General features: G+C 42.1%; 2 protein-coding genes across 7 annotated transcripts in view; both read left to right on the plus strand.

The window, feature by feature from the left end:
• Positions 1 to 1614, plus strand: part of tmem183a (transmembrane protein 183A) — a 7045-nt gene extending 5431 nt beyond the window's left edge. For all 3 annotated transcript variants that reach the window (XM_085456320.1, XM_085456321.1, XM_085456322.1), the window contains one exon: positions 260 to 1614. In XM_085456320.1, coding sequence (XP_085312446.1) covers positions 260 to 445 — 186 coding nt within the window. In that variant the 3' untranslated portion in view covers positions 446 to 1614. The remainder of the gene's footprint in view (positions 1 to 259) is intronic.
• Positions 1615 to 4436: 2822 nt separating this feature from the next.
• tfeb (transcription factor EB) lies at positions 4437 to 32195 on the plus strand. 4 transcript variants are annotated; one of them, XM_085456323.1, is made up of 12 exons: positions 4437 to 4705; positions 15356 to 15420; positions 19042 to 19146; positions 20182 to 20358; positions 21769 to 21867; positions 21985 to 22173; positions 22872 to 22961; positions 26172 to 26289; positions 26433 to 26489; positions 26996 to 27071; positions 27180 to 27327; positions 27425 to 32195. In XM_085456323.1, the coding sequence occupies exons 3-12, from the start codon at positions 19117 to 19119 to the stop codon at positions 27995 to 27997; spliced, it is 1557 nt and encodes a 518-aa protein (XP_085312449.1). In that variant the 5' UTR covers positions 4437 to 4705; positions 15356 to 15420; positions 19042 to 19116; the 3' UTR covers positions 27998 to 32195. The 4 variants fall into 4 exon arrangements, with proteins under 4 accessions (XP_085312449.1, XP_085312451.1, XP_085312450.1 ...); XM_085456325.1 differs by having other exon boundaries at positions 26439 to 26489; XM_085456324.1 differs by lacking the exon at positions 15356 to 15420.
• Positions 32196 to 72089: the final 39894 nt, after the last annotated feature.

Here is a 72089-nt window from a genome sequence, read left to right on the forward strand (position 1 = left end):
GAGAGCTCTTATGTACTGTTCTGTTGAGTTTTACTAAACACCAGCTTTAGTCTTAACGTCATTCATTGACATACTTGGAAATACAAAATTTTAACCCTGTGTGTTGTTGATAATATAAGACATTTTTACTTTTCTTTTTCCAAAAATCTTCTGTTAAATAAAGTGACTGTATATGTTTCCTCACATGACAAAGGGTTGATTCTTCTTCTGAGCTACAGACTAGAAACTCATGGACTTTTCCTCTTGTTTTGCCTCCTAGTTCACAATAAATGTAAGCACAGACATGCGCCACCACCGCGTTCGGCTTGTGTTACAAGACTCGCCACTCCAACGGGGGAAGAAAAGAGTGGATCAAGGTGGGACCCAGGTGGTGTTGGATCCTGTACACAGTGTGAAGCTCATGGACTGGTGGCATCCACAGTACCCCTCCTTAATCTACTCATGAGTCTCTCTTCTCAGCCCCTACTACAGCAGGCATTGCATCAGGAACCTCATTATCTCGCTACACTCATAAAAGACGATACTTGATGATCTGTATATCATGTTCAGTGAAGGTTTTTGGCAAATACACATTTTGATTGTTAGATGTTTAGTAAAAACCAACACTGAATTGAAGTGTGACGGTCTGGTCATAGACACATGGGAGAGGGGACCCTGTAGTATAATTGTTGCGGTTTTTCAGACTACATTGCTGCATGTTGAATGTACATGTATAACACATTTTCTACTCTGGATAAAAAAAAAAAATCAAAAAGCTCAAAGGGATTAAAAGGGTGGGAAGATTGTACTTTGTTAGATATTTGATTTTATAGTCGCTTGACAGTTCTTAAAATACTTTGGCATGTTACTGCAACAACCTTTCGATTGATTTTAGTTTGAAGCGTCCTCACTTAGTATTATGTGAAAAAGATTGAATCAGCTCTGCACTGAAGGGGCCAAAGAGATGATTTACCTCAGACATCATCTGCTGATGCAGGCAGTGTTTTGTTTTTGCTTTTTCTTGGTTAATAAGATCTTGATTGCCTTGCTGACTCTGAGCTGTGTTCTGTACTGCCACCCTTGCAGTGTTTCTTCACCCTCAACTTTGAACGTGTTCAGTGTCTTCATGTGTGTTGAATGTGTGTACAGTTTTACCAGTCACATGATGATCGTAGGGGGGAGCTACCACTCATACCGATTTATCCATCCACAGTAGACTTTTTTTGTCCCCCCACAGCAGACAGTTTGACTTTGGGAACAGTTTGTGAAAGCACAGGTGGAGTTATTGATGATGTAATTTTGCTATGTTTCCCAGTAAGCTATTACAGCATGCAAAAGAGTAAGACCTCCCCCAGGTGGAACATAACAATCATTCATCAACCTGTGCTTAACTTGCTGTGACAAATTAAAAAGTCTGTTTAACCTGAACTTATTTGCACATCTGTTGTGGGGTAAGAAGTCATTAGATTTAACCATATGCAGTTGCCATAATGACTTTTTGGTGGCATTACCCAGTAGCAGAGGACGGCTGGTTTTTCTGGTTGGCAGCTGCTGATTGCTTTCGAGTCGGGGACTAGTTTTAACAAATGAGTTTCATTGATAAATCGCTGTAGTGAAATAAAAACTGAAACTGCCCTATCAGAGTTCTCTGGGTTGCCTTTGAAATGTTGAACAATGTATTTTTTTTAATTTTTTTTTTATTTCCCTCTTACAGTCGTAGTAGGTATTAACAAAGACTTTATAAGGTACTATTTTACCAGTATAAAACCAGTCACCGATGATCCACATAACTGAGATGAGAATTTTCGGCTCCAACGTGCACCGGATAATCCTCCTCCACATCTCATGTGTGAAGGTTTTCTCATGCTGCTTCTAGAATTAAAGTAAAAGTTTGTTCTGTATTGAGAAATATGACACTGGGATCCATTCAAAGTAAATATACTGCTCAAAAAACAAAACAAACATCAGATCTCAGTGGGGGGAAATGCGGGAAAATTTTACTGATATTTGTGATATCTGGAAATGTGTCGGGAACAAAAAGATGCCACATCGAGATTAAAATGATCAACCTACAGAGGGCTGAATTTAAAGTCTCCCTGAAAATCAAAGTGATTAAATGATGCAGCATGCAATCCACTTTGCTGAAATGTAATTGCAGCCACTCAAAACAGTACTCGGTCGTTTGTATAGTCTCCATGACCTTGTGTGCATGCCTGATGATGTTGGGGCATGCCTCTAATGAGATGACAGTGTCATGGGGGATTTCCCAGCTCTGGACATCAGTGAGCTCCTGGACAGCTTTAGGTGCAACCTTGCAGCATCACAGAGGTGTTTTATTGGATTTAGATCAGGTGAGTGTGGGGGACAGTTGATGGTATTATTTCATTACTCCTCCAGGAACGTCCTGCATCCTGATACTTAATGGCAGTCAGGATAATGTTGCCTAGCCTGTAGAGGTATGTGGGTCCTTCCATTGATACGCCTCCTCAGACCATCACTGACCCAAAAGTATTTACGGGGCTTCACTTATTCCACATTTTGTCATGTTACAGCCTTATTCCAAAATGGATTAAATTTGTTTCACCTCAAAATTCTACACACAATAACCCCATAATGACAAAGTGAAGAAAAAAAACTTCTTGCAAATGTATTAAAAATAAATAACATCCACATAGGTATTCACAGCCTTTGCCATGACACACAGGTACAACTGAGCTCAGCTGCGTCCTGTTTCCACTAATTGTCTGTCACACCTTTATACAACTTGATTGGAGTCCACCTGTGGTAAATTCAGTTGATTGGACATGATTTGGAAAGGCACGCACCTGTTTATATAAGGTCCCATAGCTGACCGATTATGTCACAGTACAAACCAAGCCATGAAGTCCAGGGAGATGGAATGAGGCACAGATCTGGGCTGCAATACAGAGGTGTTTTTACAGCATTGGAGGTTCCAGTTAGCAGAGTGGCCTTCATCATCTGTAAATGGATGAAATTTGGAACCAGTAGGACTTCCTGGAGTTGGCAGCCTGGCCAATTTAAGTCATCTGGGTACAAGAACCTTAGTTAGGAAGGTTCACTCTGTCAGAGCTCTGGCATTACTTTGAGGAGAGAGGAGACCCTTTTAGAAGGACAACCATTTCTGCAGCATTCCACCAATCAGGCCTGTATAATAGAGCGGCCAGATGGAAGACAACCCTCAGTAAAAGGCGTATGACAGCACACCTGGAGTTTACCAAAAGAACTGATGAAACAAAGGCTTTCAAATATTGAAGACCTCTTTTTCTTTTCTTTTCTTTTTTTAAATCAAGATTGAAGTCTCTGGTTTAAATGCCAAGTGTCATGTCTGGAGGAAACCAGGTACTGCTCATCACTTGGCCAATACCATCCCTACAGAGAATCATGGTGGTGGCAACATCATTCTGGGGATCTTTTTGGCAGCAGGAAATGGGAGGCTATTCAGGGTCAAGGGAAAGATGAATGCAGCAACGTAAAGAGACGTCACTGATGATATCCTGCTCCAGAGTGCTCAGGACCTTTGGCCTGGGGTGACTATTCATCTTGCAGCAGGACAAAACTCCTAAGCACACAGCCAAGATGACAAAGGACTGACTTCAAGACAACTCTGTAAATGTCTTTGAGCGGCCCAGCCAGAACCCAGACTTGAACCTGATTGCACTTCTCTGGAGAGAAGTGAAAATTGCTGTACAGCAAAAAAAAATTGCATCCAATCTGATTGAGCTTAAGAAGTTCAAAGTGCAAAGAAGAATAAGAGCCCCAAAACAGGTGTGCCAAGCTTGTAGTATCATGCTCAAAAAGACCTGAGGCATTAATTGCACTTTGAATAAAGAATTGAGCAAAGGCTGTAAATACTTGCCTACTTTTTCCCGCCTTATGGGTTATTGTGTGGAGAATTTTGAGGTGGAAAATGAATTTGAATGTGTTTTGAATAAGGCTAGTTCTAGATACACTGCATCGCCTCATGCTACCTGTAGTGACACTGACCCCAACCACATGCAAAACTAGTTTAAATGAAAGGGCAAAAGATGGGGGAGGGGTGGTGACCTCCACCTGGAAAAACCATGACTGTTGTGGGCGGTTCTCATAGTTGCCTTTTTAGTGCACTGGTGAATTTCATTAACAACCCCCTCTCCTACCTGACTAACCAGATCAACATCCCAGAAGTTTAACTGAAGCTATGCTGTCTTTCAAAAGTGTTTAATTTTGAGCAGTGTGCCACAAAGACTGACATTTGTTAACGGAAGATCATCAACAGGCTGCACAATGAAACAGTCATACCAGATTTTCCTTTCGTTTAGTTCTTTGAGTGCTTTTGTTGAACGACTCGGAACTAACTTTGCAGTCAACAGGCATCACGTCACTACCTCAAAATAGCGCATCTTCTGGTTTACGCGATGTAAAAACTACATTTCCCACAAGGCCGTTTTGCGCTTTGCCATTGGCGGTGGCACAGGTGACCGCGGACGCTCTGAGTTGTGACAACTTGACCGTCAAAACGAAAACAAATTGGCTAAGTGTCATCGGTTACACACGCGCTGTCGGTGTGTGGAAATACGGGGAAAGTCAAACCTTTTAAACCTTGGTTTAAAACTCAGCTTGTGATAGTTTCTGACGGACTTGGTGCCAGAATATATAGAAGTGGCCACGCACTTTTTTTTCCTCCTGAGCTTGACTCTTATTTTGTACTGTCTGACCTTCAGAGCGGGTAAGTTAGATTTCACCAACGCTACTGAAACTGTTAGCCTCTGCTGAACCGCTGCTGCCTCTAGAAACCCCGTGAAAAGAAAAGACAAGTGCGCGTTTCTCTCTTTCAACGCAAACTTGGGCGATTTATCGACTTAAAATGGAATGGATTAGATTGAACTAATTGATTATGTAGCCCTTTTGGCGAAATAAAAGGCATAATTTCATCAAATTAATACAAAAATGAATTGTGCATACAGGCTACAAACAGAAATTATACAGGACATTTGTTCTACTTACGTAGTTTTGCCGGCTTGAATATATTTGTAGAAAGATTTGAGGTGTTCATGACACATTTCAGAATTTATTGCGTTAAATATTTTTGTACGTGTAGTTTTAACCATAATTTAAATATAAAGACACATTTGCCATTGTGATGAAGACCCTGGAACCACTAGTTTGCAGTGCGCTGCACCACTTTTTCCCTTTTACTGTCCTCTGCGAGTCTGCTGGGAGTTGCCTCTCTTGCCATTTATAAGCTGCAGCCAGACCGGTATCAGTAACAACACCTCAGCCTTGGGGTATGCTGCTATGTATAAGTCTGTGACTGTACAGACTGTATTACTGCTCTGCTTGTTAAAGTACTTACCTTTAAAGTTATGCAAGGTGCCAACGTGATGAAGGCATCCCTGATTTATGCAGCCTTTCCTCTCAGCACAGAGCGCTATTCCTATTTCCATGTGTGTGCGCGCATGTGCTGTATGTATGTTAAGTGGAAAGTAGAGTTTAGCATGACAGTTGCTGTCTGGTAATGCAGCGATAATAGTTGACTCTAAAGGCGCATGCGTGGTTGGGTTTAACAGTCGTTTCACCGTGAAGTTTTAGCTTGCTTTTTCTGGACTGTGGTTAAACTGTTTGACCAACAATTTACTTAGATAGATATGACGTTCCCCAACTAAAGGTGAAATAAATTTAGATGAAGCAACTTATTTAAAAAAGCAGATTCACATCAGCAGAATAATGTTTAGCATCAGCAACCCCTTATTTATTTACCCAACACCTTGGCTTCACATACTCCCCCTCCCCCCCATCCAGACCATGGGTGCAGTGGCTCAATGCCCCCCTCCTGCCTGAGAACATGTTTGCGACTCTATATTACACCATCAACGTTTGGCATAAGACTCTCTTCTCTGACCCTTGGTCTCTGCAATCATACATACTGTTCCCCAGAGAGCAAAGTCGCAGTGGAAATATCAGCAATCTGTTTGTATCATCTTTTGGGTTACTGCTTAAATTCATTTGTCTTTCCAGCTTCCATCCTTTCTGCATGTCTAACAAATCTGTGAAGCTTGGGTTAAGGGGAAATGCAGTGGGTTCCTTTTATTTGCGCTTGCCTTGAATCACTTCCAGTAAAATGAGTTTTGCACAAAGGCATCAATGAGGTCAGGGTTCATCGTGATACGTGAATATATGCACATGGGTTTTGATATAGAAGACAGGGAGAGCTGTGAGGCAAGAGGATGTCTGTCTACATGTTACTGAAACACAAAAACACCCACAGATAAGTATGCATGTGACTGGATTTAGATCCGACTATGGGAATAATGTATAATTTGAAATATGCTTGATTAGAAACTTTCTTTTTTCCTTCTGCCTCTGTCTAGTTTACCTCTGACTCTCTTTGTTTCTCTCTCATGACTGTGACCATGACTCTGTAACCAGTCAGAAATGATGAAAAAACTGGGCATCAGCATGGACAGATAGCATAGCTGTAACTAATCCAGTCTGCATGCCAATGAACCATTTTAATTGAATTATTGCCTTGTAATTTTATCACGTGCCTTTCGGCATGTTTACATAACGGAGATTATACTGCTTATTAGCTAAATTTTCAAATAAATGATGGATTGCTGGAGATATATCTACATAGAGTCAATTGATATTGAAACTAAATTTATAAGATTAAATGTATTCATGTGCAAGGTGTCTGTGTAGCTGTTTAGACTCCTTTTGAACAAGTGTAGGCACACAGATAAGAATGGGACTGAAGGTCATCGTGAAACCAGCAGGGTTATGTAGTGCACACAATACGAGAGGGGCCAGGGTTATTAAACGCACAGAGCTGTCAGGTCACTGTCAGCAAGGTCAGAGGTCACTGGTCACAGTATGCAGAGCAGCAGTAACCCCTGATAGACTGACTGCACTCTAATTCTCTCCAATAGCACAGCTGCCACCTGTTCAGACAGAGCAGCACAAGAACCCAAAGTTGTGATGGAAACATCACAGGAAATGTGACCACATCAAGTATTCTAATTAAGATTTCATTTTAGTATTTCTGTTCCCTGATTTGTGTTCAACTTGGCACAGAAAGGCACAAATTAGTACAAGCATTGCATCCTGTGGGTGTGTGTGTGAGAGGGAGAGAGAGAAAGATGTTTTCGGCCTCATTGGGTATGTGTCTGCAGTCCGTTGGTGATGGGATTAATTTTCTTCAGGTAAACATAGGCAGGCAAGGTGTATACACACACACACACACACACACACACACACACACACCCTTGCACTTGCACACTGAGACACACAAGCACAGTGGCTCGGTTAAATGGATGTACTCTAGTGTGAAAGAGCATCAGGTGTGTGTAAACACAGCTTCATGCGTTTGCCATATGGACAGTTCTCCTATGACCTACACAGCTTTCTCAGCTCTTGTCCTATCCTGGTGGTTTGTTGGGTTTTCCTTAGAGATAATAATTTAAAAAAGGCAGACAGAAATATAACACAAACTACTGCATAAGCTTTTCACTGAAGCTCGGAGTTTTTCTAGAAAACCACGGGAATGACAGCGTTTCATGTGCTATATGACAACATGACCCATGATCTCCCAGAGGTAAGTGTGGGTGGGGCGTTTTAGGGCATGTGCAAAATGTGTGACTCCACTTCCTCATCTTATCTTCATTCCACAGTTTCACATCCTCTTTTTTTAACTGAGAGACAGTAGTGACAGGCTTGCTCAGTCTCATTTCTCTCTGTAAGAATCGCTGCTCATCTGCATCTGTGAGTTATACACAACTGGGCAGCTGCAGTGTGTGTTTCTACAGTTTTCTTATCATTGTGAACTGCAGTGATCAGTTGTAGTTGGTAGATGTGTCTCTCTTAAACCTCATCTCTTACAGTGGCCCACAGAAAATGTTACAGTTACCTTTTATCTCCTTATTAAGATGTTTTTCAGAAATATTAAACATAAAGTTGCTGCACACTTAACACACAATGTGTGTGACATTTGAAAGTTGTTCACACAAATGGGAATGAATCAGTTATTGTGTTAAAAGCTTTTCTTAATAAAGGAAGGTATGTGTAGTAAGTGTGTTTAATGAATATGAAAGAATGTCCTTGGTAGTTTCACTTCTTTCAGGAAGCTAACAGTTGAAGTGCATTGTGAAATTAACACAAAAAATATAGATTTCAAGGTTCAGTGAAGCACTGATGATAAAAGATAAGTGTTGTATCTGCTACTATTTAAGTTGTGCACAAACTCTTTCCATTTATAATCGTCTTCAGTGCTGTGAAAAGTAGTTCCAGCTGAACAGTTCAGTTCTTTACTAGGAACTTTCACATGTACTCCACAGACTGCTTCCTTAATGTTATGCCCTGTGGGCTCCTCAAACAGGTTTTCATAATGTGATTCCAAGTGTTGTTGCTATTGACTGTACTTTGAAACCACTGGTGATTTGAAAACACAAATCTGCTTTCTCAAGATTATCTCACCAGCATTTTTTAGCTTAGATTTCAGGCTAGTTTTAAGGCATAAAAAAGATCCAGGGAGAGTATTTATTGACTCACTGATGACTCATGATGACATATTTATCCATATTGGATGCATAATGGATGGATGCATCTTCTGCCTTTGACTAATTGTCGTTCGGAAATGGCTGATATCCCAAATTCCTGGAACTTATTATCATCTTGTGTTGACCTTACTTTTTCATCTAGGCTCAGAAATGTTCAATCCTCCTCAGCTTGTACCTTTTTGGGGTCGGGGTGGTCATACTGAGCTCCACAGTGGCGTCACATTGCTTTTCATGTTTGTACTTGAAGATTTAAAACAACAATATTTTACTCCCTCAACAGCATATCTGATTTAAATTTGCCCACTATCCCCTTCAAGGTCAGCTCATTGTGAGGTGCTGTAAGTGTTCCAGCACTCCTGCTCCTGCTAAGCTTGGATCGCTCCTTGGAAGTCCCATTTTGACCATTTCTAGGCATGCATTTGCAGTGCCCGATAACAACTGTTCAACTTGAATGTCATTTTAAGGAAGAATATGGAGTCAAACGGAGTAGTTCTGATTGTAAACAGCTCAAAATGAGCTGAGCCTGTTCTCTAAGTTCAGGTAATTTGAGCCAAATTTTCACTGACAGACATTTGACCTTCAGGGACAAATTTACAGTGACAACTTGTGAATTAAATAAAATGACATGGACCTGGTGGCGCTACTCACCTCATGATCTCCCTTCCACTCTCCCATTTAAGACCACTGTTCGGTCTTTGTGTCAAAAAAGAGAGGCCAGTGTCCCAGTTACCCATGATGATTAGCAAAATGATAGCTGGGTCCGTCTGACTCAGAGGTTGATGTTTGCTGTTCACGAAAGTTTGAGGTTCATGATGAAACTGCAGACAAGCATGGTACTTCCAGGAAGTGATTTAAAAATAGCAGGACTGCTGGAAATGGTGCAGGTCTTCACAAGGAGCCAAAATTAAATCTGGTATATTTTATATGCCTTATGGATTGAGTTCAAGAACTTTCTTTGAATTGTACCTTGTGCAGCTTTCAGTTATGAATTGAATACAAAAAGATACTCAAATTCCAAGTGATTATAACTTGATTCCTTAGATATTTTCTTTCCCCTTGCATAATGCTGTATGTTATATAACCTGAAGGTGGTTGGCTTCTCGCTGTCATTCCCAAAACACTGGCATATTCAGTGTTTTGGGAATGACCAGGGAAAAATCCTGAGTGAAACAAGCATGTATAAATTAATCCTAGTAATTTAATAGCTGCGTTTTTGTTGTTGTTGTTGTTGTTGTTGTTGTTTTTGTCTTTCTTTCTTAGGGCTGGTAATAGTCTATGGAAAAATCTTTAGATTATTCTTTGATAAAGTTATATACAGCATCAAGCTGTGTGTGGGTGTCTTTGTATAGATAACATTCCTTTGTCTATACTGTTTAAATAAAACTTGTCTCATTTTTGATCAGAGGACAAGAAATGCATTCTGATCGGAAACGCACTCTTGTGCACATGTACAGGCACGTTCGGTTACTTTCCATCACTAACTAAGTTTTTCAAGAGTTTTCTAGATTGCATTACAGCGATTTGATTTTTTTTGTACTCAAGGTGGTCATTAAGTTTGTGTGTGATAGCCAAAGTCAAATTAAGTTCACTCACTCACTCACGTGTGTGTGTGTGTCTTTGCCTTATCTCTCATCTCATTTCTAGATTGCCTTCCATTACATTTTCCCCGCATATGATGATGTTCACCCATGCAAAAAGAAATGTAGTGTAGCTGGTTGCTGGTTGGTTAGTTACTGTACTACCCACTCTTAAATTCACAAACAGAGACCACTACTTTTGTTTTGTCTATATTATTAGTGTATATTTTAAATTCTCCAACAAGAAATGGGATTGATTTAAAATAAACAGCTATTTGCTTCATACACGGTGACTGGAATATCATGACGTCGTTGCCTGTAAACGTGTATATTTCTTCAAATTAGAGTTGTAATATCCCATATAATTTATAGCATGTGACAAGTATCATTAAACCACAACAACACTCCTATTAGTCATACACACAGCATGGGGTCACCTCGGGCCAAATGATGTTATGTGCATAGTCGGGAAGTGCTGTGGGTTCTGTTTTTTCTTTTGTTTTCTTTTTCAAAGAGTTTCAGTTATTTAGTGTTTTTAACGTAAAGCAACTCTTACATAAGTGAATATTGGTTTCGTCAGATGCTGTGGTCTGCAAAATCTTGCAAACATCACTTTGGTTACCAAAAATATCATGTGTCATGCTGGTATAGTGGTGTGGCGCCACCTTCTCCCTTCCAAAAGAGATTTTAATCACAGCAGACTTCCTGGTTAAATAAAGCTTAAATGGATTTTAAAAAAGAAAGAACCCCCCCCCCCCCCCCCCCCCCCCCCAAAAGAATGCATTTTAAAGTTCTAAAATAGTTATATTTTATTATTTCTTGATACATCTTACACAAAAGCACACACAGGTGAAGTTACAGGCTACATCCAGCTTCTCTGACTTTCCTGGCATATTTACGGCCCTGTTTTATCCTACATCAATAGCACACAGTATAGGTATAAGTGAGCATAGCCAGGTCAGACTTGATTCAAACATATCAAAACACGTGTTTTAGACTTTCAGCAGAGCCGCAGTACTGGTCTTTATAGAGTAGACAGTATCTGGCCCCAACTGTAGTGACTGAGGCACTAAAAAATGGGAAACTTGCGTATCGACAATGGAGAGGGCCTTGATTGGCGTATGTATGTTTGCGTCAATGTATGTGAATCCTTGAAAGGCCGTTGTAAAAGGGTACAAGGCTGTCATGGTCAGAGATTTTTTTCCCCCCCCTACTCCTACTGAAATTAGTTACCATTGGTAGCCTAGAACGCAGTTTCTCTGGCCAATAAGCTGAGGACCCTCATGGGTCCTGCCCCTGGACGAAAATAACCCAGTAAATACACTGTGGGCACTATGAGAACTGGAGCTGGCCTACTGTTTAAAGCTTTGTGTACAAACAAGGGATTCTTGTCAGCTGGGTGCTGCTGAACCATGCTGGCCTGTGTCCTCCTCTGTTGTGTTAGGAACAACTAGCATAGTGGCCTGTTTTTCCTTATTGAGGCATACAGGGTGTGGAGAGGTTGGAAGTGTTTGCATGGAGGGATGTAAATAACTGGGTTAGATACAGTGTTATTAATTGCAATAGTCCTTAACATAAGAGATTTTCAGATGAGTACTGCCTCTTTACAATAGTTTTATGGGAACATCTATGTGAATATCAATGGGGAATATCTTTAAAAACATGATACTGTTAGCCAGATCTGTACACGATACTGTTGTTTAGTATGCTATGCCATGAATTTATTCTAATATTAGTTCAGGCGATGATGCTTGAACTCATCACTCAGAGTCTGTTAAAAATCCTATCCATAAGTCTTGATGCATGCTCAAGCATCCAGGTAGGGAAATCCCAGAAAGTTGATTCTGTTCATCTGGATGTAGCATTTTCAATAAGAGGAACGTTTCGTCACTCATTCACAGGACTTCTTCAGTCAGCTGACTGCAAGAAACTGATAGCACGGCCCATTGGTAATCAGTGATGCTAGTTTTGGTCATTATGCAAATGTACTGTTTTTAAGATTGGTGAAACCTGCAGTCAGCTGACTGAAGAAGTCCCTCGGATGAGTGACAAAATGTTTCTCCCACTAAAAAAGCTACGTCCAAATAAACAGAATAAACTTTCTGGCATATCCATAAGTATTCTGTTTCCTTATTTTTTTGTCTGTCTGGTTGTTGATGGATACAACGTACTTGTGTATATGCATTTTATTGAACGTGAGATTTTGATGTTCTTTACTGTCTTATAGAGAGCCGCCTTCAGGAGCCATTCATCCATAATATCTCATTAATGACAGAAATACATGGATATTTCATATAGGTTTAAGTTTGCAATACTCTGCTGCGCTACTTCAGAAAACGTAAACCCTCATTGGAGGCAGTTTTTTGCTGGTCAGATCTTATGCCTGTAAAGCTACCACTAGTGTTTCAGATGTTTATTTGGATCACATTTTAGCTATGTGTGATGTATCCTGTGTGTTTTTTTTTTCTAAACATAAATTAAATCATACCTGAATAATGCAGAGATCACAGCTTTAGAAATCCATGGCTGTGTTTCATTTATTAGAAAAAGTCAGAAAGCTGTGGAAACAACACTGAAAAAATGCAGATCATCAATGTTAATGTTTTTGTGTGCTTTTTTTGTTTGTGTGGGTGTTCAATTAAAGAAGTAAATGTGCTGATTCATTGCCCCATAGGTCATAAAAACACAGTGACCAGGTAGATAAAATAAGGAATTGCATTCAAATTGCGCACGCATATGTGTAGGTGTTGCTGTATGCAAATATTGTGCACTGAATTAAGAAGAGAGGCTGGACTGAGGAGAGAGAGAGAGAGAGAGAGAGAGAGAGAAAAGAGTTAGCTAGACACAGGGATCTCCTTGTTGTTGGCCCAGACGATTGCATTCAGGGTAATTTAGGGGAAGAGGAGGGAAACAGCAGGAGGAGGAGGACGTCTAGGAAGCTGAGCTGGTGGTTAGAAAGGGGGCAGAAGGTGACTAATAGTGACTGACACTGTACTTTAAGCAGTTCTGTTGAGGAAGGGGTGGCATCACAATCAGTGGAGCAGCACATGTAAGCTCTGGTTGGCTGAGCAAGCAAACGGCTCATGGTCTCTGTCAGTGTGTTTACTAACACGTGGAGGAGCTCATTTCACCTGGATACACTATGCTGTCTTTGGAGTAGTTGGAGAGTTTCTGGTAAGAACCTGAAGTTTAACTATACTGAACTATATCCATTGTTGTGTGTGTTTCGTGGTGCCTGGCTGTTGACAGCTGTCACCCTGAGTTCTGTTCGTGCTTACTATGAAACATGTCTGAACATATTATGTGCAAAGTATTTTTGTAAGAGGCAGAGGAACAGAAACACTTACAGCAACAGAAACCACTTTAGATCTGGTCTATTATGGCCCAATTTTAACGTACTGTCTGTGACTTTTAAAAAAGAAAAACGAAAGAAAAACGAAAAATATGATTGAGCAGCTTTGAAGCGTTGTTTAGCATTGTGATCGATTATGGCAGAGGGCAGTTAATCTTAGCTGAACTGCAAGCATAAAAAGAAAAAATGATCAGTGGAGGCCAGACTTTCAGAAGGTTTTCTGTGATGGGTTATCCTCTAGTTTATAAGTTAGACTGCACTGGATAAAAGTATTATAATTTGCCCTATAGTGCCCTACTGTCTGTGTTTCACTTACATAATCTCTATATGGCTTGTGTATAATTCAGGTCTCGTGTCTGTTTAACCAGTTTGGTTAGATGAAATAGCTTAACTGATTTTAGATTAGACAGCGTTTGTTTTATTGTAGGTTTTTTCTTCCCTTCCTTCTAGGAGTTCAAGTGCTGTATGAGAGTGGCTGTCAGTGTCAAACAATTGCAAAGTTTTTGGTGTAAACTGTTCCTTACTCCTAATTTTAAAAAAAAGTCATGGCTTAAAAAGTTTTCGTTTTTTCCATGGCTTGCCTGGCAAGGAAGTTGCTTCACCGCCAACAGAACTAGGAGTTGTGAAAACTCATGGAAGGAAAGGGGAAGTAATGCGTTGTGGTTTTTATTGATGATGCTGGCTCATTGTCCTTCCTATATCTCTGTGTTGTACAATAGATACTGCGGAGAGCCTGCTGTTGTTCTTTCCGTGCTTTTTTTCACAGTACTCTCTGCTCTGTGATCACTGCAGCTGAGATTCGCTGTGCTCAGGGTCTCTCTTGAGCGACTATAAATAGGCTGTTGAATGTGACAGGCATTGTGATTCAGGCACAGTGTTGATGAGTTATGGTGATTCATTTAGATGACCTTCTGAAAGTTAGCCACTGAGTAGAATCACTCAACCTTCGCACTTCATCTTGGTGAGGAGATGGTAATAAATTACACAGATGTTTCTATCCACGTTACATTTACAGTCTTAAGACTCCTGACTATGTTTGAGTGGTTATTTTGCATCATATATACTCTTTGTGTGTGTGTACCATGTTTAGATATCTTTGTGATGACCAAAAATTGGAACGCTACTATACTTGTGGGGACCACCAGTCCCTTATGGCAACAAAATGCCCGTCCCCACGAGTTTGAAGACGTTTTTGAGACTCAGAATGTGGTTTTGGTGTCAGGGTTACTATTAGGTTTAGGCTAAGGGTTCAGGGATTCATTTTTGATGGTTAGCGTTAGGGTAAGCGGCTAGGGAAAGCAGTATGTCACTTAGATGTCCTCACTAAGATATTAAAAGTGTGCGTTTTGTATATGTGTGTATATTAGATCCCTTTTAACTCTAACCATGATATTGTGCAATGTTTTGATATTTCCTTGGGTGTGCATCCCTTTTCATAAAAACCTTTACATCCTTGACGCTCTTACTTTAATGATTAAGGTGTTAAAATGACTGGAAACCAGGTATAGGAAATGCAGTGCCTGAAGAATGAGCCGAGGTGAAAAAACAACAACTTTCAAATCAGTTATTGAGAATATCTTCCTGTCGCATGTGTTTATACTTAAGCCTCACCATGGTCTGTTGCTTCACTTGCTTCCGCTATGGAAATTCTGCTTTAAGTGTGTGTTGCACACCTGCAGCTCCCCCTTCTTAAATACTTCACTGCTTCCTCAGCTGCTTTTTCACAACTGCCAAATTTGTATGCTTTATTTATAGCTGTTCATTTTATCTGTCAGTTCTCTGTTCAGTTTTACATTTTATAACCAATCATTTCTTCTTTTTCTTTTTGATTGTTGTTGTCTCTTGGTTCTTTCATCCCTTCATCCCATTGGCCATCGACTTTCTCCATCATCCAGACATGTAGTCAGCAGCATAAGCAGAGCACACACTACTTTGTGAACTCTTATTTACTCTCAAACAGGTAATTGTATTTTGTGTGTGTGTCTGTCTGCGTGCTGTTAAGATATCTTTTCATATTCTACCGTCAAAATCATCATGCCAAGTGTTTGTGGCATTGTGCTTCATTCAGAATTAGAAATAAAATCAGTGTGCCTATATAACCCCTGTATACTCTAACCATATATATTTATGTCACAGATATGTTGTGGTAACAGGGGTCTGCATGAAAACTGGCAAACACCGTAGAGCACTAATACACATGCAGGCTTACTCTTCATGTGCATGCCCTCCTCTCACCTGTACCCGCACCTACAGACAAAAACATGCACAAATGCATGAGGCTACGCACACAAACACAAACACATGAAGAAAACAACAAAAAAACACATCGTAGTTCAGGGGAACATGGTGTTCCTGAAAAGGAGAACAGAGAGCAGGGGTTATTTTAGCCATTAGCACAGGAAGACAGATAACTTAATGAGAAAGCCAGCGTTTGTGTTTTGACTTGAAGTTATATTCTTTGGTTTTCCAAGTTTGGTTTGTGAAAACTTTAATGTCTTGTCATGAGGAAGGTTAAGCAGCTTTTGCACTACATTGTTGACGTGTTGGTGTTCAGAGCAGGGCTAGCCATGTTGCACTTCTTGTCTCTATGCTCACTAACTGTGCAGAACTGATTTGCACAGGTCCTACACTTGCTTTAAATAAAGTTTTACATGCTGTTATGTATATGCAGGTTTGACAACATACATGTGCACCATGCATGCATAGAGGTAGGTGTGTGTGTATGTACACACCCCACATATAACTGCTGGTTGCCAAAAAGGCCCTTCTTGGCTTTGCACAGCCACTTCTAAAAATAAACACTCCACAAATTAACACGCTGTCTCCGAGCACAGGTGCTATAGCCCCACACTGCCCCCACATTAGTGTGTACTTCTGTGTGTACCTGCTATGCTTCTGCCTGGAAGAAAAGCTGTCATCACTCTCTAAGTTGAATATATTACACACGTCTTGGATTTCTTGGTTAGCTGTCATTACCTAGCCATGTTGCCTCCTCACAGATGTATCTGATCAGCCTTTACTTTGACCTGATCTGAAAATGTTTTAATTCACACAAAGTACTGCAGTAACACATGCTTATGGTAGTTTAGACATGAAAGCTGGACTTTGGTTGAGATATATTTGTGTGACTAACGTGGCAGTGTTGGCCTCTGACCCGGGCTTCCTCCGCTCTGCATCCTACTACTGGCTGTCAGTGTTTGAAGTGAAGGGGTTGTGACATTACAGCGTCGGACACACAATAGCTGCTCTGTGCTTCTACTGCGTCACAAATGCCCCCAGTTGATGTCAGGCAATGGGAAGGCCCGTGTGGGGGATCACACTGCCTGGTAGCAGTGTGTCACCATATGATATCAGGAAGTGACATCCTATATGATGAAAATAAGTGTGCAACATTTACAGGACATGTAGGTCATGGATCATGGCTTTGTTACACTGGGTGGATGTATGATACATACTTTGCATGATGAAATGGAGGAAGTGAAATGTAAACATTGCAGCAAACGCATCTGCCACTGTCAGCAGCTTTACAAACAAGGTAGATTTGGAATCCTTTTACTCGTGCATCGGGGATTCAAATGTGTGTCTTTGGGCCATTATTTGTGCCACGTAGCCTGGTTTCTCTACAAAGTAGACCATTAGGTTAAAGTCAAATCTAATATGTTTTTATAAGTAAAGCTTGTGTCTGCAAAGAGCTTTTATGGTCAACGACAACATACCCCTGTGCAACTAGCCCTTGTTATGCACAAGTACACACCTTGAGGACATTTACTACTGTCGCTGCAGGAAGGCTCCTTCTGTTGCAGCACTGCATCAACAGCTGTAAATCTTGCAGATTAAAGCAAGCTGGCCTTTAAGATCTGCCGGTTGGCCTGCCCTAAAGTCCAAGTTCTGGCACAAGTGTGTTTTGGAAACTGTATGTGTTTGAATGTGTATCTCTGCATGGGTGTGTGTTTTTCATGTGGGCCATCTAATGGGCACAAAGCAGGCAGTGTGTGCCCCCTCGGTTGCTGAAATGTACACTGTGGACAACAGGCGGCTTCAGTCCTTCTCAATAGGAGCTGCCCTTCTTATTGTACCTCGTGCACAATGAGCTTTTCTCTCTCTCTCGCTCTGTCTTTCTCTCTTTATGAGCATATACAGAGAATGGAGCAATCACATTCTGACTGATGCTGTGCTATTCCATCCCACATCACCGCAAGCACAAGATATTTGACTAGACACTGAGATGTAGCACTGATTTCATCACACCTTTATAAGGGCCAGAGAAGCTTAGTCACGCAGGGGCTAAACGCAAGTCACTGCAGAAGGGGAACTATCAGCCCAGGAACTCCCCAATCTATGCTAACTTTGTGTATGTGAGAGAAAAAAAGCAGATGTTGAAAGGGGTGACGGGTGTTCCCCTCATCTTTTTGCTCACATGATCACTTAAGAACAACAAGACCACATGACTTTGACATGACTGGAAATCATCCTCTATGTGGGGGAAAAAAAAAATTATTTCCTGTCTTTTTTTTCATCATAACAAAACTAAAAGGGTCAAGTCAGGGTGACACCAGGAGTGTGCAAGTGATCCTTGTTTTTGCATTAGCTGCTAATGTTATGTGATTGATGCGCATTAGGTGTGAAAGTCAAAAGGTCATTGTAGTTGAGGAATTTTGATTCAAAAGATACAGCATGAAAGGTGGAGTTTTAAGTGACATTTCAATTTGGGAACAGTCATGAGATGTATGTTTTTGGGGGGTTGTTTATTTTTTATTTCTTTGAAAACGTTGCACAACAGGCAGACAATGAATGGATGGTTAGATGAATAGATTTGAGAGGCTTGGCTGCTGGTGATGTGTCAGATTGTTCACTGATCCAGCTTTGCTTACTTGAGGCCTGATCAGAGACTGTGAATCAGCGAATGCTGTGTCAACTTGGTAAACAGTTTTTATGAGTATTCACCCTGCTTTTAAACATCTTTTAGAAATTGGATTTAGTACAGTTGATTCAGTGGGAACACAGAAATCTTGATTATTTATTTTTTTGAATGTTATAAATGAGACTACTACCTTGATTTAACTTAACTGAACAGAGGATTTAATCAACTTGGTTCTGGACTTCTTTTATAAGTTTAAATAGCTGTTTGTCCAAACCTTTACTAACTATTGATAATCTTGTTATTGTCAAACAATTGCATACATATACTAGCATAAATAAGACAAACTAAGGTAAGACTTTTGTTTGTTATTTGCAACAAGAAATGAATGCTTAAACTAAAGTTGAGAATCTGCTTCACTGTTAAATAAACAAAGCCAAAAAAATTGTAACATCACAAAGTCACAGGTCTGTTCACACGAAAGTATTGCACACAACTCCTCTTGTCTCACACCTCCCTTCCTACCACTGATGTTGCCATTAAACATAAAAGAATTAGTTTAATTAGGCTTTTCTTCAGAGGTTAGATGTGTTTCCATAGTCTAGTTCTTTGCAAATGATCTGTAATAGCGAGGTTACATTTTATGTTAATCAGATCATTTCTAGCTTCTTTCTATGTTACTACAATTTTTTCATTTCCCCCCCCTCGTTGTTTCTTTTACAGCTTCCACTACCTCTCGGGCTGGACTGTGGTGCATTAACGTCAGCTCGCCCTCCCCTGCCCCCCCGCCCCTCAGCCATGGCCTCACGCATTGGCTTGCGGATGCAGGTACAACATAACCTTCCACCGTTCAGTAAACAACATGCGGGAGTTTTGCTGGCTATTTATATCACTTTATATTTGTAATGTTGTGCAATGAATTTGAAACGTTTTTTTCCTTTTAAATGTCTCATAGCATTTTGATTGATAGATGGGCGTGTCTACCTATCTAGGTTTCATTAGGGCCTGATTTTCACTGCCATGTATAAGGTATAACACAGAGCCAAAAAAAGAAAAAGAAAAAAACAAATTCTTGTTTTTTCTTTTAACTATGTCATCGTTTTTACATAGATGGATATAAATAGACGCTATTAATCCCACAGTGGTGTAAATGCCTTGTTGCAGCAGCACAAGGGTCAGAAAGAAAAACAATGAATTATTTATACACTAAAATATACTAAAAGGCAGGTCAGAGCTGTTGTTGTTGCTTTTTAATGGACATTGAAGCTTTTAAAATAAAGTAAATTTTAAACGGCTGATTATAAACTTTTACATACAAATCTTACAGTTTTCACAAGTCCTCACCGTGTCCCTTTCAGACACTTTGCACATGTACATTTGATAGTCAAACAATAGTCACGAGCATAGTTGGAGTCACTGCAGCCACTGTTGTTGTTACGATACCTACCGGTAGCAGCATGAAACTTACAAATCCCCTCATTCTAACATTGCGTGCTTCGATTGTTACCAGTGAACGGCTGTGGAATTAAAGCACTTTGAAATCAGATGATGATTGGAAAATATTTCCACCTGGAAAAATGCCCTCCCCTCAAATTCAATTATAGCTCGGAAAAACTTTATGAAGTGAATCAGTAAAAAACAAAGATGCCCTTGAACTATAAGCAAAAAAAAGAAAATCAAATTTGTTGTAACTATTGAAGCATGACATATGCTTCATTTGTTTCTATCATAGGCGATTCTGGTCAGCAACCTTCCAAAAATGTTGCCGGTTTCATTTTAAGATAAGATGCAAGCTGGTGTTGGTTACACTGTCTTTCTGGGTGGAGGATAAACGCTAATGTGTGTGTGCATGTTTGTTTCCAGCTGATGCGAGACCAGCTGCAGCAGGAGGAGCAGCGTGAGCGGCAGCAGCTACAGCAGCAGCAGAATGCAGCCCTGCAGTACATGCAGAACCACATGGCTGGGCCACCTGCACCCACCCCAGCCATTAGCACTCCACAACATTACCAAAGCATGCAGGTCCCCATGGAGGTTCTGAAGGTCAGATATTCTTAAGATGCAAATGGCTTATTGTGATAGATATGTTTTGCTGGATTTACTCCCCACACAGCTTCTTTTTGACAGGACCGCTGCACATTATGCTCAAACAGAGTGTAGTAAAATGTCTGCGGCTCCCAGTCCACATGCAAACATGCCAAGAGAAAGCACTAAACGGATTTATGGGACTGTAAAATAAAGAAAACATGTTGGTCGAGTGTTTGAAAAATATGCCTCTATTTATCTAATTACATGTTATAGCAATAAAGCAATGGCAGGAGCATGCAGCTGGAGGTGGTCAGGTCTTCACTGAGCATTGTGGCCTCCCAAACAAGCAGCACTGACACACAGGCAAAAGTCAGGTTTAAAAAGAAAAAAAAAAACTAAAAGAGAACAATGCAGAGGCGCGCCAAGCAGGTAGGAAGACACAAAGGGGAGATAAGAGTGGTTTGACACGTTGTGCAATAGGGCAGACAGGAGCGATAGATAGAGTCAGTCAGGGAGAGATAAAGCCGAAGTGACATTTTGCCCGATTCCGGAGATGCTTGTTGTGTGCGTTATTATCTTACATAATGTGTGTTTGCAAGTTTATGGGTTTGTGGAATACTCCATTATATGACATTGTGCATTTTGCAGTGAGAATTCATACATTGTGTAACTCGTATTGAATGCTCCAACTTGCTGCATTGACACTTTACTCCGTGCACATGCGTGCATATGTGGGAGAGGGGAATGGTGTTTATGAAATCACCACAGAGTTTAAAGTTGTCATTGTTCTTTCTGTAGATAAGGTAAGCTTCTCTATCGCTCCCTCTGAATCATACATGTAAATGCATACATGTAAAGAACTGTTGTTGGACCAGGTATTTACAAGGTAAACACAGTACAAATATCTATTGACTGAAAAGTTCACAGTTCATTTAATATAACCCTACCATGGTTATATAACAGAGAGCTGAGGGGGGGCTGAGGAGTCAAGTCTTTCTTTGTAGTAATGGCGAGCAAGCTTGCTCTCTCCTTTATTCTTTGATCTGAAGGAATGAGGCCAGTCCAATGCTCTGTGTGGCCACATCAGAGGATTCAGTGAGGCTTTACTCCTGTAGGCTTTACCACTGACTTAAACATACTATGTCCTAGTGCCATAACTGAGATAATGATGTCTGAATCGCATATTCTGTGTTATCTTTTTAAATATTATTGGAAGGTAATAAGCTTATATTGTACATTAAATGTATGTTTTTATAATATCCCTGTGTGGTAACAGAAATAAGCAAACTTGCTGTTAGTCTTGCTTTTTGTTGCCACATATGTTGTGACAAAATAGAAAGAAGTACCCAAAAATGATACTTTGAGTTTCCAGCTGAATTAATAATAGAAAAAGAGCTGATTGCATTTTGTTTGTCCCTACTATAGGTACAGACTCACCTTGAAAATCCTACAGACTACCACATCCGTCAGTCTCGAAGACAGCAAGTGAAAGAATACCTGTCAACCACCTACGCTACCAAACAGGTATACGTTTGTCATTTTCTTCAGTCCGTCCATGTAGTATTGAAATACATCTGCCTATAGTATGTCAGATCTCTGTTCACTAATGCTGTAACACTCTCTTTCTCTGTGTGTTCCTAGGCGGTCAATGCAGTAGCGGGGCTAATACCACCCTCGCCTCCCACAAACATGGGACCTGCAGGGGGTTCAGCATCTGCACCCCCACCTCTCCAGTCCCCACACATGCGCACCGAGCAGCTTATGTCTGGCAACAGTGCCCCCAACAGCCCGATGGCCATGCTCAACATTGGTTCCAGCCACGAGAAAGAGGTAGATGTGTGGGCCGACAGTAGCATAAGCATAAACCCATAAACATTCATTCCTGGGCAGGTCATAAAGTACCATTTACAGGATCCAGACTGAACAAATATCCCTAAAATATGACTTAATTACACTCGTATATAAAATTATGAGGGTTGACTATTACCCCCAAAGTAACATCATCTCCACATTTTATGAAAGCACCATAATGATTTAATTGGTCTTTTGAAGGGTTAGAGGAGCATTTTGTGACTGTGCTGATGTTAATGTGTTGTGCACACAGTAGGGACATGGATGAATGTGTTGACTAACTGGCAATAACTGAGAATGGTAATCAGTGGGATTTAAATGCTCCATAATGGCCTTGCACCAGTAATTACAGCTTAAAAAGTGACAGGGAAGCAGCAGAATGGATGGCCCTTTGAACCTGTAAGACTTTGACCTGCTGTGTGCTTTTAGCATAACCACCTCTCTTCTGTCTCTCTCTAATCCTTTTAGATAGATAAGTAGTGTAACATGCATGTCCGGGGAGGTTACAATCAAGTTTCTGAGGCTTTAATCAATTGAGGAGGAGGGACAGCATTTTGTTTTTAGTTTAGTGTTTTCTAAGCATTCAAATGGTGGTTTTGGTTTGCTTCCCTCTCTTAACATTAGATAAAAACAGGTCACAAAAACATAATTAACACTTCTTTTTTTTCCCCCCCCAGATGGATGAGGTCATTGATAACATCATCAGTATGCAGTCCAATGATGAGTATTTTCAAAGTTTCACTGATGCTGTCCAAATGTCAAACACAGTAAGTAGGAACAATACATATAACTAAGCTGCATTGCATCCAAACGTATGATTTTATTTACACATTGTGTAAGCGCACGCAGTTTGTTTTAAGGGACTCTTTGCATATTTAAATGGGTCATTGACTATAAAGGCCACAAAACCTTTACGGGCAAATTTGTCTCTGCTGATTTTATGCTGTGACACTACAGTGGTATTGTGGTAACAAAAACAAACAAGTGACGTATCTATGAAATGGTGCAGCAAAAGAGGTTTGGCCGCTCTGCAACAGTCAGAATTACTTTTAAAATAGATTTTTGCACTGAAAACATTACTGCGTCGCGTTATTCTGAAAATTGAAACCAAGCGTTACATAGATTTGTTCTCTGTATTACCACATGATTCTATAGCTTGAATGCACCACCTTAAAATAGAATAAGGAATTCCCAAGTGTTTTAATTAAGTATGATGTTCTCTGAAACCTGCGACCACTTCAATTCCAGCTCTGTCTGTACTACATGAGTCACAGAGCTGGATATGCCAGGTCATCAGTACTCAGACTTTTAAGTGCTTCCTATAATCATTGTTCTTGTGTGTGAAAAATGGCTCTCTTTATGGCAGTTGTTAATGTTCTTAGTTATTCTTAATGTTATCGGGTATTGCTTTGTGATCGCTGTAACATTAGTGTTTCTAAGTAGAGTTTTCTCTAGATTTGATTCTGTATATTCTCATACACTAACAATGTTTAATTGACTTAGTCGCAAAACATTCTGGCCCTGAATGATGTTGGGCATAATTAGAAACTGTAGGGCGGACATACCAGTTGGAAGACTGTACAGCACTTTGTGTTTGAGGGAGCAAACTCAGAAAATTAACAATTAAACTGGCAGCAGTTAGAGTTCAACTTGTTTACAAGACATTTGGAACGGGGGGGGGGGAGAAGGGCGGGAGGAATAGAAAGGAGGAGGGAAAGGGGGGCGAGGGCAATTTGTGTAAGGGGAAAACAGGCTGAAAGTCCAGTTAGGGGAAAGTTCACTCCTGTTTGGTTGGGAGCAGAGGTAGAAGAGAGAAAGGAGCGGAGCTGCCGTGGTCATTCTGGCAGCACAGGAGCGGCAGTGCCATTCAGAGCTGCATGTGCTGCTTGTGCCTTTAGAGGGAAGAAGGGAGCGCCTTGGCACTGTAGGAGAAGGAGTTAGAGGATGAAGGAGATGAGTAAGACGTATGCAATTGTGGAAGTTATTGAAGGAGAACAGATTCAACTGGTAAGACAATGAAGCACTCTTGTTTATAATTCTTTGAGTTTTGGTTGGGAGTTGTTGGATTCCTTTCTTTGTCTGAATGAGTTATTTGAACCACAGTGACTCTTAAGTCCCAGCCTTGAGTGCCTGATTATCAGAAAGAGGAATAGCAGGGGTGGTGGCGTGGTTTTGTGTGTGTGTGTGCGTGCGTGTGTGCGTGTTTGTTAGCATGTGATGGCTGTTTTCTGCTGGACATGAATCAAAACTGTTGCACATTTAAGCTAATTTAAGATTACTCCTGCAGGGTGCACTCAAACATAAAGGTTGGCGGGACTTAGCTTCTGCATTCTCAGACATATTGTGTAGTTGTCCAACGTTTTCCCTGCTCCTGCAGCAGGTAGACAGGGAAACCTACAAAGTCTCCTGTTGCTTTATCTGATACTCATGTCAAACACTGATACAAGCAGCCAATACTGTCTTTTTCCTTCACTTCTGTGAAACAGTTAAGCTTTTAGTAATTAATTCTGTACACATACATCTGACCATCTGCGTGCAGTGTCTGAGTTAACTGTGAGAATCCTGCATGATGTGTTTAATTGCTTAAATCACTATCACACTGATAAGGTGAACCGTGCTGATCAGGTTTAGATTGATTAAGTGAGAAGCCAGCACAATAAACTACCACAGGCAGAAACTCAGTGATAATCAAAATGTTAAAAAAAAAAAAAAAAATCCAGCTTTACGCCCAGCTGTCAGAACAGTGTGCGTGGAAGTCACCTGCTAATCCTAATGGGGATTAAAGCAGCAAACTCCATGGAATTCTTGGAATCTCAAAGTTTAGCAAAAGTCTGGAACACCCCTGAATGCCAGGCTCAAGTGAACAGTTTGACTTGTGCGTTGCTCCACTGAGCCATACTGAGTTCAAGTAGAATTTAGTCTTCAAATTGAATTAAATGGGCCTTTACTGGAGTGGAGAATGAAGGTGGTGTTTCCAGTCAGAATGTGGTCACTGCAGAGGGACGAGGCAGGGAATTTGGGCTTATTAGAGTTGTGTGTTTTTGATTCAATAACTCAATCTGCCCAGATTTGTAATCGTGACAAGGTTTCAAATGGGCTTCTGTCTTCTTCTTAATATGATGTGGAAATTTTTAAAAAAAATGTTACCTCTAGAAAACGGTTAATGCTTGAGATCCTACAAATTAAAAGTCTTTGGTATTTAACAGTGTGGGTAAACTTCAGTTCGGTCGATAATGTTATCATTTAAGTTAAAGTTTTACATTTCATATATTCTTTAGATCTTTTGTAAGAATTGTAACAAAACAAATCTAACTTAAATACATAGGTTTGCGTTTATATTAGTGAGTGAATATGTTTGATCTCACAGCTCAGACAGTAGCCAGCAGATTAAGCTATCTCATCCTTTGAGTTCTTTATCTTTCAGGCCTCATTAGCAGCGTCATATTTGCCCTTGCTTCAGGGAGTACGACACGGTTGCTTACAAGGCATAAAAAGTTCATCACGCTAACTAGATTGTACAATTAAAAGGAAATCACGTCTTTTTAGAAGTCCATAGCAAACTAAATCACCATTGTTATACAATGTCTAAAGTGCAATAGTGTGGAGACCACTGCACGAGTGTGAGTTCAGGAGCTGGTGAAAGCAGAGGAGAGAAATGAGCCATAAAGACAGATAAGATAGATGAGGTGATAGTCAATCATTTCTGTACTTGGCAGGCTGTTCTCAGGTGTGATATTACTGCATTATCTGCTGCTATCTGCTCTTTACATCACAATAAACATGAACAGTAACTTTATAAAGGTACTTACTGAGATGTTAGAAAGTCAGGTTTACTTAGTTTTCATTTTGATTAGTTTTTTTTTAATTCAGAAAATTGAAACCTTTGCTCATCTCCTATTTTTACTTTGCAAAGTATTTGTAAGATACTATGCATTTTCTAAATGCATGTGTGTGTGTGTCGTGTGTTTCCTTTGCAGCTCCCTCTTTCTAGCAGTCACCTAGATGTGTATGCAGGTCCTGGCATGAAGGGTCCAGCCATTGCTATGACCAGCAACTCCTGTCCTGCCAATCTGACCATCAAGCGAGAACTCTCAGGTGCGAAAGATGTTACAAAGTGATGCAGATTCTGTTGATCAGTGAAAACGTAGCGTGCGTTTATTGGCACTCTTGATAAGCTGTCTTTTTTGAGACGTGCCGCTTTCTCAGCCATTAGTTAATCACTTTTTGTTATTGCAAAGACGCAGAAGCCCGTGCGCTGGCCAAGGAGAGACAGAAAAAAGACAACCACAATCTGAGTGAGTCTTTCCCTCAGAATGCTATTTCCCTAAATCCTTTTTCCCTTTTTATTTTCTCACACTGATAATGTGCAGGCCTTCCGAAGAATTTGCACGTACCACATACATGCACACAAAGCATAATCTTTCCGATGCAGAAACAGTGTTATACGGCCCATGTGCTGATTTAGCTGACATAGTCCAACTACTGGGTGGATGGTTAACCTGGTAATTTCTGCTGTCCTTGCACTTAGGTGTAATTGCCTGTGACTGTGTGTGTGTGTGTGTGTGTGTGTGTGTGTGTGTGTGTGTGTGTGTGTGTGTGTGTGCTTAAATGTTTGCTTCTCTTTACACTTTTTGTATATTTCCAGTATCTGATCTATGCTATACATACTTAAAAAGTAGCATCTGTACAATTTCCTGTTCCTTATTTTAATGCCTTTGATTCACCTGCACAGTGATATTATCTTCAGTGTGTTTTTTCCTTTATGCTAATTTCCATTGGTCTTATCATTCTTCTGCAATAGTTGAAAGGAGGAGGAGATTCAACATTAATGATCGCATTAAAGAGCTGGGCACCATGATCCCCAAAACCAATGACCTGTGAGTTTCTCTTAGTGCACCATGTTTTTAAAGTAAATACAGATGTTGAGTAGTTACTGACATGAACTTACAAGTGAAAATTGCCTGTCTGCTCCCCTGTTTGCTTAGTGATGTGCGCTGGAACAAAGGCACTATATTGCGGGCATCTGTAGAGTACATCAAACGTATGCAAAAGGATGCACAGAGGACAAGAGAAGTAGAGAACAACTTCAAAAGGATGGAGATGGCCAACAAGCAGCTGTTGCTGCGCATCCAGGTAACACATTTGTACAGCACATGTCCAGAATCATAGAAAATGAATAATAATATTAATAGTAATAAAATTGCTTTTGTTCTTTCCCAACTGTCTAAAGGAGTTGGAGATGCAGGCTCATCTGCATGGCCTGCCCAGCAACTCTCCCTCTGGCCTGAACACGGGTGACATTATGGGTTCTTATATAAAACAAGAGACCAGCCTAGAGGAGAACCATTCTCACCCCCAGGCACAAGCACACCACCAGCACCAGCATCTACCCCATAACCAGGCTCATCCCCAGGCCCAGCAGCACCAGTTCCTCTCCCACACACACTTCAACCCTCAGGGCCAGGCCCAGCCCGAACCCAGGCAGCTGCCACCAGTCCCACAGCATCTCCAGCCTCAGCCTCCCATTCAGTACCCAGCTGTGGGCAGCTCCCAGCACTTTGACTTTGCCCAGTCGCTGGACTTGTGCGATGGGATATCAGGGTTTTCAGATGGCATGTCTGGGCTGGGTGACCTGGGTGGACTTGACGTCCAGGCGAGGAGAGGCGACCTAGGTTTCCTTATGATGGACGAGCCTTTGTCCCCTATGGGTGGAGACCCGCTGCTCTCAGCGATGTCCCCTGAAGCGTCTGTCGACTCCAGCCGCAGATCCAGCTTCAGCATAGAGGACGGAGACATAATGTAGACAAGCATGCATTCGCTCAGTCAAACACACGAGGTTTCGTATAGATTGTAGTAAACATAAATATCACGTTTGCAAAACACAAAATGCGTACATTACATACACAGAAATGATTCAGCCCCCAGACATGACATCATTTATATCACACAGTTTCAGGAAACACCAGTGACACTCCTTTGTGGTACATTTAACTTCCCCTCGGTGTCATTAGAGACAGTACACATTCATCACAAACATTCACGAGCGTATAAACCGACACGCACACATACACCCACACACATAAGTGCATGTGAGTTTAACTGAGCAGCTTAAAACTTTGCCCAACACACTGAGCATTTACAAGGTGTGAACCAGCACTGCCAGGTCAGGAGTTATATGGCACAATTGGCCTTGTTTCCATAAAGGTGGCCCTGAATCATAATTGCACAAGGGACAAAACACCCAGTTAATTAGACTGCCATTATCAGATACAAGAACAAACCAAGTGCATCATCACACACGAAGAGGACAAGTTATTTGCCCCTAACATCAGCTCCTTTTAGTAATCATAAACGATTGAATGAACAATAGAGAACAAAATGGAAATGGCTTTATGGCCCTGCATGCATAATTTATCTTGAGGGGATGCAGTGCAGTCACATTGTTCCCTTCCTCAGGCTGTTAGTTGGCCTCAGGTTTTAGCCGTTTGGTGTTGGACAAAACTTTGTGTTAGCCTGCTCAAGTGTCTATATGTATCCATATCTTGGGGAATATTGCCAAAAAAACCCTGAAGTTTGCTGCAAAAGGTGGATAATTCAGCTTTTAGCAAAGGCCTTTATATTTACTTGTCGAGCTGAAATTGTCATCTTCTGAAAAAATGCATGCACAGGCAGTCACGTAGCGTTGCCCACCTTTATTTTTTAGCACCTCCAGCACTGTCGCAATCTTTACTCAACACTGTAAAGTCTGTTGACTTTGGAGTGGGGGTAGAGAAAACGCACTGGATGGCCATCAAAAATCTGGGGGCCATCCATTTCTGTGAGGTGTCAAAACACTCAGGTACTGTAACAGAATACACAAGCAGGCTTTTAAATAGAAGTGGATGTTAACCTGAAATATGTCAGGGCTGTAACCCCTGTCTGTTTGTGCCTTTTTACTTTTGCTGCTCCTCTTCAAAGGCACGTGTTTATGGGTCGGAGGTCTTCAGCTTTGACTCTGTATCACATTCATCTATACCTGTAAATGCTTTAGAAGTTGCTTCTGCATCAGTGTGACCTTGTAAGCACAGGAGTGATTTCCTCCCACTAAGTGACCTTTTAAGGTCTATATATAGGGCGAGGTGAAAGAAAGAATTGACATGTTTAAATAGTTTAATAGTTTGAGATACAGGATATGCAAAATTGCTGGCTTTGTCTGTCTGTTGGTGTCGCCATTCCGGTCATTCAGGCATTGGTAATTTATTCATGTTCCACGCTGTTTCATCCAAGCGTCACCCAAAGCAAACCTGTGTATTCATTCAGACATGAAGCCAAAATGTTAAGGACCTGTCAAATTAATGGAACAGAGTGCATGTCTGAAGGAACTAGAAGTGTTAGTTCTGTCTGTCAGCAGCCGTAGGCTTGTCTTTATGACATTAGAACACACTTGCATGTATTTGTGGTCACACTCACTTCACAGACATGCACACTTTCACCACAAACGATCACTTAGGTATTACAGTACTCACAGGCAGGTGTGTCCATTTTTTTTGTTTCATTTTGTTTTTTTGGACACTGATGTGATTTTTATTATTTTTAGCTGTGTACCAAAACATATTCAAGTTACAGTTACAAGGGGTTAAGGTGCAGATTGTCAACTTTATTTTGAGGGGTTGAACAAAAATATTGCATTTACCTTCAAGAAATTACTGCCTTTTTTTATACACTATTTTCAGGGAGGCAAATTGATGTAACTGTAAATTCAGTTCTTTAATATCTTGTTGAGGTTCCTTTGCAGGCAATGACTGCCTTAAGTCTTGAACTCATGGACTAAAGCAGGGATTCTTCCTGTATTTTCTTTCAAAACTGTTCATCATCTGCTTTTTTTTGCCAAACTTCTCCGGTACATTCTTCTCTTTTTTTTTTTCATCAGAATGTACCGAGCTTCCACTGCCTCTCTCAAGGTTTGTTTTGTTTTTGTACCCTAAGGCCGATCCGTTTGACTTTTTGAGCAACAAATTCCAAATGCAAATGCCACAGTTGAAATCATCTCCAAGACTTTTTATCTGCTTATACAATGAAGAAATGACTGTGTGAAATGGCTGTAATTCCTCACCGGCTGATGCAATATTTCTGTTTAGAGTCTGCACTGTAATAGCGTCTTTTCTTCGAATCATTTGTTGTGACTCGCAGAGGCAAGATTGTGAAAAATGTGCCACTGTCCACATATGCCTGGAGGTAACTGTAAATGAACACAAAGTGGAGTGAGGCAGTTTTTCAGAAGAGCCCACTGCTTCACTCTCTTGCCTCGAGATTCACATGAAGCTGCCAGCTGCAGAGGTAAAGCTCAGGTCTGCTGTTCAAACTGTCACCCAATGGTGATTCATTGCTCCAGCTGTCAAAGTGACGACTGGAGCAGGTTGTGCTCAACCTGTGTCGTATCTCTGCTGTGGTAGACCTGGGGCTTACCTTTGATTGATATAGTTTATGATCAGAACAGAAATCTATTTAGTGAACATACTTTCAAGGGGGTTTGTTTTTGATTAAAAGAAGTGTCTGTTTTCTTTATTATTTAGTTTGTTTATTGTATTTCCCAAAGCACTGAAAGAAATGACATTATTGTTTTTACTTTGTACATGGAAGAAATATGGAATAAGATTTACTTCAGATGTTTTATGCCATTTAAATGTATTTTATTTGTATTTGATATTTTAGTTCTATTTTAATTTTATTCCGAAACAACCCTTTCTTCTCAGAGCCATATTCAGGAGGTGTACTGTACAGGCATTTAAACAATGTTTTAACTGGAGTTGGGGAACCATTTATAAACTTCAAGATTTCAGCTGATTTTAAAAGAGATTGTGTATATTTCTGATGTATGATTGGGATTTTATTTATCTCTCTTTTCACTTTGAAATTTGGATCCAGACATAGATGAAGAGTGATTTTTTTTTTTATCATTGGACTGAAATCAAGTTGCTCATTTGATGAATGTAAAGGCTTACCAGTAGTTCTTGTCAGACTGAAGAACATTGTTTTTATAGTTTATTTTTTTCCCCTACCTGCCTCCTGATTTTCTGTCTTTGGTTTCCATGGAGACTGGAAGCTGATTGACTTCAGTTAAACTAGGCCAGGGATTTGTGACTCTCCTGACGTTGTACCACTTTTTGTCATCATCCGGGGACGAGCCTTTTCCCGTCAGCTACAGTTTGACTGTTGTTGTTCAGTCATCCAACTAGAGCTTCTCAGGCTCCCTTTATTTTTCCACTAGAGGGCGCTCTGCAGAACAAAGGGGGAAGGTGGTTGTGAATTTAATGACGTTATAAAAAAATATTTTAGAACCCATACACTGGCTGAAAGTTTTATTTTCCTTTTGTTTTTTCTGACATGAGAAATGTGTGTGAGTGTTACTCACAAAAAAATATTTCTACGCAGCCCTTATTTTAGATAAAAATTAAAATACCCCTTCATTCCAAAACAGACACCACAGGTTTTGCCTTCACTGTGACGAATGAAAGTGTCTCTAAATTTGATGCTTGCGTGTGCCATTAGAAATATTCTATGTGCAACTTTTGAGTAAGGTGGAAACTTGAAGCATGCAATGCAAATCCACTGATAATGGACTTCAGCCTTTAGCAAAGTCAGTAGCATATTGTATTTAGCAGTTATTTTGAAATGAATATATGGCGTATTCACACATTGTGGATTTGTCAGTGGGCAGGAGGAGAGATTTTGTTTGTATACTCTGTCACTGGGTTATTTATTAAAAAATAATCATTCAAAGCAGTATTTTTATATCATCTTACAAAAAATATTTTAAATTGACATGGTAAATGGGGGAAGAAATATGTGTACACTTTGTATCCCTGCTGAATTTTGGCCAAAAAACAAAGACACAGCTGACTGAGAAAAAATGGATATTTGTTGGTACAGTGTCATTGAAGCATGGTTATGTAACCTACTGACCAATACCAATGTAAGACAATGACTACAAGTGAATTATAGTTTTATGTGCATAAATTCAACTGTCTGTGCCTCGTTTTTATTTGTGTGTGTGTGACTAACGGAGGCTGATTAGAGAAGCAAATTTCATCATGTGTCCACCAGGGAGCACCAGAGATCTACAGTACCACCCCCATCCCCCACCCCCAAAACCACAATCCAGGAGTCTCCTTCAACTCTGCTCTCCTGTAACACTGTCACAGCGGACACAGAAAGGGCTGGGCTGCCGTGCAATTAACCTTTTTAAATGCTACTTGAATAACTAATCAAAAATGTTGCTTCTTCACAAATACCAAGCAGCATTATTTTTCTCTTTTCAAAAGAACAGCAGCAACTGTTAAGGATACTGATTGGATATTTTGGCCCCTTTAAAGGGAAATCCAAACTGTTTATTAAATGAAAGAACTGCATTGCAACTATCCCAGCAAACATCTTTAGTAAGAAAGTTTCAAGGGTCTGATAATTACATTTATTGTTGTCTCTTACCTGCCTCCTTTTTAAAAAATAATTCTCCTCTTCTACTGCTCATTCCGTCATCTCCTGATGTATTAGTTCAGAGCTGCTTCAGGATGATCCATAAACCGTTTAACAGCCTTTTCTTAAGTTAATTCAGAGTAATCTTATCCCTTACCCACACACACACATATACACACACGCACGCACACACACCCGCTTTATACTGCAGAGCATGTTAAAGTGTGGCGATAGTGTCTGCAGCCCATCCACAGGCCCATTCTCCTGGGTCTTTATGATGCTAATGTACTTCCCGGTCTAATAAATCCCTGTAGAGCTGCAAAGAGTAGATCTTATGGCTCACTCAGATCACCACCTTTTCGCCCGTCTCCCCCACAACACACATACACGCACTGCTATTACTGCTGCAGAAACGCCTCCCTTGCACTTCCACTGATACTTAGGTGGCTGTTTAGCGAGTGGGAGCGAGGGAAAGGGTCGAGACAAATCAAACACGAAGGTGCAATTTAAGAGATGCTGGCACGGAAATGCAGAGTCTGGCCCTGGCATAGTGTCCTCGTGGGTGGGCGAACGAAAGGAGGCACTTTGAGAAAATACTCATGACTTCTTTTACTGATGGATCGACCATCTTGAATGGGCATTGCACCTAAGGGATCACTTTATCCTCCTTGAAGAAGAAGAAAAAACAGCATGTTCAACAAGCAGGGGACAAAGAGCTCCACCCAGAGCTCAGGGTAGAAACCTCTGTTGGACTGGGACAGAATGAAGCATCATTTTCTCCTCCAACCAATCCTCTCATTTATCCTCCCTCGTCCTCACCCCAACTTCTGCCCCTACATGCAGCCCCCTCCCTCCATAGTCTTCTTCATCTTCTAGCTGCTGACTTGGTGGGTGTGTGTGTGTGTGTGTGTGTGTGTTAGTCCCACCTACATCCCTGGGGAGCAGTGTGTCACTCAGCTTGAAGCCCGCGGAAGAGGGGTGAAAGGGGGCTGATTGAGCTAATTTAGCCCCTGGATGGGAGAGCAGAAAAGGCCTCACCCTCTGCTAATAGACAGACATCAAAATGGAGATGAGGGGGAGGGGTGGTGGGAAAAGGGAGTGGGGGGAGAGTGGAGGGAGGGGGGACGATAAAACTGAGGCGACTTTTTGATGGATTTATCTCTTTTTGTCCGAGGTGATGTGGAGGGGAAAAAAAAACTTTTATGAACACCGAGTGACATTGCGAAGTTGGTAAAGGTTTATGTGTGTTGCCTGGAATTAAAACCTGCTGATATTACTTATTGATCCATCCTCCTCCATTAAGATACCCTCAATCACAGCCTTCTTTATGATCTCTCCTGCCCGGGCCACTCACCGCACATTCTCCTTTTGACAGGCAGGCTGCAACTCACCCCAAAACTACTGGCTTTTACTGCTATGGATGGAAATTGGAGACACTTTTTATAGCCTTTGTAGGCATAAATAGTCCTGTAGGCTCTGATGGCCCACTATCAAAAAGCCTCTAATGAAGATGGCACAATGACACAACATTGATTCCCCCCCCTTTCCTTTAGATTCATAATTCATCAGCACCGAAGTTTGCCCTAAAGTTTTGGGGCATCTCTGAAGTGCTGATGTCCACGTATTTCTCCCCACCCACCCCTAAAAAAAGTTCTTCCCCTCTGTAAGGAAAGACCCAAGCTCCTTCAAACCATTAAACAGGCTAAAACCAACGCTCCTTCCTCGCACACTGTCTCTAACTAACTAGGTCTCAACACTATCGTCGCGCACCTCCCTGTCCTTCTTCATTCCCTCTTCTCCTGCCCCTCTTTATTCTGCCGCTTCTTTGTCCATCTTCCTCTACATATTTAATACTCTCCACTGACTCCTCTCAACCCCTCGTGCCTCTATTCCTGAAAGAAAAAGGGGCTCAAATTGGCTGGAGAGATGAATAATGTCCCCGCCATTAACAGTGGCGCGGACGGATCAGTCTTTTCATGTGGGCAGAGGTGACGAGATCAGCTGCGGGAGAGTTGAGGGCCGGTTGCAGCGGCACTCTTTTCATTCTCGAACTTTTGCTCAGACTGCGGCAGAGGCAGAGAAGAAATGAGTAAGATGAAGCTTTGCAAAGACGCAAAGAGTAAGGGTTCGTGAGCTGAGATTGCAGCAATTTCAAATTCCTGCTTAAATTTAAAAAAAAAAAAGAGTTTGAAAGGACTGTCAGCTGAGGCTTAGACTTTTAGATATTTTGAAACAGGTGTATAAGAAAAAACCCCGCACATTTTGTGAAAGCTGTTATTCAGTTTTTGTGTTTGCCTAACATCATAAGTAGCATTGCGCTTTCTTATTTATTCTATCATCACAATCAAGTAGCCTAATTTCTCCTCATATGCTGCAAATGGTTACTTTTTCTTCTGCATGGCCAGTAGGGGGAGTTAGTGGTCCACACCTCGGTTGAGCCCAGTGAAAATGGAAGTCAAACACGGCCTGACAGTTCTCAGCGCTGAGAATTAATATGTTGTTTTGAATCGCTTGAATGTCATTCGCTGACAGAAAGAACATCTGGTGCAACCTTTGTCAAATTAAGACATGGTGTCCCTCTCTAAATTCCTCCAGAAGGCTTCTCGGGAACATAATAGGCAAACTGTTGTTCGGCTCCTAGTGAGAGATCAGAGCTGGAACACAAATATTTTAACATCTTTTTTTTCCCTCTTTTTTTTTTTTTGATTGAAGAGGCGCTAAAGTAAGCTTATCATTATTAAGACAAATAATGTGCCTGACACCGATTTGACACATTTTGAAGGTTAACTGCTCCATCCCTTTCTCCTGCGGTTGATGGTGTGCCCGTGAAAGTGGTGACTCATATCATATCTATTGGAAGTTTTGTCAGACTCTATCATGCACAGCATCCGTGACCTTGACCACCAAATCATCACTCTAAGAAAAACATTTTTTTTAAAAACCCAAATTGAAAAACATGAAGATTACACAATAGTTAATGGTCTGGCACACAGGTGCTATTCTTTGCTAAGCTCCTGAGATCTATTTGTTCTTTTGCTGTGTTTGTTTTTCTATCTGCCAACCCGTCCAGCCATCCACTCATCCATTCATCCGTCCATCTTGCAAATCCTCGTCTGTTTCGTTCTGTGTTGTTGTTGAGCGAGAGGCTGTTTCCATGAACTTACAATCTGAAGGTTGCAAAGATTTGACTCCTTTTTTTCATACCTCCCTGAAAAGCAGCGTAGATTATACAGCCTACAGCTTTTATCACATGTATGCCCTTCTTCAAGCTTCTTTTTTATTCTCGTCCTCTCGTCTCCCGCCTTTCAGAGACCTGAAGATAACGGCGCGGCACATGACGCCATTGTCCTCCCTCTCTCGTTCGTAGGTGGAGATTTAAAGTTCTGCTTTAAAACTGCCACTTCTCCAATCCTACTTAACCCCCCCTCGTCTTCCTCCTCTTGTCTCCCCCCTTCCTCCTGAGTATACTACCTAACCCTTCTGAACTTCAGTCGGAGTTACTGAAGACCCGGAGTACACTGGGGAGTCAGCTACACCACTGAGAGAGAGACAGAGATAGACAGAGACTTAGCTGCCTGCTATTCTACCACTCTCTCCGGTAATAAGAAAAGTTTCTGTTCTTTTCTGTGTTACAGCAGGGAGATAAAACTAGGGATCACTCACACTCACATGTACTTCTTTTTTTTTTGCACAGACACGCACATAAAACACAAATCTGTGAAGATACGCGCACACTCGCACACAAAAAGAGGCATGTTATGGACAAAGGTGCTCTCTCATGCACACCCTGTAGTATGAGGCTTTTTGCTCAAACTCCTGCAGACAGAGAGAATCCCCCCTCCAAAAAAAAATAAAAAAAAAATAGATGGGAGTAGAGGAAAAAGAAACAAGTTTAGTCTGTAAACGACTCAAAAAAACCCTGATTCAAATTAGAGGGCGATTTCCACAAAGGTCAATGTATTCAGCTGATATCCTGAGAGGGAGGAAATTTAATACCCCTTTTTGGTTGAATTAATTAATTATAATATTAGGCTAGCTCTGGGGGCCCTTTTCTTCAGTGATTAAGTGAGCACATATCTTTAAAAGACTGCGTCGGTCTCTGGGGCCCTGGGCTTCTGAACCTTGGGGTGAAACAGAGAGAGATGTATTATACATGAGAGGACCGAGAAACACAGACCAGTCCACTCGCCTCCGCAGCAAGACACACCTTGTTCCTTCTTTAGACCTTCAGGAGCACTTGGCTTTCTTTGCAGAGTCACTTTCTGCCGCCCCTCTGCCCTCCTCTGGTCATCTGAACGTTCAGCTCAGCGTGGCTTAAGCTTCACAGATTAGCACTCCTCTTTACTTGCCGTGCATTGTGAGGTGCGTTCCTATTTTAAAAAAGCAAAGAGAGCAACAAATCCTAGGATCAAAATCAGCAACAAAATATATTCAACCATCAGAAGTGAACGGAGTCATTATGCAGAGTGGTCCCCTTTAGAGAGCTAAATTATTGATGTATGAAACCTGCAAGAAGCATTTTGAGGTTACAGGTCACCAAGGTGGTGCTGAGATAAAACTACAGACTTTATACGGTGTGTCGTTTCCAAATTCCTGCATTTTTGGTGTATATTAGTGCATCATTGTTCCAGTTTCACCTCAGTACTACTTTAAAATGCTAAAATGTTACAATATTTATGTATTCTGCACAGAAAATTATCAATTAATTGCACATCTGACATAAACCAAATGAAGTGAAAAGCATAAAGAATGGACAAAATTTAAATGACTTATAAATGAAGTGTAAGGATTTTACAGTAGGGGATTTGATTAACTCACAGTTGGTAGATCTCCAGTTCCGTATAGTACGTATATACGTCTCTGTGGATATGCTAACCCCACTGCTGACTCAGTTGAGGAGCCTCCCAGTAGTTAATCATGTCAGGCGTGTGTGTGTCAGCGTGAGTGACAGGTTTGACATAAAGTCTAAATCATGGTTACTTAATTGTTGCTCCCTTCCTAGGAGAGGTCGACAATGGAGACAAAGAGGAAGGGCAGCGACGACACGAAGGTGATGACAAGGTGGGAGAAGAGAGAAAATGATAGGGTGTGTGTCATAACAGAACAAATACATGTGGAATAAAGTTGCCGTCTGCAGACTGCATTGACCTTCGTGCAACGGTGTCATGGTCCAGAGCCAATGAGCGCTAAGAGTGCTTCTGACTAACACCCTACATCCTCCATCTCACTACACACATGTACACACACACACACACAACCGTAGGCATCCTGCCCCCACTGCCTGACCCCGCTAAACATTCAGGTACAATTAATTATTCCTTCCTGATCTAACGAACGCGGTGCACTGATTGGACACCCTGAGGGTGTAAGGGCACTATTTTAAAAACACTTTCTGTTCATGAATTTTAATCACTTCAAATGTATTGATAAATTATTAATTAAGTGACTTTAAGTGATGCCAGGTGGGCATAATTTCAGAAGGAGCAATAAAATGCTTTTTTTGGGGGGGTGGGGAATTGAAAATCCTGTGATGTGAAAGCAGAGCCAGGGAGCTTGTTATTTTTCTCTTAAAGCAGCTGTTTTATTTAAAAGGGGATTTCTCTCAAAGTGTTCAACAGTCTACGGGGCTTATTTGGTCAGGCGGAAAACAGCCACCATTTTGCAAAAATTAAGGCCATTTTTCATTCTTTACTTTACTCCAGCTGGAGGGCTCTAACAGCACGAGCAGTCATCCAGACCGAATAGGATGTCTTCCTCTTTCTTTTTCATTTATTTGCTATGTGGTTAATTTGCCATCGATCCTTAAGAGGTCATACCAAACATATTTTCTGGCAATATTTTTGCTCATGTGTTTAAAGTTTCAGAAAGAGCAAATACACATTTGGTTGAGAGACACAAGTGTCACACACCCCAGGTCTTGCTCTCTGAGGTGCCAATATTGCCAATATTAGGTTAATGTTTAAAAACTGGGACTGAATATCTCCGTGACTCCTCGTGGCAGGTTCGGAGTAAAAATACAGCGTGTTTAAGTGTGGGTTCGGGTGCGTGTGCGCTGCTGGTGTCTGTTCTCAGCGTTCTATAGGTTAACCTGCCGAACAAGACCCGAGCGGGAACAGCGCAAATTACAAATTACCTCCCTTATTAGGCCTGACCCCAAATTTCCTTTCATGAATATTCATTATAGTAGCCGCTCTGCATGCCAAGAAATGAATTTGCCCTCTTCACAGAGTGGACTGTGAATAAGGAATGATTAATGAAATTCAGCATGGTATGAATCCATCATTTCTGGGATGGAGGCTAGCCTGGTAATAAGGATCCAATTAGAGCCACAGTGGGTGGGACACAGCAGGAACCATGGTAAGACAGAGCTTGTAACACCTACACACACACTGGTACGTACCCACTAACACACTCAGTGTTTTGCTTTTTTTTTAATATCCAAAATTCATTAGAAGACGTCTAGAAGCATCAATTTGTTGCAGGCAGAGCAAACTTTACTGGCATCTTCCTGCCTTCGTCCTCCCTCTTCTCACCTGGCTTGCAGCTGAGGTTTGGGTGGCACAGGCCAGCTTCCCACTCCACCTCGTTTTAGCTCTGCTGGCACCTCCACCTCTCCTGGTTAATTTCATGTTCCGGTGCGTCCTGAGACAGCTCATCCTGCTCCCAAATATTTGTGCTGGGAAGACCAGTTTAATCTGGAGCTGGCTGCCCGTTCCCATCCGTGTGTTCACCCCACACAAACACGGGCACCATCACACACTTATCGGCGCACAGGTAGGTTTTGTGTGCCCACAGATGCAATTTGTGTATAGGAACTGATGTGGAGCTTCTGATAGCAGCATGTAGCTTCTGCCTCTGCGAGCTTGTCAACCATTTGGCCAAGTTACAGAAGGTTAATGGTGCGTCAGTGTTTACCGCTCAAGTGCGACTGCCGTGTTTACAGGTGGACGCATCAGTGAAAATCTTCTCGCTTTTTACCTAGCTGTGGAAAAAGGAAATGGCTGAGATCTCCCTCACTTCCTCTGGGTTTGTGTAGAGGCTACTGCTGGAACCTGCCCAGCTATGTGGCTCCGCGTGGGCTGAAGGGAAATATATTGTTCTACTAAGTCCATGTTAATTGAAAATAACCCATGTTTCACCTGTGGCCAATGTAAATTCCACTTCCCAGAACATCTTTATTGTCCATTCGTCTATTTTCCCCGTGTCCTCTCTCCTCTCCCTGGCTTTAACGAGGTGTTCGGTTCGTCTTCCTCATAAACTAAAACCTTTTAGATGAATTACATCTCCTTAAGATTCATCTCCAGCGCCGTGGCTTCTTTTCCCCCTTTTATGATTGTATTTAATCCACATCACATCTTTATTCAGAACAAATACCCCCCCACACACAACCCTCCGCATGACACCTTGCGGAGCGCGGGCAGAGGAAGAAGGAATGTTTCAGCGAAAGTAGAAAGAGAGGGGGGGGAGACGTGAAGATGTGCCAGCACAGCCGGCTCAGCCTGTTCTCTGATGATATCCTCGATAAGACTTTTAGCTAATTACTGACTGCTGCCTGTGAATGCAGCCTCACTGAAGAGAAAGGCAATGAACCTGCCTGCTAGCTCAATAGAGAGGCAGCAGGAAAAAAGAAAGGGGACGCGGCTGTTGAAAGAGAGACAGATTAACATTTGTTCTTTTACATGCCTCCCTCTGCCACACACACAATAATTTTGCTTATACTAATTAACAATTAGCAAAGACTGGTTGGCTAATTGTGTTATTGCTCCTAATCAAGAGGCTAATTACCAGAATGTCAATTCAGATTTAATTACTAAGTGCTTTGTTAATTCCCACCGAGCATAAGTTACCCTTTCTTTCTCTCCCGCTCTCTCTCCCCCTTTTTCTTTCGCCACCTTCTCCGCCTCTCTTTCCCTCTTTCCCCCTTCCTTTTCTCCCTTGTTCCAAGTTGAACCTTGAGTGTGTTCTGAGGTCCTGTGTTGGGACTGGGAGGAGCGGGTAAATACAGAGATAAATGAGGCAAGGTGTTTGAGTGGGGGGACCTGGAGGCAGAGGCATTAATGAACAAGTTTTTACCACCGGGCCTCCAATTAGCTAACTCTCTCCCACCAACATCACAGAGAGGACAGATCCACAAAGATCCACTCAGCCCCAGCCTCCCTCCTCCTCTTCCTCGCCACCTCCTCACAGCTGTCCCTGACACTCCAGCTGCACCGAGCTCCTCCGCGACCTGATTGTGAATCAGCAGGTGCACTTAAGCAGTTTTGATAATTGTATATTTTAGCAGATTCTAAGCTCATTTCTTTCATAAATGAAAGATATTTTATTTTGATTTCTTGCAGTCCTGCTTTCCCCCCCTTCTTCTTCTTCTCTGACTTTTTTTTTTTTTTTTTATCTTAGCCATACGCATGCTGAACCTTCACATAAAGGTGCTGATAGGGTATTTTTCAATGACAGACTCTTTAGTATTTTTTTAAATGGTTACAGTTATAATAATAGCAATAATCCTTATTTTTATTTTTCACACTAGCGTTTCCACTCTTGGTTCAGTGGCTTAACTGGTTTTTTTTTACCTGCCTAATTCTCTCTGCTGATCTATGAGGCTCCGCATCACGGTTTGAGGGATTTGAACATGGAATTAAATGGTCATTACTTGTCTCCCCACCTCACAGGAGGCACGCAAAGCACAATATATCATACACACGTGCATACTTAATCACACGTATGCTACATTTGTTCAGTCGGAGAAAGCCATTTGTCTCTCTCTCCCTGTGTTTTTCTACTTTACTCGGTTAAAACACTAAATGATCAGTGTCGGTGGAACAGAACGTTTAAACACAGAGCTTGCTGTAAACGTTGCTTATCTGTTACCTGCCTCTGTATGCAGGCATTTTCTCCAACCACAGTTTGGTGCTGTTGTCTTACTATTATTCATCCCCTGGACCACTGCTGAAGATGGGGGGTGGTGGGGGGTGAATGCCTGCATGCGTGTGTGCACACACACAAACACACGCGCGCACATCTCTGTCTCAAAAAGAGCAAGCGCTTTCACTCTCCTCTCTAACTGCCTGGCTCCTCATACTCCTGCCAAAATACCATAAGACAGGGTATAATATATATAATTATCCCCACTTACATTAGCCATTATGCCAGTGGAGCATTGCCTGCAGAATGACACACGACCTGTCAAGACTTCATTCACGCCATTAATAAGCGTCATTAGTGTCTGCTTTGAATACCCCTCTTGCACACTGCAGTCATTTCAACATGTCATAGATTTTAATTTGAGGGTAAAAATAGCTGTGAGGATATTATGCACTCTCCCAGCCAGTCTTTGTGGTCTTCTGATGGGGAGGAAGTTCACAGTGTGACCTTGGATTTTCTCTTTATTGGAATTAGAACCATTACTGTTCTTTAGTGCTGGAGGCCAGCTACTAGCACCAAAGCTGCTATGCTTAGTGTGCGCCTTCTTTTGTGATGTCCATCAACAGCATTTGAAATCAGAATTTCAAACCATTAGTTTGCCACAAAGGATGTTGAGGAAAGTGACCATCTTGCGCAGGGTTATACAAAGTATGGTGACCTGCTGAGAAATGTTAGCTGCTCATCAGCTGTGTCAACCACCATGTAATGAGCGCGTAGAAAAGAAGGGGGTAAGTCTTTACCAATAATTATAAACTTTTAAAACGTATACATCTCTATGAAATAACAAATGCTATATATTTCTGAGCAATCACTCATTTTTTAAGTACTTAAATGTTTCTGTCAAGATCAACCCCCACAGGTTCAATAATTTTATGGCTGATGGTGTTCCGCTCTCTGTTTTTCTATTCATGCTTTCACTCATGGTATTCAGTTAATGCCATTCACAATTCCATCAAGATCCCCAACACCAATGGCTGAAAGGCAGCCTCACACCATGACAGAGCCTCTGTTTTGCAGATGGCTACAAATAATCACTTTAGTGATGACAATTTCAACCAAAAATGTCAAATTTGGATTCATCACTCCATCAGACTAGTTGCCCCTGATTTTCAATTTGGCGTACCTCAGGCTTTTCTCCCCATGTCCTTCCTTAAGAATAGCTAGTTTAAAGCCACCTTTCCTCTGAAACCATTTCTGATGAGGCTTTAGTGATGATTTAGTAGATGGACCAGCTGTAAGGCCAGATCCATCTCTCAGGTCTTGTGTCAGCTCTTTGCTGGATTTTTTCCTGTTTCCTAAAGACATGGCAATCAGATGCTTTTCATCTGCGGTAGATTTTTTTTAGGCCTGTCACGGCTTCTTTTATCCCCCACTTCCTCATATCCATTAAGGACAAACTATGCAGTGTGCTGAGGTTTTCAGGGAAAAGCAAAACTATATATTTTTGCTACAGGTTGCTGGTAACAACATCCCTAAAGATATAATTTAAAGTGGCTTTTTTGCTAAGTTGTACATTATGTGTAGAAACAATCCTCATCCATTCCATGAGTTAGGTGTCATTTTTTAACGTTAAATAAAGTTAGGGTTAAGTAGCTTTAAAAAAAAAAACATTTGAAAATGGTCAGCTACAAGGACTGGACAAAAAAGGAGTGAAAGTCACCAGTGTCCAAAGGAAAACCTTGAAAGACCTTCGGAAAGCCCGAAGAATTATTGGTGCTATTCTTACTTAATTTATAATAATTTTGTGACTGCAATAATTAGCAATATAGTAATATCCTTATTTAATATAGGCTAGTGTTTTGTAAAACAGTGTGCCATTTAGAGTAGAAAATATGATTCAGCAGAATGTTTGTGGCATGGTTTGATCCACCCTCACTTGTGATGCTTGGTTTCACCAGCAGGAAGTAGTTGGACAAAAAAAGCAAACTTCACCAGCTTCTAAGCAGGAGTTCACAAAAGTTGAGTGACTTCATATTGACTATGTTAACTAATCAGACAGTGAGTGGTTTGAGCATGGCTCCATTTTTATGTTAAGTGTATTGGATCAGACACTGAACCTCAAATTGCATTATAGCCACCAGTTTTGTGTTTGAATGGGTAAATGTGGTAAAAAAAAAAAAAAAACAACAACAAAAAAACAAAAAACAAAAAAACTAACTATACATATGCCAGTCCGTTTATATTTTATATAAGATTGCAAGACACTAACACCCTGCCATCTAGAAACACATACACCATGCAGGCTAAATATATTATCCAGTTTAACTAACATATAGAAATGTAGTTATACCCCAAACAGGAAAATATAAATGGTAAGTTTAAGGTTTACCTTGATAAAAGGCTTTGAGGATTTTCCTTAGCAGGCCTTTAAATCTACAAGGTGTTGGTTAGCCATAAGCTAGCTGTCTTGTCTGCTTTTAGTTCCAATGCTAAGCTAAATACCAGCTAGCTAGATGTAATGTCAAGCAACATTTCTTTAAATAACAAATGCTTATCAATATATTTTGTACAAATAGCTAATCTGAGATGCAAAACTCACAATCTAAACAAATTATATATATATATATATATATATATATATACAAATGGTGGTGGCTAACCAACCGGACATAGTGGTGGTAGACAAACAGAAGAAGACGGCCGTAGTGATCGATGTAGCGGTTCCGAATGACAGCAATATCAGGAAGAAGGAACACGAGAAGCTGGAGAAATACCAAGGGCTCAGAGAAGAGCTCGAGAGGATGTGGAGGGTGAAGGTAACGGTGGTCCCCGTGGTAATCGGAGCACTAGGTGCGGTGACTCCCAAGCTAGGCGAGTGGCTCCAGCAGATCCCGGGAATAACATCGGAGATCTCTGTCCAGAAGAGCGCAGTCCTGGGAACAGCTAAGATACTGCGCAGGACCCTCAAGCTCCCAGGCCTCTGGTAGAGGACCCGAGCTTGAAGGATAAACCGCCCGCAGGGGCGTGCTGGGTGTTTTTTTTTTTATATATATATATATATATATATATATATACATATATATATATATATATATATATATATATATATATGTATATATATATATATACACACATATACATACATATATATATATATATATATATATATATATATATATATATATATATATATATATATATATAACACCCAGCACGCCCCTGCGGGCGGTTTATCCTTCAAGCTCGGGTCCTCTACCAGAGGCTTGGGAGCTTGAGGGTCCTGCGCAGTATCTTAGCTGTTCCCAGGACTGCGCTCTTCTGGACAGAGATCTCCGATGTTATTCCCGGGATCTGCTGGAGCCACTCGCCTAGCTTGGGAGTCACCGCACCACAGGATCTTAGCTCGGTCATTCTCCACCACCCTTGGGGGCATCTCCCATTTTGACCTCGGGACTTCCAGGTTATACTCGGCACAGATGTTCCTGTACACTATGCCGGCCACTTGGTTATGGCGTTCCATGTATGCCTTGCCTGCTAGCATCTTGCACCCTGCTGTTATGTGCTGGATTGTCTCTGGGGCATCTTTACACAGCCTGCACCTGGGGTCTTGCCTGGTGTGATAGACCCCAGCCTCTATGGATCTTGTACTCAGAGCTTGTTCTTGTGCTGCCATGATTAGTGCCTCTGTGCTGTCTTTCAGTCCAGCTTTGTCCAGCCACTGGTAGGATTTCTGAATATCAGCCACCTCCTCTATCTGCCGGTGGTACATACCGTGCAGGGGCCTGTCCTTCCATGATGGTTCCTCGTCTCCCTCCTCTTTCTTGGGTTTCTGCTGCCTGAGGTATTCACTGAGCACTCGGTCAGTTGGGGCCATCTTCCCAATGTATTCTTGGATGTTCGTTGTCTCATCCTGGACTGTGGTGCTGACACTCACCAGTCCCCGGCCCCCTTCCTTCCGCTTAGCGTACAGCCTCAGGGAGCTGGACTTGGGGTGAAACCCTCCATGCATGGTAAGGAGCTTTCTTGTCTTTATGTCAGTGGCTTCTATCTCCTCCTTTGGCCAGCCTATTACCCCAGCAGGGTACCTGATCACGGGCAGGGCGTACGTGTTGATGGCCCGGATCTTGTTCTTACCATTCAGCTGACTCCTCAGGACTTGCCTGACCCTCTGCAGGTACTTGGTGGTTGCAGCCTTTCTAGCGGCCTCTTCATGGTTCCCATTTGCCTGCGGGATCCCCAGGTACTTGTAACTGTCCTCTATGTCTGCAATGTTGCCTTCTGGTAGTTCAATCCCCTCAGTTCTGACTACCTTCCCTCTCTTTGTTACCATCCGACTACACTTCTCCAGTCCGAACGACATTCCAATGTCATTGCTGTATAGCCTGGTAGTGTGGATCAGTGAATCGATGTCTCGTTCACTCTTGGCATACAGCTTGATGTCATCCATGTACAGGAGGTGGCTGACAACTGCTCCGTTCCGTAGTCGGTATCCGTAGCCAGTCTTGTTAATGATCTCACTGAGGGGGTTCAGGCCTATGCAGAACAGCAGTGGGGACAGAGCATCTCCTTGGTAGATCCCGCACTTGATGGTGACTTGTGCTATGGGCTTGGAGTTGGCCTCTAGTGTTGTACGCCACATCCCCATTGAGTTCCTGATGAAGGCTCTTAGGGTCCCATTGATCTTGTACAATTCTAGGCATTCCAGTATCCAGCTGTGGGGCATTGAGTCATAGGCCTTCTTGTAATCAATCCAGGCAGTGCACAGGTTGGTCAGTCTGGTCTTGCAGTCTCGGCTGATTGTTCTGTCTACCAGTAGCTGGTGTTTGCGCCTCTGGTATTCTTGCCAATTCCTTTCTGTGTCCCGCTCATGTATTGACCCATGTGCCTGTTCATCTTAGCCGATATGATGCCTGACAGGAGCTTCCATGTAGTACTGAGGCAGGTTATTGGTCGGTAGTTGGAGGGGACCGGTCCCTTCTTGGGGTCCTTGGGGATCAGGACCGTCCGACCTTCGGTTAGCCATTCCGGGTGTCTCTCGTTAACTAGCAGCTGGTTCATTTGTGCTGCCAGACGCTCGTGGAGTGCAGTCAGCTTCTTTAGCCAGTAGGCGTGAACCATGTCGGGCCCTGGTGCTGTTCAACTCTTCATACTGGAGACCCTTTCTTGGATATCTGCCACTGTGATGGTTACTGGACCCTGTTCAGGGAGGTCGCTGTGGTCTGCCCTCAGATCCTCTAGCCACTGAGCATTGCCGTTATGGGTTGCATCCTTCTCCCATATGCTCTTCCAGTATTGCTCCGTCTCTAGCCTTGGTGGTGCTGTTCTCTTATTATTGTTCCCTTGCCACTGAGAGTACACCTTTGCTGGCTCTGTGGAGAACAGCTGGTTTATTCTCCTGCCTTCTATCTCTCTGGTGTACCTCCTCAAGCGGCTGGCCAAGGCTGTGAGTCTTTGCTTGGCAGTTTCCAAGGCCTGAGGTATGGACAGCTTGCTGTATTTCTTATGCACCTTCTTTGTCGCACCTTTCTGCAACTCCGTTAGTTGGCTAACCTAGCATGGAGGGATATATATATATATATATATATATATATATATATATATATATATATATATATATATATATATATATATATATATATATATATATATATATAAATTGATAAATTAAATTGAAAAAAAGAGAAGCCTACAGCTAAATTTATCATACAAATCAACAATTAATACAATTTGTTTTTATATAGTATTTTTTTCAACTCAAAAGTGGAATTGCTCAGACATTGGGTGCTGATGGTAATTTTAAATAGTATTAAGGCTACAAATTATCACAGCTTTATCATTATAATCTATTTTACTTGTTTGCTCTCATCCATGATGCTTCAGTTGATGCAGGCCAGCAACTTTTTCTCATATCAAGACCTAAATCTGCCATCGCAACTCAAGATAAGTCACCCACAACAGTGTAACATATCTTCAGAAAATCTGCATTATCTCAAGGAGACACTGTAGGATAACAGAATGCTTACTCTGTTACTCTTACCCTCATTTCAGTGCTGAATAAGTGTTTAGCCAAAGTGTGTCTGTGTGTGTGCACTCATCTGTGCCAGTATCTCAGAGTATTTCAGAGTGCGCTCTTATAAAAATGGGTCTCTCTTTCCCTCTGTGTGTATGTGTGGCACAGCACCTCAGGAATTAGAGACACCGGGGAATCTCCCACAGGTACAAGACTTGATGAGCGCAAACGCCTGTGTGTGCGTGAGACAGAGAGAGAAAGACTGTCCCACAGGTATGATCGTGTGTGCGTGCCTCTGTGTGACTGTCCCACAGGTACACAGAGTGTTTGAGCCTCCTGACAGGCTGTGTCTTTGATCGTTTGGTGAGTCAGTCCTTGCTTGCCTCGCCTGTGTGCAACTGCTGTAGGGGCTAATTAACCAATGAAAGGACTTAATCACTAGAGCCTGCTGTCAACTGTACACCTTGGCTTGCTTTCAGAAAAAAGGGAGGTTGGAGCGTGGGGGTGCCGGTGCAAAGGAGGGAATTAAAAAAAAAAAGAGGTGTTTATTTCATTTTTCATTTGAAAAGTGGCTGTGTGTTCAAATCAAGTTATTATACTGATCAGCTCTGCAATTAACCACATGGTATCTTCAATTTCCTTCTACAGTGAGAATTATCTGAGGGATTTTTTTTATATAAAATACTGGGAGAAAAACTAAAAAAAAAGAAGAGAGATAACCATTAATCCTGATCAGTGACCCATCACAGCTTTCTTCCGAAAAAGACAGAAGGGGGAAAAGAAGAGGAGAGGAGAGAATGGGTATGGACGACTGACTCACCATGAACCTCTCCTCCATGTAAAGAGCCAATTAAAGCCAGGAGAAGCCTCTCTTGTTGTCACAGTCACCTGCAACACGGTGACCTCTTCTCCTCTGACACTCCCCTTCTCTTTACTCCCATCAGCAAACTGCCAGTCTGGCATTCACGCTGTCATGGCTGTTTTACCTTTGCCACCCCCACCCCGACACCAGTAAACATACATTACATAACACAAACTCGCATGTGTGTGTTTGTATATGTGTGTAGTGCTGAAGATGATGACCTGCAAGTGGCCACTAAATTTACTTTGTATTCACAAGCTCCTGTAATTAGAGAAACAACGTCAAGCACAGAGCTGAGTATTTTCGCTCTGGGTTGAACCCTACTGTTCAGCTGTGAGAGGATGTGTGTGTGTGTGTGTGTCTGTGTGTGTTAGAGGGTGTTGTGCTCGTGTGTTTTAATTGATTTTTGTTGTCACAGGCAGTACGATGTTGTCAGCGTCTCTTCATGCAGATATCTCTGCCCTTTGCAGGCTTCTCTGACTTATTATACTGAAAGTGTCATATGTTATTTATGTGCTATGAGTCACAACCCAGTAAATTAGTTTACAAGTAGTTTGCAAACTTAAAAAGAGTTTATATAAAATGTTTTATAATAAAAAAACAGACACTTTAATAACATAGTGAATGTGTAAGGAAACTAATAGAATATCATGTAATAATTAATCCACACACAGGTGCAGAAATAATAGTTATGGTTTGGTAATTACCTTCTTAAAAAGACCACAAATCCAGAGAAACATAAAAAAAAAATCTTCAAATAAAACCAGCTTTACTGAACAAGCAATTACACACATTTGGGAATTAAAGTAATCTCATTACACATGAAAAAATGCTTTTAAGAAGCAGCAAAAATGGATCTTTTTATTAAAATATTCCTAACATATTTAAATGACATGGATAGTTTTTTTTCTTTCCAGAAGAGCAGGAACACAGAGACATTTCAGTCAACTTCCTGTAACTCGGAGACTCAACACCGCCAACTTCTATTAAAGATACCAAGGACTATCAGGACAATGCAAGGTCCAACCAAATTATATGCAGCATAAATTTCTTTACAAAAACACACACAGACAGACCTATTTGAAAGAAATGACTGTAATACTTTAATTTGAATAGTTATTAAGCCAGCAAAATACAGTTACACAATAGCTCAAGTGGACAAAAAAGCTTACAAAAACCTTGACAATATACGGGCTGAATATAGTCAGGCCATTGAAATGGGCAGACAAAGGCAAACCTGGCAACCAACAGAAAAGAAGCTCAGGATTTAATCTGCATTTGGGTGACACAGACTTCATGTCCTTGCAGAATACCCCGGTTATAAAGAACTACAAGAACAACATCATAGAGTGGTAGCATTATACAAAAAAACAACAAAAATACCACTTATTGTTTTTTTTTAGTGTGGTTGCTTTTAGGATTCCAGTATGACACATCTGTTTCTACACATCATTCATTTTAAAAATAATACGTTTTAGTATTTTAAGTATCAAAAATAAAGGAAATTACTATTTAATACATATATTAAATACATCGAAGATATCTAAAACGATTTGAATGTGAAAATAATTTTGCATGAATGTAAAGTGGCCATTATTTCTGTCCTTTGGTATTAGCCTTGTGGGTGATACTTCTCTAAAGAGAAAATCTTGTTTTTTCTACACTAAAAAATTATGAATCTTCATAAGATGGAGAGAAAATGGGACATTTTTATGAAATTTGTCACATCAGGAGGATCACAGATGCTGCAAGAAGCATCAGTGAGAGCCCTGTTCCGCTTTCATAAGCATACTAGTGAAATGAGTCAGCAGACAAAACATAAAGACCTTGGATTTTTTATTAGTTACTGGTGCCACAAATGCAGAAAAAAACAGATTGCCTTTACGTATGAACAGGGAGCAACTCCACAAGCCTCAGTCCCCTGGCTGATACACTCGTGATTTTTGAAGAGTAAACTTTTCTTCGCCAACAGAACTAGTTCATCCTGAAACTTGGAAATAAAGAAGAGATGGAAGGGGGTGATGGGATTTGAGAAGAGAAGCAGGGAAGCCATTTAAGAAGGCAGACAGATAAGAACAGATGGTACAGGAGAGAGGACTAAGTGGAGAACTAATAGACGGTGTGGGAAAGTGATGAGAAATGAGTTGCAGGCTAAATACCCCCCGCCCCATTTCCCTTCTCTCATTCTCTCCTTCAGCTCTCCTCTGAATATGAGTGACTGACAGGGATGTTAAGTGCCGTTTGACACCAAAGATGGAGGTGACTGTGTGAAGGTAGCTATCTGACTGAGAGGTCTTCAGTGTGTTGGTGTGTGTGAGTGCGCGCGCACGTGTCAGAGTGGGGTTGTGTAATGAATTAGAGACATGGGTCCGATTAAAATGACTGGTAATTTCTCTGGGGAGATGAGAGCCTGGAGCAGCATGAATCAAACGACTGCTTGGATGACTCACCAACACCATCTCCTGTAGCCTCAGGCAGAGAGACGAGGTTTGGACAGAGAGGGCTGCAGAAAAGTGGACAGCGGACTGAGAGGAGAGTTGGTGAGGAAAAAAATAATGGGGAGGCGGGGGTGCATAGATGGACAGCATGCAGGGGGGACGATTTCAGTCTGTTCTTCCCAGTCCCCCTTGTATCCCTGGCCTCATTGCATGTGACAGCAGCATGGCTAAATTACCTCATGCTAACACTCAAATTAAACAGGGCATATAGTGAGAGTGAGAGACAGTGAGAAAGAAAGGAGCAGAAAGAGAGCGAGCGACAGTGTGAGCGTGTGTGCGGTGAGTGGAGATGCCTCTGAAAAGAGTGTCCATGGTCACATTAATGCAATTTCTCTCTCAATCCCTCCATTCCCTGAGCCCAGCCCTGGATAATGAGCTAGCGAATGCTCTCCCGTCACCTCCCCCCCCACTGGGCCTACCTGCTGTGCACAAAAGGCTCCGAACGCTATTTTTGGAGCCCCTCTTCTCATTTATTTCCTTGATTTGGTGATGATAATAATCATTGTGGCTTCAGGTGCCATATTCAAATTAACTGCCATTCCTCCAGTGCTATCGGCCCAGCATCACCCTGCCTTGCAAAAAGTGTCCCTGCGCCTCCCTCCGTCTGCTTCTCCCTCCCCTCCCTCACCTCTCCTGGAAGCAATACAAAAAGCATTGAAGCAGCGTGGCTTGATATGTTTCCTTGTTGAGCTTATTCAAATCAGGTGTTTGAAAACTAACCTTGTTTGCATTGTACCGTCGTGTGGCAGAGCATCTACAATTGACAATTTACTGATACAGGCCTGTAAGAGGGCTGGGTGCAGCAGTGCTGTGAATATGAAATGAATTAGATTCCCGCCTGTAGTTATTCAGATCAGAGTGTAACATGATAGCTTACATGAGTGGGTTTGAATGGAGGTCTAACTAAATAAATTTGATTTGGAAAAGGGTGTGTTTGGCAGATTGTGCCACTCACCAGGTGCTGCCACGGATAAAGCAAGCAGTTTATTGTACATAATAGGATGCAAGAGTCTTTACATATACATGAATTCTATTAAGCATCGCCGGCACTGGGGGGAGGCACAAAAGGCAGCAGCGCTCGCCGAGAGGAGGTGAGGGAGCTGCTCACATCCATCAGTCTGATAAAGAGATCTGTATGCGTAATTCTCTCTCACACAGACACACGCGCTCTGTGTTTGCGTGCGTGCGTGTGTGTGTGTTCTATTAAAAAAAAAAGGCCATTGTGCTGTCACTGTCACTTTGCACTTTGTTTTAGGAACAAAGAAAATAAAGTGTTTCTGTGAAACAAAACACCTGGGGGATAGCTGTCACTGCAGAGCTCCTTCACAGTATATGTGTGTGTCTGTACATGCATGGTGTCACGTTGATGTGTGTAGGTTTAACCTAGGGCTGGTTGAAATCTTGGCTGATGTGAAAACTTTTTTTTTTTGTCAAAATATTTGTGCAGGCTGCTACAGTACCAGTGGAGTCTTACTTTTCTTTTTCTTTTTTCAAACAGGTGAAGTTTTCAAGAAGTAGAACAGGAGTGATTTCTCCACTCTGTGACACTTCCATATGTGGGTATGTTGTGTGTTTTATCTGCTTTAGCTTAGCAGCTGCTGTGGGTGATCTGGGCTGGTCGGGGCTAATGGCTGACTTGTTTTCTGGTCCAGCTGAGCTCTTAATTACACGACTGAGCTTGTTATAGCCTAATTAAAATGGTAAAACACAGGGCAGAGGGAGAGGGAGAGACTGAGTGAGTGAGTGAAAGAGCAGTGAGAGAGAGGGGAGCCAGTTAGACTAGCAGCACTCACTCCCTCTCTCTCTCTCTTTGCCTCCCCCTTTATTAAACTGGCCCCAATCCCCCCCTTACCCCCCTGCCTGCCCCTGGCTATTTGGAACAGGCCGCGAACTGCAGCCGTAATCAGCAGGCCTACATTTCAATAACACATTTTATCATTTAACCTCTAGTTATACACATTAAGGTGGCAGAGCATGTGCCATTTGGGGAATTGAAGTAGGGAATTTGTGTCGATAAGAAAGTTAAACACAAAAACAAAATTACCAGCCAGTTATTACAGGAGCCCGAGGACAGAAAAAAAGAAGTTCACCGAGTTTGTATCAGAAACTAAGACACGAGAGGGAGGGGACGGCAGGAGAATAAGGACGAACAGTGTTTTTGTTGTTCAGTTTTCAAGAGTATACTTTTGGGTCAATTAACAATAAAGATCAATTGATATCGCTTTATCCTTTCTTCTGTGAGTTTTAGCCCGCAGTAACGAGATAAATATTTATGAAGGCAGAAAGTCCCCTGCCTCTCCTCCTTGTGTCAAATGCTGAGCATGATCAAAGGCTCAGCCCCCCCAAAAACACACGACACACTAAAAGCATCAAGGCTCTGTTGGCATTGTTTTTCTGCTGTCCCACAGCTCAAACACAGAAAACTATTCGTAACCCCCCCGTACCGTCCATGAGAGAGAGAGAGAGAGAAAAAGCTGCAGATGGGTTTGGGACCAGAACACTGTCGCTTTAAGATAAAATATTCTATCTTCTACATCATAATTATCTCCTTAAGGTAGAAATATTAGCATATCCACCAATCTTATTATCTGAGAAATTGGCTCATTAAGTCAGCTCGCTCCCCTTGCGCCCACCTTGTTCTCCATTGTCCGTACTTCATCAGCGAGGGAGGGTGCCGAGTGGCATTCTGACTGACAGGAGGCGCACGGCACTCTGAGGAGGCCTCTGTGGGGACTGGCCGGGGCCGGCGCGGGGATGATGGCACAGAGATCCAATGTGCTGAAGTCAGATCCCAGAGCGAGCTCTCCCTTGAGATGGGAGGAGAGTGCTTTGACCGACACAGCTTCGCAATCCTTTTGTGATTAGTGAATCTCTAAGGTTGTAATTTTAGGTAGTGATTTAGGCAAAAACTGATCAACGTTGCTTTCTGCAAAATAAAAGTTGCAGAACGTGATTTAACTCTCCTGAGTCGTGCTTGAGTCAGGCTGCCTGTGAGGGAAACCATCAGCGCAACCCCGCCTGGGGATGAGGGCTAAACCCTGGACGGAGACAGTGTTCAAAGCCCAATTTATGGTCTTAAAGAGCAGAGCATACATTTGCTTAGTAATCAGAAAGACAGGCTTTCCAAATTACATTTCCCGTGCTATTAGATATTAATGACGTGCTGGAGAATAGCCCTGGCCTCTAATCTGCAGGATTTAATCCCTCGAATGAAACCTGACACCCATGGAGGCTAATGAAATCATTCTTTTAATCCAGGGAAATGTCGCCCATAAGCCTGCAGCTTTAGGAAACCACAGGAAGCATAGCAGACTGCGCAGTCTGGACAACACAGTGCTGGATGAGGTCAGGTAGAGGCAGCTGATTGGAAGGTAAGGTAAACATAGAAGAGGTTAGAATATAATAGAAAAGACAGAAATAGAGAAAGGATGCAAAATTACAATGTGTGATTAAAGATGAGCCAATCTTTGTGATGTTTCTCCAGACTTCCACACACTATAGGAGCTCCCTCCCTGCCAGCCTCTCCCTGGCTCTCTCTCCATGGCTGTGTGGGATTGAGTTGTTAATTAGAATCGTGGCCAGGCCAAATGAATTCAGACCTTCTTCCCGTCTTCTTCTGTAATGGTGCTGCAGACCCCAAGCTGTGGGCTTTAATTCTCCTCTCATCAGTAAGATGGAAAAATCACCTCGCTGCCATTCAGCTTTGCCACTCATTAACCAAGCCAAGAAAAGGTGATTGGCACAATGGAGAAATTTTTATTATGGTTTTTTTCCCCGCTGTCATTTTTTTGATGGCCCGCATATGCATAGAAATCATTCTTTCACAAAAACGTGTGAATATGTGCAAGACTCAGAAAAAAAAAATCCCATATGTATAAATCCTGCAGGCAATCCCTCTTTTTTTTACATCGAGAGAGTTTGAATAAACCATTATCTGACTAATTTTACACTAAACGATCCACGGTATGAAATCGCATCCACCGTCTCAAGAAAAACAAGCGTGCGCGCGTCTCTGCTGTGCAAGTGTGACTCCGAGTGCCTAAATACTTATGAGGGTGCAGCCGCTCAGCTTGTGTGTATTAACAGGCCATGTGTGAGGCATGAGGGTCGAGTTGTGATATGCTTAACAGCCAATTTACAAAGGTCAGGTGAGTGGGATCAAACGGGTGGGAAGATCACACCTCACACTCCTAAATGAGAAACAATCATCCCTCCAAAGGTCACTCAGACACAACTAAGGATTAGAATAATAGAGCAGGCCTTCTGCTCCTCTTTCTCCCTCTCTTTCAGCTCCTCATCTTCCTCCTCCTCCTCCTCCTCTCCACGGGGAGTATGAAGAAAAAAGAATGAGAAACCTCTCTTCATTTATATCTGCTATTCTTCTTCTTCTTTTTCAATCATATATTGCTCTGTGTTTGAAGATGACCACCATCAAGCAGGAAAATACATTTTCTCTCTGGGGTCTTCACGTGCGCATATATAGAATGTATTTATTTCTTTTAATAAAGCAAGCTTATATGGGTTTTGCAATTGTCTTTTTTGGAAAAAAACAACAACAATTATCATTTTGAACAACCAAGCAACTAAGCTCTTTAAAATTAATCTGCAGTGTAAGACTGAATTCCATTTTCCAGACCAGCCCTGGCTGTGCAGATGTGTTTATTCATTTTTTTTTATAAATTCACGATTATCACTAGAGGTCAGGGAAAATAAAAAAAAAGTCCCTGTCAGTGTCCACACTGCAAAATAAAGATTATTTATTTTTGTACAAATGAAAATGAGAAGCAGGAGCAATATTGTCCAGCCTACAGAGACCAACAGGCACAAAGTGAAGTAACAACAGGGGGCAGTGTTGGGTCATACTAGACAACGCCCAACTGTCTGTCCACCACACTTTCTTTCTCTCTCTCTCTCTGGCCACAGTCCAGTCTCACCACCTTTCAGGATTAATTACACTTTTTCAATTAATGTTCTAATGAGAGCTGCTGGTGCAGAAGTCTGATAAGGCAGTTAGGGAGTGAATGAGAAACACACACACACTCGCACACACACTGAGCAGAAATAGACACAGCCTACAATGACAGACTGGACATAACAGAAGCTAACGGAGCTGACACAGTGCAGTGTGTGTCAGAGGTCAGGTTTGCTAGAAAACAAACACGCACGTTTGTTAGACACGTGCTGGGATATTAGATTAGAAAAAAATGAAAAACAAACAATCAGCAAGTTGCGATGACACAGTCCTGCACCCCAATCTGGGTTTCCATGGTAATGAGCTCAACTGGTTCAAGCTGAGCTTCGCACACTCGCGTGAACTTTGCCGGCACGCACCAGGGGACCTGTCAAGTATAAATTAGTGCCGTTGATTTGTCACAAGATGCCCCCGAAGGTCATTAATTGGTCAGTGATTGGAGGTTGGCATGTCATTTATATGAAGATAATTTGCATAAGGCAGTAGACTGCACTCCCTCCTCCCAAAAGCATTCTATAGGGTGAAACCTACTAACTGTCTTCAACCAGGAAGAGTAGTGTGCAGCTTCCACACATCACCGCAGAGCATCCTATAAGAAACCATAGCTCTCTTTACCTTTTATCTGCATACAAAGCTTCAAGGCTGCATATCCAGTAGTCCAATAAACAGGAATAATTAAAGTTAAAAAAAAAATAGTTTCATCTCAGTAACAATATCTGCCGGTTCAAAAGGGCTTGCATTATGAGCACTATGCTTTTAAATACCAATAAGAATATGCTATCTTGCCAAATACAGAATATTCATACAGTAACTCACAGAAAGAATAAATACATTTTCAAAGGGCGATAACGAAAATCAACGCAGATATGATGAATCTTAAAGAGGCCCCATTGTTCAAGAACCAGACCCAGATTGAAGGTCAAAGAGAGAGAGAAGGGGAAAAAAAGGGAAAATCCCTCACTTTTTCCTGTGACATCCTTTTGAAAGTGTGGAGGCCGACTGGACTGGGAGGACAAAGGAGGAGGTGTGTGTGTGTGTGTGTGAGGGAGAGAGAGAGCACTGAGAGAGACGAGCACAGAAATATAGTTTTTTAATTTTAAATAAAGCACTGGATGTGATTCGTACTCTGACTAATCAGAGCAAACCATTACATTACATTTTGCTCTTTTAAAGATAATACGAATTAATAGTGTCTTGTCTGTATATGCATTAGTCCGTATATGCATTAGTTAGGAGTTTGTTAAATTAGAATTCCATTTTCTCTCATGTACTTACACAGTCTTCACCAAAGGAGAATATGAAAGTACGAGTGTGAGATTACTTTTCCCTCCGATGCTGCTGCTGCTGCTGCTCTCGCTGCCCCAACCACACAGACACCAAAACACACACTTATTCACTCACTTTCGTTCCCCCGTTTCATCATTTTCTTTCTCTCTTTTTTCCTCTCTCCCTCTCTCTCTTCGTCTCATTGCACCATAACCACAGAGAGATGAGTTCAAGCCACCATTAAAGCGTTAAAAATTTAAATATCAAAAAAAAAAAAAAAAATCTTAACGCTCTTTTTAATTAAAAAGGATCCTAATAATCCACATCATATTATACGTCGCAGATTCATCGGTCAATTTAATAACAGTGAGGCTTTTGGATCTTAATATCTCTGCTACCAGGTTTCCTTCATAACTGAGAGCCCGTGTTAATTACAGCAGAGCCTAATGGTGGGGAATATTCAGGGCCTCTCCATGTTTTGATAAATGGCTTTCCACTAAGATTTATTCCTAATTATCTCATTTGTCTTTCTCCATTACTTTTTATAGCTTAAATTTATGAAGTCATTAAGACGTTAGTGGGCCTGATAATGATTAGGAGAAGGAATTGTATGAAAGTGAATTATATGAAAATGATTATGGCTAAAGGAGTGTTTAAAATGAGAGCTGCGGAAGCCCGGACGTGTGTGTTAGTGCGAACGTGAGTGTGTGCATGAGGTACACGGGGCTTTGTTTGAAGGTGGCACACGCTAACCCCCCCCATCCCAGTTAATGCTACCACCTTGCACCAGTGGAAATAACCATGATGAAACATCTTTGTCACTTCCCTCATTCCTCTGTGTCTCTCCTCCCTGCTGGCCTGCTTCAGCTCATATCTGTGCTCCATCTATCTGTCTGGTCCGACTGTGTTAACGTGGGGCAATGTTCTCTCCGAGTAATGAGAGATAATCTCTTTCTCTAACACACTTCTACAGATACAAAGAGGTTTTTTTTTCTCTCTTTTGCACACTGCAACTGACTGGTTTTTAATTTCATTTGCCTCAGAACATAATGAAACGTATAAAATACAGAGGCCCAAGTCTACGTTTGGGCTGCCTAACTGCCTAACACTGCCTAACCGTCACTGCACACGGGGAATGGGAGTCCTCTCCTTTAGTGCGAGACACCACAGTTTGCCTAAAATTGTACGTGAGTGTCAGAGTTTTAAAACACACTTTTCTCAAACATACCGTATCTCAGCTTTTCTGCCTCCACCCTCTTGTACCGCTTCTTCTTCTTTTTTTTTTTACCAGGCTTTGTGCCAGAGATCATAGCAGGCAGTGCAAGCCCCTGCTTAATAAATTAATTATTTGATTATTTAATCATCTTGATGAAGAGCATCTTTAACACTGGTGTTAATTAGCCAACATCTGGGCCAGTCAGCGGGCCAGCCACACAGAAACAGGGAGGAATACCAAAACGCTCTCTGACGCTCCCTCTCGTGCATGTCAAGATCTGCATACTTTTGGGATTTTGTGGCAGAAAAGAGGGCATCCAACTGTCTTCGTGCAAGCAGTGTAGAATAATAACCACACATGAAATACATCTTTCTTTCTCTTTTATGCTAATATCATTTAGAGACAAACTAAAATATCTATGCCGTCTCCATTGCCGTGTGTCTCTGTATTAATTTTGCCTCTCACCTTTACTCGCCTCAGTCTCATGCAATTCTGTCTCCCGCCAGTCGGAGGAGCAATGCCATTCCTTTTGACCCGATAAGACGCAGACCTTCATTTCAATTCTCAATGTCCACAATATGATCGTGATAACACATGCCGGTGTTGCGCAATCTTGCACTTTAAAGCGATAACATGTGGCATGTAACCAGCAAAAACAGAAACTTGCTTTAATGGGGAAAAAGTATCCTATTCCTGATCACTGGAATCTATATGTAAAGCATCTCTCTGTCTCTACTTTTCAGTCATCTATATTTAGAAAGTGAGGCTCAGTCTATTGAAAGCAGCAGTCAGTGGATGGATGGAGAAAGTATATTTGTGACTCTCCAGTCTGATTAAGCCTACTTGAGTCTGGCTGGTGCTACTTCACACCGCCGTCAGTGGACGAGGGAGGACTAGAAAGGTGTGTGTTCATGTGTAGAGTGAAGTGGTGGAGGGGGGATGGAAGAGGGATTCCCTTTAATTGCAATCATTCTGGCAGCACTGCAGGGATCTACATGCCATGCATACAATTAAAGAGGTGAAGGAAGGAGAGGAGATTTCCTTCCAAACTTAAACACAAACTGAAAAGCACATCAAACTCCTCTGAATGCAGTGTTTGTTTGGCTCTAGCGATCCTTAAAAAGCTGACAGAGCAGTGTTAGCAGCAGCATCTTGATTTCTGTGTGTCCATGTTTATATGTATGCTTTCTCTGTGTTGCTGAGGTTAATTGAGACACACAACTCATCTCTACCCTGATGAGGGTCAGAGCACAGAGGCAGATCTGCATCCCATTAATCTAACCCCAATTTATGCTGCCACACACTGTCAGTCGCAGCACTGCCTCATCCGCCCCTCCCACCCTGCACTCGCACACATACACACAATGCTCCCCCCATTAATTTAACCCCAATTTGTGTTGTCCTCCGCCGCTGTGATGCATAGCATACATTTGGACTCGCAATCACAAGTGCTTAATAGTAAGAAATCACACGCTAAGCACTTCTGCTTTCTAACACACCCTCAGCAAGACAACAGTAGCTCATGAAGAGTTTGTATAATTTACTTCTGACTCCAGGACCATGTTAAAATTGACCCACAGTAGAATCTGAAAACGGCTAACCGCGCCAACACACGCTTTCCTCAGCAGCACACACATGCAATATCTGACATCTGTGTTGCCTCTATTATTCCTGCACAAGTTCCTCACACAACAATGGCCTGACAGAAAGCTAAACCCTGCAGCACCCAGAAAAAGGAAAGGCAAATTAACCAGCTTCACTCTAACACTGAGGGACCATTAAAGTCGAAACGCCTGATCTCCCTGGCTGGTTTTTCCTCTGTGTCCTCTCCCTCGTTCCTCTCTCGTTTTCTCACTCTCCAGCAGGAAAGGTTAACCGTGAGAGGCTCTCAGAGACACTCCAGCAGACACACAAGTGATCTTTCCTTTAATTGGCTTTTCCACTCCCCTTCTCCTCCTCTCTTCTGCCTAGCAGGTCAGCACCGTCCACTGCCGGGCCTGACAGAGGAAACACGAGCACACACACGCTCAGCACCACAATAAGGCAGCTGGGCTTAACTGAGGATTTGATGCACAGGGTGGGGTGTGTGCGTGTGTCTGTGCACCTTTAAATATCTCCATCCGACCAGTCAATCTGTCGTTAGTAATACAGAATAGCAGTACTGTGTAATTGAGCTATCTGGCTCTTGGGCCTCCATGATGTCCTCATCCATGAAGCAGCTGACACTGTGGCTCTGCTCCTCACTGTCACAGGGAGAGGGCATACAGGAAATTTATAAGGAGAGCACTGACAGACGTGAGGCTATTACCAGCCATTGTGCAGTCTAGGTTTTTTTTTTTTTATCAGCAGTGAATCGTACAACCTTATTCTTCCTCCCCAAGGAGAATTTCACAAAATAAAATGTTTTTGAGTAGGAGCATGCACCTTGCAAATGCGGCTTTCAGGCAGCCTTTAGACTCTGTCAGAAGGATGAAACAGATGCATATATTCTGGCTGAAAAGCTGCTATTATTACACGGTTGGAAAAGAGGCCAAGCTGAGCTCCTGCAATTGAAAACATCATTGAGAAAAGTTATCCAATTCTATAACTTTTTTTCACATCTGGAAGAAAAATGCTTAATTGTGTTCTTCTTAACTGAATCTGGCAGGCAGCAGATCTAGATAGGAGAAAGAGAATCACAGTGTGAAATGAGCTATACGCTAGACTGACTTACCCACGGTAGCCTAGAATCGGAGCAAGACGACTAGACAAGGCAGTTCACTCAATTGCACCCTGGACTCGGTTATGCCTGCTATTCTGCTTCATCTCGCTCTGTGCGCCAGGCCTCGACACAGCCATTATCCACAGGGTGCAGTGTGTGAGAGGACATCATTACCAGCTGTCTGTGGAGCTGCCTCTTTCCCCCTATCTCTGCAGACGCCATCCTATCTAACGGCTCAGCCCAAGGAGAACCAGGGCAAGGCAGGCAACTGAGAATAGCCTCATTCCCACCTTCCCCAGAAACAGATAGGACACCAAGATAGCTGTAGCCTGCTGGTCACTTTCTAGCTCCGTTAGGCTGATAATGGAGTGAGGCTTATGACTCATTGAGACAGAAGTTCAGATGTTCAGTCCTTAGGCGCAAGACTTACTGAACAATAGAACAAAAGAAGGAAAGTGAAATTTTGTTTGGGATCATTACAGCGCCACAAAATTTCATTTAGAATAAGACACGAAGAAATTAGTTGACTGGTTGTTTATGCGTGTGCAAGTAGCTGCAGTTCCCAGCATGTAAAACAGACTAAGCAGCAGATTAAAACCAAGCATAAAAACATTTACACGTTTTCTGAATAATACATGTGCATTGTGATACACACTTTGCATGCTTTCACCGGTTTTGGTAAGGTATGGCTTAAAATGTACACATATAAAACATAAACCCCAGCAGAGACTCTATGTTGTACTTAAAACATGCTCAGAATACAAGAAAATAAGTGAATTTAGTGCTTTTTAAACCATTTTAAACCAAAACTGCTGGCCAGGTAATGTGTTCGACGACATCAGTAATCACAGTGACTTAGCCAGGTAAAGAAAGACACTATCATGACATATGGAACTCTGACTTAATAATTAAGTGTAATTATCGGACAAACACGGTTTGATGTGCAGTTAATTTCCCTAACAACAGTATACAGACTTCTTGGATGGCAGGTGAAACTCTATTTTATTAGTATGTTAGAAATAATTAGCACCCACACTAATTAGTACACCAACCTCTTATTCAGATCTCCTCTGGTTCCAGAAAACAAGATGGCAAGAGACAAAAAGGACAACTAGAAGCTTTAAAAATTAGTCCAGAAACTATTTCATAACATCACAATGGCTACACTGAACAATCACTATTCCATGTATGCTCCGAGCTAGGTGCTAATGTCAACATGCTAACATGCTTACAATAACATCAGTTAGCAATGTCCTGTATGAATAAATACAAAGCTGAGGAGAAAAAACACATTTAATTTATATTCTGTCTTGAAACACAAATGATCACAACAGTGCCAGAGGAACAAGGACCAACACAATCATGTAATCATGTGTACATCACTTCATTGCGCTGCTAACAGTAATTTACCACATGTTACGGTAAGCACGATATAAGCATGGTTTAAATTGCTGCAGTAAATGAAGTGACAGCTAGATTTCAAAGCTTTCCTTTCACATGTGAATATAAAAATAACACGCTTTGAGATCCTGCCTTGCTTGTAATTGTGCGTTTTTGGTGGGGCTCTCTGACGTGCTGCAGTTTGACTGTCTGGAAGCTGTCTTTTCCCCAAGCCGGACAGCAGGTGGGTAACTAAACCAAAGCAACAAGCAGTGAAGGGAAATGGGCTTTGAGGTTATCATGGTAATAAGAGCGTTATGACCCAAACAGTCTCTGGGATATTACCCTAACCCATGCTGCTGCCCGTTGGTTGACCCCCCCAACTGCCTTCACACTAGCTGAGGGCTAGGTCTGGTGTTTAAGTCAACTGGACCATTTCTGTTTGAATTTCTGCCATCACACACACACCCACACTGCTGTTACTGTGTCCGGCCTCTTTTCTTTTAGTCAGTAATGCACATATACACAGACAATAGTCCAATAGCGGCTCTTGCTGACGAAGGACAGGAAATAAGTGTTTATGCAGACAAGGCGCCCCTTCCTGTGTGTTTCCACAAGGTGGTATGAGTCTATATGTGTTTCTGCATGTCACCTCCCCTTTAAAATGTTAAATTTGGATATAATTCTTTCTGAAAGATATTTTTCTCATATTTGATTTTCCTATTTCTGTCTTTTTTAATCCACACTGTGTCACCCCCTCCTTATTTCTCACTGCTTTTACTGGCTATGGACAACAATGGAGTTTTGTTCATGGATCTACCTTCATGAGAGTTTTTTCCCCCCCAGATGAGTAAACGTCTTCATATTGGGTTTTTCAACCATGAGCCCAGTGCTCCAGTTGTGCAGTATAGGTCACTGGTGAAGTGCTGTAGACGGTAATGTGGTGAAGCCAAACAGAGACATAGCAGAAAGCAGAGAGGTTGTTTAGGCCTGTAAGATGTTGACGTGTTACCATTGCATTCTGCGTGTGTGAGAGTGTGTGTGCATGCATGCGTGTCTGTGCATAAGGACAAGGCTCTGGTCTGTGCTCTCTGTTTGCTTAAGGTGGCATGACTCAGCTTGACTCAAAAACAGAAGCCTGTTTTCGCTTGGGCAGCCAACGGCCTGTCTGACATTTAGTTAGATTTCTCTCTCACACACACTTTCACACTTGAACACATACTCACTTGGCAGCAAGTCAGCATCACCGCCCGGAGCCAAACTGCCCCTCTTGACTCTCTCCGTCTGCCCAGTCTTCACCTTTCATCTCCTTTTCTGAGCTCAAATGTCCACCAGAAGTTATAAGAAGTCAAGCAATTTCTTTTCTAAAATTTTTCATGTAGAATGAAAAGAAATTGTAAAGAAAAGAAACTGAAGAGATAGGATAAGTTGGATGCTGAGAAACAGTCATGATGGTTCTGGGCACATCTAATGCCTCAGGCAGGATGGGAGAGAGCTGGGACCTTGGGTTGGTGTTAGGGGGTGAGAGGATATGGATATCTTATGGTGAGTCTCCATGTCTCTTGAAGTAATGCTCCTTTGAAGTAATGCTTCTGTGATTATGAAGCTCTATGTAAAAGGGTTTGGATGAGAAGTTCTGCAATCGTGCCCTTGAACCAATGGGGTGCCATTCCGCTTCACCCCTCGCTGTCTTTCTCTTCTTTTTAGTTTTGTCACTTTGCTTTTTATATTTTCATTCTTGATACGTTTTCCAGTGACTTTTAATCTATTTATATTTTTATATATGACAGTCATTCCTCTGTCAGATGAAGAGTCCCTGTTCAGTCATCAGTTATTATTTTGAACTGTTTCATTATGACATTATGTAATTACACAAGAAAAGTAATGTATTACATCTTACTCATTACCAGAGATGGGCAGTAACTTTTAACGTGTTACTGTAATCCGATTACCTTTTTCAAGTAACGAATAAATAAATTTTTGCTTGATGCATAAAGTTAAAAGATTAAAACTTAAGTGCATATGAGAGCATGAGGGTGGGAATGGATGTTTGTATATGTGTGTGCCTGTATTTCTGTGTCTATATGTCAGGTTGGGTGTCAGGCGCCACCTCTCTGGGGACATCTTAGGCCCTCCAAGGTTTGGAGGCCTATCTCCCCCTACCACCACTTCCCCTGCCGGTGGCGGACTCCCTCAGGTGTCGGTGCGTTGGTGGTTCTTTGTGTCTGGGGGTGGGCGTCCAGGTACACACCGGCTCACTCCTTGGCGACCGCTTATCAGGGCCTGGAGCCTGGGGCTCGCTCGGGCCACTTCGGAGGTGGGGTGCCCCCGGCCTCTCGGCCTGGGGCTCGGTCACTCAGGCACGGCTGGCTGCCGGCGGAGCTCACGGGCGCGTCACTGCAACCCCCCCTGGCTTCTGCTCCGCGGCTGCTGAGTGAGCCCTCATCTGGGACTCTCCTCAGCTCTTTCTGGGACAGTGGCGCAGCTGCCCCTCTGTTGGTCTTCCTTGGTCTCTTGTGTTCTGGGGGCCTCTGGATGTCTGGAGTTTTGATCTCCTCCATACCTGCTTCATGCCCTGGAGGACGGGGCTGTGGCCCCCCCACACCCTCTAGCAGATCATTACATGAAGGAACCTTTTAAAAAAACAAGCGCATCCATGCTCACAGGTGTACACACGGGTGATCACACCCACAAACTACACCCTTTTTGGCTCCTACCTCAAAGCACACTGTGTTCTGTTGATCTTATGTGCTGCACAATAATGTTTAACATTTAGTATTTACTGTCATATTCCCATATATCATTGTGATGCTGTTTATTCTATTACTCTTGTTCTCTTCTGCTTGTTTTCTTTTTTCTTTCTCAGCAGGTGATCCAGGTGATTGATATATGCTTTTTTTTTTCTTTTTTTTTCTGCCCGTTCTGTTGGTTTTTGTTTTTTGCCCTTCTCCCCCGTCCTTCTTCTTAGCTGTTTCTCTTTCCCTCTTTTTTTCTCCCCTTCTTTCCCCCAGTCAAGTCTGTCCCGTATTCAGTAAGTGAAAATAAAATAAACAATAAAAGGTGAATCAAATGGACCATTACGGCAAGGCTGGGATGGTCAATTTGGTAAAGTAAATCCGTTGGGCATCTTTCTTTGCCTTTAGACAACAATTCTGATGGCAAAAGAGCCAAACGGGACAGGCCAAAAGAAAAAAAAAAAAAAGATTAAAACTAATAAAACACATTTTAAAAAGGGACTTTTCCATTTGATTACATTTTGTATGATGGATTATGTAGAAAAAGTAGAATTGGGCTGAAAGATCTATTGCTTTATCACCTATTCAGGTTGTAAATCGTGTTTTTAAAAAGTAACTAAGTAATTAATTACCTTTGAAAATAAGTAATCAGTAAAGTAACGGGATTACTTTTTGGGGGAAGTAATCAGTAATTAGTTACTGATTACTTTTTCTTTTTTTTTTTTTTTTTTTTTTTTTTTTTTTTTTTTTTTTTTTTTTTTTTTTTTTTTAAATGACATCAGAAACAGCAGTATGCGACATTACGTGATGGCAGAGCTTCAGTTCATCCTTTGTCATTTTTTTTTTTTTTTTTTTTTTTTTTTTTTTTTTTTTAATAAATAGGACAGGGGGAATGAATGAGAGAGAGAGGGGGAGAGAAAGAAAGAAAACCCAAGGGGAGAAGAGACGGTGAGAAGGGGGGGGAAGAGAGACAAAAAAAAAAAAAAAAAAAAACTCCTGGGTCACCTGTATGGAGAAAAAACAAACAAACAAACAAACAAACAAACAAACAGAGGAGACAGCAAACAACAAAGAGCAACATAATAATAGAGAAAACAAAGCACCATCACAATAAACTAGCTAGTCATAGATATCAGTATTTACTAAGTAATAAACGATATTGTGCAGCACGCAAGATAGACAGCGCACAGTGTGCTTTGAGGCAGCAGCCAAGAAAGCTTTAGTCCGCGTCTGTGAATACCCATGTGTGCATACCTGTGTGGATCAGCATGCTTGCATTCCAAAGGTTTCTCCATGTAATGATCTGCTAGGGAGTGTGGGGGGGCCACAGCCCCATCCTCCAGGGTGTGAAGCGGGTATGGAGGAGATCAAAACTCCAGACATCCAGAGGCCCCCAGAACACAAGAGACCATGGAAGACCAACAGAGGGGCAGCCGCGCCACTGTCCCAGTAAGAGCTGAGGAGAGTCCCAGATGAGGGCTCACTCAGCAGCCGCGGAGCAGAAGCCAGGGGGGGTTGCAGTGACGCGCCCGTGAGCTCCGCCGGCCCCCAGCTGCGCCTGAGTGACCGAGCCCTAGGCCGAGAGGCCGGGGGCACCCCACCTCCAAAGGGGCCCGAGCGAGCCCCAGGCCCCAGGCCCCGACAAGCGGCCGCCAAGGAGTGAGCCGGTGTGTACCCGGACGCCCACCCCCAGACACAAAGAACCACCAACACACCGACACCTGAGGGAGTCCGCCACCGGCAGGGGAAGTGGTGGTGGGTGGAGATAGGCCTCCAAACCTTGGAGGGCCTGAGGTGTCCCCAGAGAGGTGGCGTCTGATACCCAACCTGACATATAGACACAGACATACAGGCACACACAGACACAAACATCCATTCCCACCCTCATGCTCTCATATGCACTCACTCCACACTCAACCAACGTGGAGACAGACATAAAGAGACGCTGTACACACAATCACACTCCCCAAGCGTACTCTACAAACTGGGTCTAGGTACCCTTGCCCCTGGAGGGGGGAATTGCACCCAGACCCAGGTGGTGTTACCCTTTTCCCTGCGGTGGGGAGAGGCAGACCACCCCGACTCCGCAGCAGCAGGGAGGCCCCACACCCCAGACCGCAGTCGGACGGCCAACTCCTCCTACTAGCCCCCCCGCTCCAGCAGGCCGCAGAGAATGGGGGTGGGAGAAGACTCCAAACCTCCCTCCACCCGCTCATTGTAGTGTTGATGCATATGTGTTCTAAGGTGCAATTAAAACCCAGGAGGGCATGGAGCTACCTGCCAAGGAGCAGCAGGTAAGCGCATGGTCCCTCCTGCTAGCCCTCAATGACTAAGTGTATTTAAAATTGAGAGGTGGGCAACGACGTCAGGGGTGAGGTATACACCCTGATGGTGATTTGGACTCCGTGATTGTGCCCACCCCCAAGATCCTATATGTATGTGTAATGAGAGTGTGAATAATGTGAATGTCTAAGTTGTGGGATAAAATTGAGGCAGAGGCAGCCAGAAGGGGACAGGGGGGGGGGTAGCCTCCTCTGCACCCTGGTGACATACCCCCACTCCAAGGCCCTGCATGTGTGGGTGGTTGTGGAGGAGCGGGAAGAGGGAGGCAGCTGGAGATGGGGAGGGAAGGAAGGGAGGGGCAGGTAACCCCTCCCTGGGGCCAGCTCCCCCGCTGACCCCAGTAGGCACTCCCACCCTCCGCGACCCGCCAGGGAAGGGGAGGGTCAAGTGTTGGTCAAGTAACTTGACCAACACTGCTCATTACATATAGAGTATGGGAATTCCCAGGTCCCTCAGGGAATCAGCAGTACTGAGAATAGTGGGTGCATTAGTGGGAGGTGTTGAGGTAACAAAAGGGTGTGCACCAGGTGTGGCAGGCCTTTGTCTTTCTCAGTGAACAGGGTTGATTCAGCACAGTCCTCCAAGCTATGTGCAGTCGATGTACTGTACTATTGATAAGTGATATTTTGATGTTTGGTCAGTTCTCAATGCTTTTAGCCTTGCTGTACTAGGAGCTGGTGTGTTATAGGAACACTATGCAAAATTATCTCCTCCAGGCTAAATGAGTTGCTATAGGTGATTAACTGAAACCTTGGGGGCTGGATGTTTTCTTTAGGGGTATGACATAAACTTAGTTTAAAAAATAAAATAAAATACAAACTGGTGTTAGTAAAGTACATTTTAACTGTGCTGCAACCTCCGTCTGTTACCTTGTTTCTTAACTGAATTCCTAGCAGAACCAGTGGATGTGTTTCTTTGTTAATTGATTTACATTTTTCTTGTGCTGGACATTTCGACTGCAGTTTAAAAAGTAAAAAATAAATAGTGGGCAACAAGGTTATTATCGTTAACGAAAACTAACGAAATAACGAAAACTAGAAGTGAAAAAACATTTTCTTTAACGGAAATAAAAATAAAAACAAAAAAAGGATAACTAACTAAAACTGTAATGAGTGTTCACAAAACTAACTAAAATTAACTGAATTTATAGCAAAAATGTGTTTAGTTTTCATTGATGTGTGTGTGTCATACAATAGTCAAGAGTGAAAATGAAGTTTAGTTTCCAGATTTTTTCTTGCTGTCTCATTATGCCAGCAGGTGGCAGCACGTTAGTCGAGTCGTCTGTGTTGCTGCTCCGTCCACGCGCAGAATCATGTCAGGAAAAGTCGGGAGAAAGCGCCAGAGTCCAATTTGGGATTACTTTGAATATGACTGTGTTTTGGATAAAGCAAGTGTCTTGTAGTGGAAAGAGACAAATTATGAGGGACATTTCTAAAGGGAAAAAAATCCCACAAACCTTAAAGTGCTCTTGAAAAGCTCACACAAGAAGGCTAAGCTAGCTTACCTTGAGAAGGTATGGGAGCATGCCTAACCCTCATCCCCAGAAACAGAAGCTAACCCCAGGCAAGGCAGCGTGATGCATCCCGAGACAACAGGACAGGGATATCTACATAACTGTGTGAGTCAACTGCCTTCAAAAAGTTTATCAATTCACTTGAACCAAAATTACGAACACCCGGTGCTGCAAGAGTTAATAGTCTCATTGGGGCCAAGATATACATTTTATAGTTGCCTGGTATCAATGGTTGTTCATCTGCCCTAATTTATTTATTTATTTAAAGAACCCATAGGTGGGAATGTGAGTTGTCTGTCTCTGCGTGTTAGCCCTGCGACAGACAGGCGACCTGTCCAGGGTGCAGGGTATGGTAGCTGGAATAGCAACATACCCAAGGATAAGCAGAAGAGCATGACTGATATGATGAAACTGGGATTTTGTTACACTTAATTATTGCAAACACAACTAAAACTATAACTGAAACTAATCAAAACTAAACTGAAACTAAGGATTTTCAAAAAACTAAAAACTAAACTAAACTAGCAAACAATTGGTAAAAACGAATTAAAACTTATATAAAATTGAAAATCTGAAGTCAAAACTAAATAAAAACAAACTAATGAAAATTGCAAAACTATTAAAACCCTGGTGGGCAACTGTCTACATGACCAGAATTACTTTCTTATTAGTCTGTAAAATGATCTGAAACAATATTAACCTACAGGTCTTAGCTCCACACAACAACACAACTTCGACGTATAATTGTTCTTCTAGTGTTTGCATATGAACACAAAGCCAAAAACACAAAAGCTCAACGGGACTTCAAAGTGATCACCAGAGTACTTAGCCAATACTTTAGAAAGTAGAAACAAGTAGGAAAAGAGGCTACATGCCTGACTGCTCATCACTGTCTTTGTTACCTGTTTAAGTTAAGAGTTTGGCTGCTGGGCTGTGGTTGGCATTCACTCAGCTTTAAAAAAAAATCGCTCTGAGTTTTTGGCTAGGTTTGTGTTAGCACACCGGCTCTGCTGGTGGAATAAATCTTGGATTAGCAGAATAATCTTGGAATAAATCTTGGATTAGCAGAATAATCTGGTTGTTTCTGTCTTGGATGTAGTTTCCCCTTTACCAATATGCTCATGTCCTTTTATATCAACTCCTTCCACCATTGTTCTCCTCCGGCACACAAATTAAAGTCAAGACAAAAAAAAAGCATGTCTTCATGCATGGTCAGTCATCCAGGTAAATAAATCCCAAGAGGTTGATTCTGTTCATCTGGACGTAGAGTTTTCAGTGGGAGAAATGTTTCGTCACTCATCCAAGTGACTTCTTCAGTCTCAGCTGACTGCAGGTTTCCCCGATCTTATAAACAGTACATTGCACAATGACTGAGACTAGCACCATAGAAGGAGCAATGGGCTGGGAAGTTCCTTGATCCTGTTGTTGACCAACCTGAGCAACAGAACCGACCAAGTGTGTTTGCTTTTGGAACTGTGTTTTCATTCCACCTACTTCAGATACAAGGGTCAGTTCTACAGGCCCTTATTTTTGGGGGACATCTAAAAGCTGATGTGTACCGTAAACCTACACATACAGATCAGTATTTAAGGTTTGACTCTCATCATCCACTGGAGCATAAACTGGGTGTCATTAGGACGCTACAACACAGAGCGAACACCACAGACACAGCGGCCAGGGAAGCAGAAGAACATCACATCAAGAAGGCCCTGAGTAAATGTGGTTATCCCAGCTGGACTTTTGTCAAAGCTGGAAAGGCACCAAAAGAAAGCTCCAGTCGATCCAGGAGAGAAGGACAACCGCTGCCTAAACTAAAACCTGTAGTGATCCCGTACGTGTCAGGAGTATCGGAACAGTTGAGACGCATTTTTTCAAAACATCGGGTCTCTGTGGCTTTTAAACCCCAAAACACGCTGCGCCAAAAACTGGTCCACCCCAAGGATCGGGTTCCCCGACACAAACAGAGTAACATACTGTATGCTGTGAAGTGCCAGGAGGATTGCCAGGATTTATACATCGGGAAAACCAAACAACTCGTCAGCTAACTCGACAGGCCAGGACTCTGCAGTCTATTTGCACCTACAGGCCAGTGGACGCTCTTTCATTGATGAGGATGTACACATCCTGGACAGGGAGGAACGCTGGTTGGAGCGTGGAGTAAAGGAGGCCGTTTACGTGAAAAGGGAAAGACCATCTCCGAATCGAGGAGGGGACCTAAGGGTACATCTTTCACCATCTTACAATGCTGTGATTGCAGCCATTCCCCAACTCTCTGTGAATGGCACTCATGGCCATTAATCAGTGGTCTTTGATTTATATACTTTGATCAGTAGTTGTTGATCAATGGTCATGAGAATTTGCATTTTAATGCTCAAGGAACTGACCTCCCAGCCCATTGTACCTTCAGTGGTGCTAGTTTCAGTTATTGTTCAATGCACTTTTTATAAATCAACAAAAGTTGATTCTGTTCATCTGGATGTAGCATTTTCAGTGGGAGAAACATTTCGTCACTTGATTGGCATAAAATTATTTTTTTGCAGTAGTAATAATATTGCCTATTGAGAATGCATCAAGACGATACTGTTTATAAGGCTGGGGAAACCTGCAGTCAGCTGAGACTGAAGAAGTCACTTGGATGAATGAATGAACAGAATCAACTTTTTGGGATGAAAAATGTTTGTTTCCTCCTATCCGCCCAGCATTCAGATATTTGAAGATCCTTTGTAGTGCAAGTAATAGCACAATTGAAACTGTAATGTAATTAAACTGAATTTAGTACAGAAATGCAATACATTACTTTGATCTATGAAACATTCAAGGATGAAAAGGCACCTTAATCAAGGGATGAACTAGTGTTGTGTCTACACATAAAAAACAACTTAGTAAAGAACCAATATTAAATTACGTCTTTACACACTTAATTATTAGTGGCCTATTTCAAAACTGCATCATTTCTTTCTCATTTCTTTAATTGAAGCCACAATATTTCAAAGATAATATAACTTGATTGGCATAAAAACATTTTTGCAGTAGTAATAATATTGCACCAGAATTGGACAATGGCTAGCTGGATAATGCCCACAGT

Source organism: Copadichromis virginalis, linkage group LG5 (genome assembly GCF_057382275.1).
Source record: "Copadichromis virginalis isolate Kocher_CV1m ecotype Utaka linkage group LG5, C_Virginalis_male_GT1.1, whole genome shotgun sequence".
Lineage (NCBI taxonomy): Eukaryota > Metazoa > Chordata > Actinopteri > Cichliformes > Cichlidae > Copadichromis > Copadichromis virginalis.

Excerpts from the sequence above, each read along its gene's own strand:
- tfeb (XM_085456323.1), top strand. The coding sequence starts at position 19,117 with ATGGCCTCACGCATTGGCTTGCGGATGCAG. Across the intron at positions 22,174-22,871 it reads GTTCCAGCCACGAGAAAGAG|ATGGATGAGGTCATTGATAA; the intron begins GTAGATGTGTGG and ends TTCCCCCCCCAG. Across the intron at positions 26,490-26,995 it reads AAAAGACAACCACAATCTGA|TTGAAAGGAGGAGGAGATTC; the intron begins GTGAGTCTTTCC and ends CTTCTGCAATAG.